Source organism: Lepisma saccharinum, chromosome 27 (assembly GCF_977018435.1).
Source record: "Lepisma saccharinum chromosome 27, izLepSacc3.1, whole genome shotgun sequence".
NCBI classification, from domain to species: Eukaryota; Metazoa; Arthropoda; class Insecta; order Zygentoma; family Lepismatidae; genus Lepisma; species Lepisma saccharinum.
Window position 1 is genome coordinate 6481438 of NC_139255.1, and position 72089 is coordinate 6553526.

Sequence of the window (72089 nt, forward strand, 5' to 3'; positions counted from 1 at the left end):
GAGGAACATAGTAATTCGGATCCACTTTAACCTGTAGGTCCAGTACCGATTAGCCTTACAGTGCATAAAGTGAACTTAAAACACCAAATCAATCAAGAAGAATTTAATGTTAGCATGTTGCATATGTATTTTCCTATTTTATGTTGCTCCATGTTGCGTATGTGTAAAACATATCTTGTACATGAAAGTTATACATGTTATGTACAAAAATAATTATCTTCGGAATGTATTTATCATGCATTTTCTGTCTTTCAAAAATACAGTTTGTGTGCTTGTTTTCCATTATTAGCTAATGTGAAATTGAACGTGTTGAAAAAATATTTCTACCCCCGTTTTGCGTAATTTATTAGGATAATCACGTCTTTGGTACTACTACTACTACTACCACTAGTAGTGGTGGTAGTAGTAGCAAAAATGATAATAATAATAATGTTGTTGTTGTTATTATTATTGGTACATTTAACCTGATACTTCCCCCCCCCAGACAAAAATTCGTGGTTGCGCCCACGTGCTTTGCCATACATCGAACAGAGTTCTGTAGCTGGAGACACTCACTTGTTTGAAGAGATGTCGATATTCTAGTCAGACAGAATCTTCGTGTGTAGCTTCAAACTATCAGTCATGCCTATCGACCATGTCTATCCGTGTGATTTAATATGCACTAAATTCGAAATATTGCTCATGCAAATTTTCGACTCTATAGGAACAAGTGCATATTTTACACCTAAAAAAAAAAAAGTTCTGGGATTGGATGCCTGTGCGTTCCGGTCGCAATAATCGCCTTGTGTGTAGTTTTGTTAGATTCTCGTAGTTGAATCACGTATTGCCGGCCCCCGTTGCTGAGTGGTTAGGACATAGCGCTACAACACCAGGTGTCCCGGGTTCGAATCTCGCCCTGGACACGGATGTTTGTGAGTGTCCATTCTTCAACTTCATCATATCATCACTCATCCCCATCTTCGCAAATTAGCCAAAAGTGTTACAAAACTCGAAGTAAAATAAAGCAAATCAAATCAAATTGAATCATGTATTAAGTCAAACAGTTTGTCAGAATCCGTTTAATATCCCCTTTACGCACAAATAGGGTAATCGGGACTGGACGAATAGCTTAAAGTGAAATCTGAACCACTGTGTGTCTCCACTGGTGATCGAACCCGGAGACCCTGGATTACAACGCGACAGGATTACCACTACACCATCGGTAAGGCCCATGGTGTGATCGTGAGTTTGCTATAAGGTTAACCAGGGGTGGTGGGGGTTGGAGATGTCCGGATTTAGGAACTGTAGCTTTCCGGGCGACGTGATTTCAACAAATGTTCTCGTGTTATCAGCCAGGCTAATTCGATGTTGGCGTCCAATCTTTTACCCTGATCAGGCTGACAACCCGAGAACACATGTGAGAATGCCCGGATTTTCTGTGCATTCAAAGATTGATTTCTATTCTATAATTAGCACATTAAATTCACCCACTGGGGCGATGTAATGTGTGACCTTCCACGTAGTACACCCATTTGTCAACCTCACATCCACGTAGTACACCCTGGACTGATATATTTGCAGATTAACGAGGCTCTGGCGACTGGCCCTATGGCCAGTATATTTGTGTGTGTTGTCCCTTTACAGACTCAGCTTTTAACCGAAGTCAGAATATTTTAAGGTTTTAGTTACAAGACGGCATTACAGTTATGCTATTTTCGTTATGGTAAGTGCTGGACCCTGTATAATGTGACTGCTGCAAGATAGGCTAAGTGCTGACACGCCCAAAAATGTATATTCAAATATAAGGGATAAGAATGATAATATTTAAAATCGATGACATTTAAGGGACGAGGCCCGACAACCCCCTTCACATACGCCCTTGCTACCAACGTGTTCAGTAATTAATTACTTGTTTAGTTATTCTAATGTTACTAATCGTTTGGAGCAATGGGTGCTTCCAGAGAACTCAATAGTTGAAGGAGAGTTGAGTAACAAAGCTACTGCCGATCAGAACTGCACATTTTCCTGTACAGCGTCTTGTTAGCACCTTTTTTTGTAAGTAATGAACTCCAGGTATTGGTATGTACATACTTTCATCTCGCTTTCATCACATCATTTAGCTTCTTCAGGAGATGGACACGACTAGTCAAGGTTAAGTTAAGGTAAGTTAAAAAAAGGTTAAAACGATAAAAAGAGGATATAAAGAGTAGGAAGGAGTGACAGGGCACTGCATTGTCTTTTATCATTTTATCGTCTTTTTATCTTTTTTTAACTTATAGTCCAAACGTTTACTTCGATAACGTCCAAGAACTGAAGGAAGCCGCCGCCACGCTATTCTGGTCGTCTACTCCACGTGGAGTCTCAGTCACATGACTGCAGATACGCTGTTGCCGTACTTTGCAACTTCAATGTGGAGACCGTGGGAAGGTGCTTGTGCGCGGAGGGACAAGGTGGTGTAGAGTAGATGTGTGGCAACACTATGCGTTGCATGCGATTGTTGCTGCTGGTGGGCGTGTTCCGTCGACTCCAAAGCCAGCCGGTTGCTAACGAAGCTAGCCCGTTGACTATACCTTCCCATGTTTTAAACCTTGACTAGAGTTGACGAGCTGTATCTTTGCGGGTGGCCTTGGCTACTCCGCGCAGAGTGTGAGAGAGATACGTTTATGTAGTTGTCACCTACTTGTCCTTTGGGTAGTCGACAGCAAGGACAGAACGCAAGGATAATGACGCGCAGCCGGTAGCTCCTCCCCCTTGCTACTGCGCAGCCGGGCTTGGGCAGGGTTCACCCGCAAAGATACAGCTCGTCAACTCTAGTCTTGTCCATCTCCCGAGGAAACCAAATGATGTGGTGAAAGCTAGAGTCCAAAGTAAGTCAATGCTAACAACTGGACTTCATTATTTAGTGAAATGATGGCGTGTGGTGTAAGTTGCGCCTTATTTCTTTTAATGTTTTTGCACTGATATATTATTGACTGTAAATAAAACTTGCTACCATGTAAAACGAATTTATTTTATTTTATCTTTTACAGGTATGTGCTTGTAAAAAGCTCCATAAAATAGCTGTGTATCATCAAAATGAGAGAAGTCGTATATCCTGAATACTACAAGGTAAGAAGTTTCTTGTTGTTTTTATCAACGGATTTGTGCAGATACTAACGCAACAGTGATTGACGTATCACAATGCTTTCCATGTGAAATTTTCACATCAAAACATAGTGAAAGTGCATTTATTATTTACTAATCTCTTGTTTGTGATTAATTTGCAGACCAGCACGTTGTCTTACTTCTCGTGAAACTAAAACGATATATTTTCTTTTTCTGTATTTTGAAATCTGCCTGTGGCAGTAGACTGCCTCCATAGCTGTAAATTAAAATAAAAAGGAATTTCTTAATAGGTGGGTTTCATATGATGTCAGGATGCGCACATCCGCCATGTTTGTGGCCAATTGTATTTGTCGTTTGCAAAGAAACATCTACCACGTGACGAGTTTTAAATCCCCCGCCCTCCCGCTTGAAATTCCATAAGCTTACAAAAACTAGCCTCAATCATGGCTGCTCGATCCCACAATGCAACAGTTTGTGACGTAGGTGAAACCCACATATAGCATATTGTTGCTGTTGGCTTTTACATTAGCAATAAACGCAAAATCTATAATTTTTTTGATAAGGCAAGACACGAAATTAACTTAAGAGTTTTCTTGTATTCTACTGCATATCCGATAACAATATTACATTTTAAATAATAAAATGTCCTTATCAAAGACTTTTATAATTACAATAAAATGTTGAATGATATGAAGATAAAAAGTCACAACGTATTTTTTTGTCTTTGAAACTGAATATTGTTGATTTAAAGAAAATTAGGTAAATCTTCGATAGCGTCCCAACAGATTTCTTCATTTTTACACAAGAAACTACTTACCCGATGTTGTCCGTATATGCTAAATTGAACGAAATGAGTGCTGATGGAACCTAACCTAACAGGCCTAACCTAACCTCGTAGGCATACCTCGTCCCCATGATGGTTCGTGGCGCTATCGTGAATTTTTGGGGCTAACGTCAATGGTTTGTGGGGCTAACGTCAATGGTTTGTGGGGCTAACGTCAATGGTTTAATAATTACTCCTTATGTCAAAAATTGAACTTTTTTTCGTGAAAAAAGCAAAATAGTACCGTGAAGAATCTTTTGCAATGCAGAATAGGTAAGTATGAATGTTAAAAGTGCCGAAATAAACGAGTGAAGTGTGTTGGGACGCTATCGAAATTTTACCGAAAATAATAGTTAAGTTTTATCAGCCACCGTGTCTATTTGAAGCAAAATAATGATGATGTTATTTACAGTTTAACATAATCGGTATTTTGTATTTTGCATACATTTCTACACAAAATATTTGATACTTTTGTCCATGAAAACATAATTGTGTTGTGAGGCAACGGAAATGCAGTGCGGTTGCAGTTTTGGCGACATCTTGGATTTTTCTTTTACATGAGAAATAAGCTTCACCTTTCAGTACATATATTTTGTTTGTTTCAAAATGTTAAGGTATCTAAAAACATCACTCGCTGATTACGAGATTAATGTACTTGCAACAAAAACTATTCTGACATCTACAAATTATTTTTGAACGTGAATCTATACATTATTTCTTTAATCTGAAAAGGATTTAAATCATTGATTTGAAACAAACCACACGATTAAAATCAACCACCCTTGACATGTAAGCACACATATGAACGTAAACACTAAGCCACTCAAAGTCACTGGCGTATGCAGAGTTTGTTTTTCGAAAGGGCTGGAATTGTAAAAGTGGATATCACATAACTGCGTTTTGGGTAGGGTCGGGATTCATGTTTCACCTTTGTTTTAAAAGTTGTTAGAAGATCAAAACATTGTTTTTTTCCGAGATCTTTAGTGATTTCATTTTAAAATTTTGATTTTCTCATAATTTCTGGAGGGGCTGTGGCTCCATCAGCTCCCCCCTGCGTACGCCAGTGCCTGAAACCATATCACTAGTGTGTTTTACTGCCCGTCTTATAACATCATTTAATTAGATCACAACAATTTTTACATATGTAATTTACGCACCATCTGCCGTAAAACCAAGTCCAACTGAATTTCTCATATCAAGAAATTGTTTGGAAAAAACAAACACACACTAGGTGGGTTTCATGTGACGTCAGGATACGCACAGCCGCCATGTTTGCGAACATTGCAAGAAAATTCCAGAACGTAGCGTTCGTTACATCTCCATGAATTGCACGTTTGTTTTAAATCGGGAATGTCCATGATAGTATCTCCCGCCCGCCCTCTTGAATTCTGTATGCTTACAAGAACTGGCTCCAATCATGGATGCAGGAACCCACAATGCAACAGTTTGTGACGTAGGTGAAACTCACCTATACAAGCATATATCAAGAGAAGTTAGTATTATAGCGCCCTGGCAGGCACGTATCTAGAAATATGTTTCGGGGGGAGAGGAGGGGCGTCCGAACCAAGTATCTAAAGAATAATAATGACGTTCAAATTAAATTAAATCAAATCAATGACAATACATAAATTATTATTATATTATTATTACACGATTAGGTAAAAAACCTGTATACGAATAGAGATATAACAGCGCATATTCATTACGTAGCATAACTGTACTTAAGATCGAAAAAATTTACATAAAAACAAGTGCCCTGGCAATGAAATTAATGTCAAATAGATTAATAATTGAATATTTATCGAATAACAAAAATGATGTTACATGTAGTTCGAAAGAAGTACGTTTCTGATTAATATTTTATGCATATCATTTTGAGTAGTAGTGTACATAAATCTTCTTTGTAATGTCATTCAAAGCCGTATGATCCCAATATAATTCTTGCCTTCTAAGGAAATTAATAACCATGGATTATGCAACAAATGCTAATATTTTCATTACTTAATTTAAGTACTTGATAAGTCTTTCGGGGGGTCCGAACCCCTGCCCCCTCTAAATACGTCCTTCCTGTCCTTTAAAGCGGTATGATCCCAATACAATCCTTGTCTTACAATCATTTCAGAGAAAATTATACAACAAAGGCTAAACGAATATTATCTAATTTTGTACTTCATAAGTTTTTCGAGGGAGGGGGGGGGTCCGGACCCCATGGACTCCCCTAAATACGTCCTTGCGCCCTGGATACATTTCGGTGAGGATAGCCGGGCTTTGAACTCAAGAACCGTTGAGTAGAATCCCATCTCTCTAGCCACTTAACGGATGCTATCAAGAGGAAAATCTTCCGTAACCAAACTTCGGCGGCAGTTCTTAAAGAGAGCTTTAGAAGTTCAAGAGGTGAAGCTGAAGAACTGAGAAACTTGAGACTTTCAGTCCCGGTATCATTTTCCCCTGAAATCCAGCATTCCTTCCCCCCCTCCCAATGGCACCGTTATTGGAGATTTTTGTTTGTTTCCATAGGACCAAACAGAAGAAATCTCTTCCAGAAGTTAAATCTTGCTTCCTCCAGTTGCTTAAGGTTTCAAATATCAATGATTGCCTTCGACGATCTCTAATGTGACAGAGATTGGAGGAAGCTCAGCGACTTCAAGATTCCTGAAACTTACAAGAGTCCCCCTTTTGACCTTCTGTCTTGCTCCTTACCCTCTGGGTAAGAAAACCCATTAGATTAATGATTCCAGACAAGTATGAAGGCAGATTGGAAATTTGAGCTGTTTTCTGTTGCTTCAGGAAAAAAATCATCGGATGTACTGTCACTTGAAAGGGCGCCCGTAGGATTTTTCTCGGGAGGGAGGGGGGGGGCAGGATCATAAAAAGTTTTTAAAAGTACAGTAAAACCTCGTTAATCCGGACTAATGGGGGGATAAGTTGACCGGTTTAACGAAAGTCAGGATTAACTGAAATAACTTAAAAGAACAGTAGAAAGTGCATGAAAACTCCGTTTATAGCAACAAAACATGTTTATTATGGTGTATTTAAAGGGCATATGCCTAAATACACTATACAGTACAGTATAATATAAAGGAATTCTACTGTACATACAATGCAGTACGTAATACGCGATACCCATACGCGATAGGTACATTTAAAACCTTGCATTCTGTTGTTTTTTTTGACTGTCCGGATTAAGCGAAGTCCGGCTTATCGTGATCCAAATTAACGAGGTTTTACTGTATTATAATTATTGCTATTATTACAGCTTTTATTGTTGGTACTATTTTTACATCTACTACTACTTGTTTCTTTTAAAAATTACATTCATTTGTGCGTTGTAATCAAGGGGTCCCGGGTTCGATACCCGATGGAGGCACATAGTGGTTCGGGTCCCACTTTAAACTGTACGTCCAGTCCCCATTAGCCTATCTGTGCATAAAGTGGACTTAAAACAACAACCCTACTCTACTCTACATTAATTTGTAATTTCCATTTCCTGTACATCTATATACAATTTGCATAACTGTATACTGACAAGAAGCTGTTTTTATAGTTAGATAATTAGTCAGTGTAAAATAGATTGTAAGCTTAAATGTAACCCTACTTCAAATAATAATAATAATAATAATAATAATAGTTATAGTTGCTGTAACTTACGACCTATAAGTCACAGAAAACAACATTTTTTGTTATAAAATATTGCTACAATTTCACCATTCGAATTATATTAACTCTTTCCAGAAATCTCGGGGGCAAGTAGCCCCCCTGGCCCCTCCCTGCGGGCGCCTTGGTCACTTGCATTATTTCTACATACACAGAACCTAAAACATGTCAATTGACACACATATGTTGATTCCAATAACACATTAAGGTGCATAAACTGGAAATGATGCAGTTTTTGGTGTGTCAAAATACATACAGAAATGCATAAAAGGGCTGGTGTTCCGTGTGATGGACAAAAATGCATCAATTTGGAAGATCAGACAAGATCATTTCACTTTTAATGCATCAATTGACACAGCTAAATGTGTAATTTTGTTATCTTGGAAAATGAACTTGTCTGATCTTCCAAATTGATGCGTTTCAGTGCATCAAACTGAACTTCATCTCATAAAAATATCCTTTAATACATTCCTATGTGTATTTTGACACACTAAAAGGTGCATCATTTGCAGTTTATGCACTTTAACGTGCTGTTGAAATCAAAATATGTGTCAATTGACACGTTTTGGGTTTCGTGTGTACAAGTCATGGACGGAGGACTGACCTTAGACTTGGTTCAGCAACCTTGAAGAAAACGACCAATAGAATAGGAACTTTATTTATTTATTTATTCCTTGTTTTGGATGGCGAAGTTAAGGCACAAGCCTTTTCTTCCAGTTAACCATCTCTACTTTACATTTTATAAATTGATTTTTATAGCTAACTGTATGTTAAATATATAAAAACTAAAAACATTAAGATACCAAGAAATGAAATATACATAAAAAACTAAGAACATTAAGATACCAAAAAAAGAAAAACACAAGAAAAAAATAAAAGAAAAAGACGCAAAAAACATAAAAAGTAAAAACAAAAATACATACACACTAAGTGAAAAAAATACACGTAAAACATAAACACACACGTAACAAACATAGTCAAATTACAGAAAAAGTCGGTGGGTGTTGGTCCTACAAGTTTGCACGAAGGTTTAATTTTATTTCCCTGTTTTCAGTACTGGTAAGTTGACTCCAGAAGATGATTTGTTAATTTTGATTTGAATTGGTCGAGAGAAGACGAGTTTCTTATGTCGTTGGGGAGGTCATTCCACGCTCTGGTAGCAGTGACCGTTAAGGAATTTCCATAAAACGTTGTGTTGTGGGAGGGGATGGCCAGCAGAGAGTTGTCTCTCGAACGGGTGGCAAAGGTGTGTGCTGCGCTTAAGGGTTGAAATCGAGAAAGTAGGTAGGAGGGCTCTCGTGAGTTTACTATTTTGTAGAGCGCTGTAAGAGCGTGGAAGCGGCGGCGAGTGGAAAGGTCGAACCAGCCTAGGTCCTTGAAAGCCGGGGTCAAAATATTTGATATTATAAATGTAGCGCGCACATGCATTCTGTATGCGCTGTAGACGTCTTGCTAGTTCACCGTTGAGGTCAATACGCGTATATATCAAGTCACAGTAGTCTATTTGAGACAGAACTAACGACTCCACGAGTGTTTTCTTTACTTCTTGTGGTAAAATGTTTTTAAGGCGGTACAGCGAGTGTAATGCTGCGTAGGAGTTTTTGCATATGGCCTTCACATGGTCATTCCAAGCGAGGCTTTCGTCCACAACGACTCCCAGGTCTTTGACCGAAAGCGACAATGAAATGGGGTTTCCTTCGACAAGAATGTCAGGGATGGAGGACTTCTCTGTTGTAGAAATAAGCTGACGTGAGCCAATAAAATATATTTCGTTTTTTCAGCATTTACTCGCAGACCGTTTGCCTGAGATCACTTGCAGATGTTAATAATATCAGCGTTTGGGATTTGTATGGCCATATTGATGCTTGTTTTAGGGAACGACAAATAACATTGGACGTCATCAGCGTACAGATGGTAATTTGTTGATTGAAAGTTTCCAGATATATAATTTACGTACATGGAGAACAGCAGCGGAGACAGAACGCTACCTAGGGGTACACCGCTTTCGCTTACCATCAATAATAGCTCTGTACAGTTAGCTGCACTATTTGACACTAGGTGTAGTGCAGGTGTATCTCGGTTGTGCAAGGAAATGTTCAACCAAGTAGACGGACAGCGGTGTTCAAGTTCAGAATATTCAACAAATGCCTGTCTGCTGCTTTAAACGTTCATTTGATTAGTTAGCACGCACCACGTGACCATACACCACTCCAGAGCGTAGTGCAAACGGTGCAGATACCAAATACACTATGTTGCACCAAATCGACGAAGTAAACGGCTTGGTGTTGCACTTTGTAACCAACTAGATGGAAGAGTGCAATCAGAGGCAAGACGTGCAGCGAACTATACCTTGTCCCAGCTAATTGTAGAGCAGGGCCGCACATAGCGGGAGATGAGGAAGAAGGAAATCGAGTGATGAAAGCGCAGCGTTGCCAAACGTACGGTCCAGACCTTAGTCCGTACGGTAAATGTACGGCTTATCAAAATTTGAACTTGCTGTTTTATCCCTAATGCCATGTGCGTACGGTATTGCTTTTAAAAGTTTGCAACACTTCCAGAGCGAAGCAGAGAAATCGGGTAACTCCCGTCTACCATTACACAATCCAGTTTCTCTTACTGTTCATTGGTGGAGCCGTCTCGCGTCAGTACTTGCGCAGAGACTTGTTCTCGTTCGCCTGGTCTACAGTTAGCTGGTACACGGTTTAGACGGGGATAATTAGACACCTTGATCCGTGCATGTGTGTTGTTTAACTCTATGGAGGTGCACAAACTTGCTGTAAAAGTTTACTCACGCCCTAAAGTTAGGCAACACACATAACACCGTGGGGGGAAGCATGTATTTCAGGATCTAGCAGTGGTTGTACATCCAGAATTTTCTTTGTCTCTCGGAGTACATAAAAATTTCCAGCCCATTCTACCTCCGTGTTCATTTTATTCTGGCGCCGTCAAAGCGTAGCGTTCCTGCCTGAACGCGGGGATCTTAAATAGGGATGTAACTTGCCCCTCCCGATTAATACTATTTGATGGTAGAGACAGCCCTGAACGGGCAGGTACAAATATTTATCTTAACATTAAAATAGACTCATGATTCGTTTTAGACTGAAGTGAGCAATGCGAATGGCAGAATGGGGTGTAGACTAGCTTACCCTGTTCGGTTTAGAAATAAGACCAGTAGCTCCTGCTTCTCCGATGATTCCAGATTAAAAGACCTCGTGTCGCTCTCATGCGCACCTATTTAAACCCTCGCTTGGCCTCTCGTCACCTCTTGCCAAAGGCCAGTGTTCTTACCATTTCCTGTAGAAAGCTTATTCTACACATTTCTGAGCAGGAGCTGACAAGGTCTGCCAGGGTCAATATTTCTTAATCGAACAGGATATGGTACGAAAGCATAACGCGATTTATTACTTCAATATTTTTACCCTTCTTGTAATTGTACTTGCATTTACGCTGGAATTTATTAAAACAGGACTTCCGTATTGTACACTACGAAAAAATGTATTCTAAATTATTATTCACACCCACATCAGTTAAATAATTAATAGTGCAGTGGGTTGCATAAGTATTACAAAGCAAATTGTTCATCACCATGTTAATACTATTTGTTTTACGCAACGAGAGCTTGAAGAATTGAACAAGCTGTTGACAACTTCTGTATCACCATGGGCGTACCTTACGACCTAACTTTGGGACGGAGCAGAATCGAACTTGGGGCTTATCTTAGGGGGGGCAGAATCGAACTTAGTTCCTAACTTTGGGGGTAGAATCGAAATTGGTTCCTAACTTTGGGGGCAGAATTAAACTTGGTTCCTAACTTTGGGGGCAGAATCGAACTTGGTTCCTAACTTTGGGGGCAGAATTAAACTTGGTTCCTAACTTTGGGGGCAGAATTAAACTTGGTTCCTAACTTTGGGGGCAGAATTAAACTTGGTTCCTAAATTTGGGGGCAGAATTGAACTTTGTTCCTAACTTTGAGGGCAGAATGAAACTTGGTTCCTAACTTTGGGGGCAGAATCGAACTTAGTTCCTAACTTTGCGGGCAGAATTAAACTTGGTTCCTAACTTTGGGGCAGAATTAAACTTGGTTCCTAACTTTGGGGTCAGATTCGAACTTGGTTCCTATCTTTGGGGGCAGAATCGAACTTGGTTTCTAACTTTGGGGGCAGAATCGAACTTGGTTCCTAACTTTGGGGGCAAAATCGAACTTGGTTTCTAACTTTTGGGGCAGAATGAAACTTGGTTCCTAACTTTGGGGGCAGAATTAAACTTGGTTACTAACTTTGGGGGTAGAATGGAACTTAGTTCCTAACTTTGGGGCAGAATCAAACTTAGTTCCTAACTTTGGGGCAGAATCGAACTTAGTTCCTAACTTTGGGGGCAGAATCGAACTTGGGGACTAAGCAGAATCGAACTTAGTTCCTAACTTTGGGGGCAGAGTCGAACTTGGGGCCTAACTTTGAGGGCAGAATCGAACTTGGTTCCTAACTTTGGGGGCAGAATCGAACTTGGTTCCTAACTTTGGGGTCAGATTCGAACTTGGTTCCTATCTTTGGGGGCAGAATCGAACTTGGTTCCTAACTTTGGGGGCAGAATCGAACTTGGTTCCTAACTTTGGGGGCAAAATCGAACTTGGTTTCTAACTTTTGGGGCAGAATGAAACTTGGTTCCTAACTTTGGGGGCAGAATTAAACTTGGTTTCTAACTTTTGGGGCAGAATGAAACTTGGTTCCTAACTTTGGGGGCAGAATTAAACTTGGTTCCTAACTTTGGGGGTAGAATGGAACTTAGTTCCTAACTTTGGGGCAGAATCGAACTTAGTTCCTAACTTTGGGGCAGAATCGAACTTAGTTCCTAACTTTGGGGGCAGAATCGAACTTGGTTCCTAACTTTGGGGGCAGAATTAAACTTGGTTCCTAACTTTGGGGGCAGAATTAAACTTGGTTCCTAAATTTGGGGGCAGAATTGAACTTTGTTCCTAACTTTGAGGGCAGAATGAAACTTGGTTCCTAACTTTGGGGGCAGAATCGAACTTAGTTCCTAACTTTGCGGGCAGAATTAAACTTGGTTCCTAACTTTGGGGGCAGAATTAAACTTGGTTCCTAACTTTGGGGTCAGATTCGAACTTGGTTCCTATCTTTGGGGGCAGAATCGAACTTGGTTCCTAACTTTGGGGTCAGAATCGAACTTGGTTCCTAACTTTGGGGGCAAAATCGAACTTGGTTTCTAACTTTTGGGGCAGAATGAAACTTGGTTCCTAACTTTGGGGGCAGAATTAAACTTGGTTCCTAACTTTGGGGGCAGAATCGAACTTGGTTCCTAACTTTGGGGGCAGAATCGAACTTGGTTCCTAACTTTGGGGGCAAAATCGAACTTGGTTTCTAACTTTTGGGGCAGAATGAAACTTGGTTCCTAACTTTTGGGGCAGAATGAAACTTGGTTCCTAACTTTGGGGGCAGAATCGAACTTGGTTCCTAACTTTGGGGTCAGATTCGAACTTGGTTCCTATCTTTGGGGGCAGAATCGAACTTAGTTCCTAACTTTGGGGGCAGAATCGAACTTGGTTCCTAACTTTGGGGGCAAAATCGAACTTGGTTTCTAACTTTTGGGGCAGAATGAAACTTGGTTCCTAACTTTGGGGGCAGAATTAAACTTGGTTCCTAACTTTGGGGGTAGAATGGAACTTAGTTCCTAACTTTGGGGCAGAATCGAACTTAGTTCCTAACTTTGGGGGCAGAATCGAACTTGGGGACTAAGCAGAATCGAACTTAGTTCCTAACTTTGGGGGCAGAGTCGAACTTGGGGCCTAACTTTGAGGGCAGAATCGAACTTGGGGACTAAGCAGAATTAAACTTGGTTCCTAACTTTGGGGGCAAAATTAAACTTGGTTTCTAACTTTGGGGGCAGAATCGAACTTGGGGACTAAGCAGAATCGAAATGTCCTCGATTCTATAAAATATCGTTCAGGATATTTTGTAAAGTAACTGGTATATGTGCGAAATCACAAGAATTATTCTTTAATACTTTTTCTCTTCAGGTCTGAGAAGGTTAACAGAAGTACCAATAACTTGTACATTTTAATAAATCTGAAAATTTGCCCCCGGTAAGTTACGCCTATGGTCACCATACGTAAAAATCCAGTCTTTAAAAACACACAGGATGCAAGAGATAATTTAATGAAAAAAGTAATTGACAATTTGTCGTACAATACTTGTGCATCCCATTGTTCAGTTCCTTCGCCCTTCGTATTCCGGAATGCCCTTTTAACATTGCAACTTGTTCGCCAGTACATGTATGTTTGTAGCACACGCAATTACTCTGCATGGCGTTTGTGTCTCAAGGTCACGGGTCGAGTTCATTTCGCTGAGGGGTGCGATGTTTCTGCTTCGATGAGCGTAGGTTTCGTTCATGTAAATTTTCATAGGGAAGCATACAACAATAAAGTTATTAAGGAATATTTGGGTTTCATAGCGAGAGAATCACCATGTACAGTCATGGACTAATGGAAATGTTGCAACTCAGAAATGTCCGTGACTGTACGGCAGTAGAACACTATGTAACTGTTGGCACCGTGAGGCTGGAGTTTTAAACACCTGTATGTGTGATTTTGTGATTTGATTTATTTTACTTCGCCTTTTGTGCCACTTTTGGCTAATTTGCGAAGATGGGGATGAGTGATGCTATGATGAAATTGATGAATGGACACTCACAAATATCTATGCCCAGGCCAGGATTCGAACCCGGGACCCCTGCCGTCGTAGCGCGATGTGCTAACCACTCCGCCACAGGGACCGGCAAACACCTGTATGTAAAAGAAGTGTGAGACGAATATGTCATGTTTTTTGTAATGAAGAGCTATTCACATCATTCGCTTTTGACATTACCATGCATATAATTACTCTTTCCTGTTGTGTACACACACGCGCACAAAATAACTTATATTACTTTTTCTTCCTAATTCTCATTGTTTACAAGAAGGAAGCACGAAATATTCCCTCTTCCACTTCTTTACACATACACACAGGTGTTTAACAAACCTATCACACATTGCAATGCCTGGAGGCGCCAATACCTACGTACAGTGGCGGCGATTAGTTGGGGTGAGGGGGGCGGTTGCCCCCCACCACTTTTCACCACTTTTGCATATGCACTTTGCTAATCTTATGTACAAAGGTAAATATACTGTCTTTGCCCCCCCCCTTTCAGTTTTGGCACTTTACCCCACCGGTTTTGGAACCCAATCGCCGTCACTATATACAGCGTGTAACAAAAGTCCGGGAACACTTTAAAGAAATTATTGTAGCCAAACGAGTAGCATTACAAAGTAACAAAGCACATCATTTCAAAGAGTAAAGTTGTAAGTTTTTTCAACAAAACTCACTTTACAAACACACTATGTGGGAACCATGTGTGACCCGACAAATGTCGACGCGATAATCAAACTATTCCCACACACGGTCCAACATGTCTTCCGAGAATGTGGCTGTTACTTGTTCATTCAGGAGGGACGTATACATGGTCCTTTACATAACCTCATAAAAGAAATCATCCGTTGCACTCTTTGTTTTGTCAAATTCTAGCACGCAGAAAGCCTTTTTAGCTCCAGAACGCGCCATCTTGATTATGACACCACCTAGCAACGATATATGGAACTACACGTAACACCCGCAATAACAAAAAAAACTTACAACTTTACTCTTTGAAATGATGTACTTTGTTATTTTGTAATGCTACTCGTTTGGCTACAATAATTTTTTTAAAGTGTTCCCGGACTTTTGTTACACACTGTACGTAGTGTTCCCATTTCTACTTTCATGCACCGTACGTTTTTGACATTACATATATATATATATATATATATATATACGGCGCTTTTATACTTTCCATCCTTTTCCTGATGGATGTTTTTCAAGCATTTACGTGCAAAAGCTCCAAATCTGCTTATATTCCGATGATGCAAATCCTTTTTTTCATGCCGTCTTGTTGCGTGTCAACCACGTCATCGCGGGATTTATGGCTTTTCTGCGATAATGTGGGTCTTTGTATTGATCCCACTTCATTTCGTATGTGTATTTTGAAAGACTGACAACGTATAGCTTTTTTTCCCAGCAAGGATTTAGCGTGTTCGAGAATTTTTCGGCTATTTCACGTAGGTCTTGCATGAACGAAAAAGAACATTCTGGACTCTCCACAAGATGTCTCTGTAATGTAACTTGAACTTATATTCTTGTTGACGATATGTATAATTGATCATCGCTCATCCGATCACACACTATTACCTACGAGTACTATCCTGCTTATCTCTCTCTATCTAAAAATGTATGTATGTATGTATGTTTGTTCAGCAATAACTCTCGAATGCCTGGAGCGATTTCAACCAAACTTGTACACGTATCACTTACAACCTGGAAATAAATTCTGTGGGGGTAAGACACACCTGGCACCCTTAGAGGTGGGGTGAGAATGTGTGACATGTAAAAATAATAAAGAACGACCGATATTAAATTCCGTACAATCAGACATCCGTGACTCTATGCAATCCAGCACAACGATAGTGTTTCTCGGTTCTCTATCATTCAGGCTGTGTTCCGAATGGAATCCATAGTTTTCGTGACACTCCCAATGCCGTTCATCACCTATCGGCATGGGGGGTGAGAGGGGGTGAAAAATAAAATGCCACAAATTACCTATATTAGTGTCGAATTCATAGTTTTCGGAGTCGCTAAGCTAATTGGTGACATTGACGATCATATTTAAAATTAGTTGCATTTTACACTATAGTTAGAATTCATTATTTTCCTGTCTAATACAAGATTGGGATAAATAAATACTCGGGCAATGCAGAGCAATCAGCTAGTAGTATATACCGGGTGTTCCGTTCAAATCTCCCTAATTTCAATTAATCGTAGAAAAGAAAGTATGAATGATAGAGCAATGAAATTTCATAGAATTGAAGAAAAACTCATACATTTTATTTTCCACACACTAATACACCTCCACATGTGCCCCATTGGTAGCACGAACAATATCCAGTCTGTATTCAACTTCTTACCATGTTCTCGCCAACATGTCCCCTGTTACTGTTGCAATCGTATCACGTATGCGGGTTTGTAACTCTGGGATGTAATTCACTGGAGTCGCAAACAGACGATCCTTGACGTAACCCCAGAGGAAGAAGTCCAGCGGAGTGAGGTCAGGTGAACTTGGCGGCCACCGTATCGGTCCATCGCGTCCAATCCAGCGATTCGGAAATGTCGAATTGAGGGACCTCCGGACATCCAGTCTCCAGTGTGGGGGAGCCCCATCTTGCTGGAAGATGATGTCCGGTTCTAAAGCAACTACCTGAGGGTACACATACTGCTACAATATGTCCAAGTACACAGGGCCTGTTACTGTATCTTCATTAAAAACAAACGGACCGATAATCCTGTCCTTCGTTAGACCACACCAAACATTCAATTTTGGGCTATCGCGTACATGTTATCTGTGCACATGTGGGTTTCCAGATCCCCAGATCCGTACTTTATGCCGGTTGACAATCCCCGACACGTGAAACGTTGCTTCGTCTGAAAACAAGACGTTGTCAAGGAAGTGAGGATTCATGTCGATACGCTGCAGCATTTCCATCCAAATTCTTTGCGACGCGGCTTATCATCTGGTTTCAATTGTTACACAATCTGCACTTTATACGGATAGACCCTAAGCCGCTTGTGCAGAACTGGATGCATTGTTGTTGGAGGCACATTGAATTGCCTAGATGCCTGGAGGATGGATTTACCCCGGCTTCTCTGAAACCCCGCTCGAATTTATTCCACCTTTTCCTCCGACACACGACGGAGAGCTCCACCAGATTGCTTTAGCACACTGCCGGTTGTTAGAAACTTACTAAACCACAGCCGAATTGATTTAGCTTCAGGTGCAACTCCTCCGTACACTCGTCTGAAATTTCGTTGCGTTGCAATCACAGATTTTGTCTCAGCATACCACATCACTGCCTGCGCGCGTTGTTGAACAGTCGTCATTTTTATTTATGCGACCGTGGCGCTGCGTAGTGAGCAAACTGACAACTTCAAGTCTTGAAAACAAAACTTGACGATCTGGCCTTTCATTTGGTGTTACAGTTATTTCACAATTCATCGTACTTCGTTCACAGTAATTAATTGAAATTATAGAGATTTGAACGGAACACTCTGTATATTATTTCTATTTAAACTTTAAATAAATACACTACATTGTTTCAAGTAACTGTAAGATTTACTACAATATTTTACAGTTAAAAGTTAACAGTGCTCTGTGAATTTGTAAAATCTTGACGCAACGTGTTTTTCTTGAACACTCGTACCATGATATGTTCGTTGTTTGTTTAATTTCTGAATGATTAAAATTACATTAATTACAGTTAATTATGTAATAGGTGCCTGACTGGTACTGTGTATATCTTTGGCCAAGTCCAGGCTGCCATGCTGTAACGCGGTTGCCACCTTTAAATGTCAATAAGTTTTGTACCGTTACAGCTATCACAAAACTAATTACAGCATTCCATTTCTTGGACAATTCTAATGTGTTTTGATACCATACATGACCTCTTGCCATTTCAATAATTTGACCTCGATCCACTATGGCGGACTTCAAGATGGCGGCCATGTCCCGGAAGCACCCTCACGCATGGACCCCTTACCCCAATGTACCCAGGTGAATTTGGATCTGCCATTACCGCATCCGTTTGTATCACTATACAAAGTGTGAACTGGGCCAAGAACTGTGGGTTTTTTATCCCCCCCCCCCATCTTGGCAATAACAGGGGTGATGAATTCACAGCAGAAGTTTTACACTGTCCATGAAGTGACCTATCTGTGGACTAAAAAACCAAGAGAATCAAATTTAAATTGTCCAATTACTATTGCTGTCATTCCCACATTGCGCACCTCTTCTGTCTAACTATCCTGAGTCACGTGTGTACGTGCACAAATCTTGCTATTTCACGTCACGGAGGAACATGACGCCCTTTTTCGGTCACAATGTCATTGACGACACATCAACCTCCAGATATTTTCCATGATCCCGTAATTGTTTTTTTTAGCAGTGTATAAGTACAGATAGTCTGGTATGTCTGTATAACTTCAAGCTTAAAACAGTTCTGCTTCTGGCTAAATTCTCTCATACCTTACATAATTTACCAATATCTCGAACTAGAAACGTTCGTACTACGTATCGGTCGCCTCTAGTGTTGGTCGATAATGGCGTCTCACCAAAACGAACAAAGTGCTGTCCCGTAACAGTTATCCTCCTCTCAGTATTAATAATTCGGTTGTGTATCTTTCATGTTATCTTCCCGTCAACACGTACCGGGTGCGTCAAAAAAAGGTATACACACTTTGAACTACCATAGAAAATTTATTTTCCAACCCACAAGATTAAATTTCTGAGAAAAGAAAGGCTACATCCCAATTTGAAAAATAAGTGTACTTTCTGGTCAAACTGAGTGTTCCAAATGGTGGTTAAAGTAAATGTTCAAAATGTTGGCCTTCAGATTCGATACATTTCTGAGTACCAGTCACAACTGTTTCCGTACTTCGCACCAAAGTGTCCAATAGGAATTCTGCACACACCGCTTGAATCTCATCTCAAAGTGTGTCCAAGCTACGTGGTTTACGATGGTAAACCGTGCGTATTGATTTATATGGTGCTTTAAGTTCACTTTATGCACAGTAAGGTTAATCGGGACTAGACCTACAGTTTAAAGTAGGATCCGAACCACTATGTGCATCCACCGTGTATCGAACTCGGGACCCCTTCATTACAAGCCAACAACGATACCACTGCGCCATCGGGGAGACCCAGAAACAGTGTGTAAAATACTGAGTTATTTGTTTCACATTGACGTACGATGAGCAGCGATTACTCCAAAAAAAAGGGGATGAACTTCCTTTGATGTACATTTATGTAAACACAGAGTGAAAGGGTTTTCAATCCATAAAAACGCAGTTGTTGGCAGTTGTATAGCTATCCCCTATGGCAAATCCTTTGATAATAAACCATGTTGTAGACTAATTATGTCTACTTTCGTACCGAGCACAACCATAACCACATGTAACATTGAAAACAGTCAATCATGGTGGATGGCTACCAACTGTAGTGAATAAGGATCACGTTTACAATGGCACCTGTCCACCAAAATTAACATAATAATTTCAGTAGACAAAATTGCACAGGCAGGAATGAAAAGTGAGAATGGGACATAAATCGATCGAATGTCACAGAGTAATAACAAGGGAAATAGGTTCAAATATAGGGAAGATAAAAAGAAAGAAAAGTAAAGAAGTTGCAGTGTGTCTACCAGTATGGGAAATCTGGAAATTCCAGAAAAATCATGGAAATGTCAGGGAAATGTACCATGTTTCTGGAAATAATCAACGTTTATGTAGTAGTGCACTAAAAATAGTTTTTTGAATGAAGAAAACAAAAGGACAAATAATATTTTTTTTTGGACAAACTATACTTGAGTTGGATATACTGAGTATTATCGGTAGTTACAGTAGAAATTATACCGGGTGTCCCAGAAGTCTTTCCCTGATTACAAACTTTATTCATATCCGCTATATGCAAGGTAGAGATATGAAAGTGGTGCCAAAATGTTGGAAAACTAACCAAGTAATTTTGTTGCAGGTTTGAGTAACGTGGCTGTAGTGTAGCAGTCTCAGTGCCCAGAAAACCGGAAATGTTCACAAATCAGAAAAAAGCTCAGCATGTCCTCTGGTATCACGAGACCCGGTCACCAATAACAGTGCAGAGGAACTTTCAAATGTACAGAATTCTTTCGTCTAGAATATCTGCCATCAATAAGTTGGTATTTAAAAAAATGCAATTTATCTTCATTCCCAAATCTTGTCAAGTCCAAGAAACATTGTATGGAAAGATGCCACCCGATGTCAAGAGCATTAATTCCGGATTCCTTGGCACTGACACGCTACACTACAGCCACGTTACTGAAACCTGCAACAAATAAACTTGGTTAGTTTTCCAACATTTTGGCACCACTTTCACATCTCTACCTTGCATATAGCGGATATGAATAAAGTTTGTAATCAGGGAAAGACTTCTGGGACACCCGGTATAATTTCTACTGTAACTACCGATAATACTCAGTATATCCAACTCAAGTATAGTTTGTCCAAAAAAAATATTATTTGTCCTTTTGTTTTCTTCATTCAAAAAACTATTTTTAGTGCACTACTACATAAACGTTGATTATTTCCAGAAACATGGTACATTTCCCTGACATTTCCATGATTTTTCTGGAATTACCAGATTTCCCATACTGGTAGATACACTGCAATTTATTTACTTTTCTTTCTTTTTATCTTCCCTATATTTGAACCTATTTCCCTTGTTATAACTCTGTGACATTCGATCGATTTATGTCCCATTCTCACTTTTCATTCCTGCCTGTGCAATTTTGTTTACTGAAATTATTATGTTAATTTTGGTGGACAGGTGCCATTGTAAACGTGATCCTTATTCACTACAGTTGGTAGCCATCCACCATGATTGACTGTTTTCAATGTTACATGTGGTTATGGTTGTGCTCGGTACGAAAGTAGACATAATTAGTCTACAACATGGTTTATTATCAAAGGATTTGCCATAGGGGATAGCTATACACCTGCCAACAACTGCGTTTTTATGGATTGAAAAAACTTTTCCTCTGTGTTTACATAAATGTACATCAAAGGCAGTTCATCCCCTTTTTTTGGAGTAATCACTACTCATCGTACGTCAATGTGAAACAAATAACTCAGTATTTTACACACTGTTTCTGGGTCTCCCCGATGGCGCAGTGGTATCGTCGTTGGCTTGTAATGAAGGGGTCCCTGGTTCGATACACGGTGGATGCACATAGTGGTTCGGCTCCTACTTTAAACTGTAGGTCCAGTCCCGATTAGCCTTACTGTGCATAAAGTGGACTTAAAGCACCATATAAATCAATACGCACGGTTTACCATCGTAAACAACGTAGCCTGGACACACTTGATGAGATTCAAGCGGTGTGTGCAGAATTCCTATTACACACTTCTCGGGATTGTAGAGGAGACTTAGTACATGAAGTTTTGATAAGGAACTCATGTCTGGAAACGTACTGTTTTGGTACTACACAGATGACAAGATCACTTAATTTCACATCTCCCGCTTCACGGTAGGCAACCCACATTGACGGAGGGTGACGTCTTCAGTCACCTGATGTCATGTGTGCTGCTTCCAACTTCCTCTGTTTACAATCTGTTTACACAGCACATGTGGTTCCAAAATGATGTCGCACCAGTACACTTTCCCATGACATCCGACAACATCTCAGTCAAACATACGGGGACAGGTGGATAGGTCGCGGTGGACCAACTCCTTGGCCACCACGATCGTCGGATCTAACTCCTCTTGACTTTTTCGTATGGGGCCACATGAAGAGTCTTGTTTATGAGACTCCTGTAGTGTCAGAGGAAGACCTGGTTGCACGTGTTATGGCTGCAGCAGACACGATTCAGCACAGACCAGGTATTTTTGAGCGTGTGTATGCAAACATCCTTCGGAGGTACACTGTTTGCAACGAAAGTCAGGGTCGCCACATCGAGCAGCTCTTGTAGTGACGCAGGTAAAGCGGGAGATGTGAAGTTATGTGATCTTGTCATCTGTGTAGTACCAAAATTGTACGTTTCCGGACATGGGTTCCTTATCAAAACTTGATCTACTAAGTCCCCTCTACAACCCTTAGGAATTCTGAATCACCCTGTATAAGTAGCTATTGGAATTTCTCACTTTCTTTTGTAATTTTTGAGTTCTGTTTGGCAGATATTAGGATTAATAGCCTACAGACTCATTTACTAAAGTTTACTATAATTATGCATTATTTATGGTATGATTATGATCATAAAAATTATTTGCGCAAGAATTACGTAAAAGCTCATCCCTGAATACTCCTATCCAGCAGTCAATTCCTATTCAGTTTCCCTTCTTGATTGATTTTCTATACTTTACTTCGCTTTTTGTGCCACTTTTGGCTAATTTGCGAAGATGGGGATGAGCGATGATATGATGAAATTGATGAATGGACACTCACAAACATCCATGCCGAGGCTGGGATTCGAATCCAGGACCTTTGGCGTCGTAGCGCCATCTGCTAACCATTCCGCCAAGGGGAACGGATGTTTCCCTTCTTGTTATCACTTTTACGTGCGAAGTAAATATTCTAAAAAAGGGCTAAGTTGAATTCTAAGCGTGGTGTTAGCTTAAATATAGAGTCACTCGGGGGAATACGCCCAACTTTTTTTGGCGGTTTATAGCTTCCCTAAATGAAGAAGTGTGGCAAATAAAAGGATGTCAAATGAAAGCTACATGCTTTGTTATTGTTACCTATAAGTTTTATTACTGAAAGTCTTATAGCAAAAGAACCAGAGAGAAATAAACAGATGAACGTCAATTTGGGCAAATCACCCCGTGTTCAGGGTAAAATGCCCACCCATTAGGGGTAAAATGCCCAATACAAGGAACAATTGTTGTAATACTTGACATGACATATTTAAGAAAATAATACACAGCATTAACTGGAAGATTATTAACGTTTGTTTCGTAAACAGAACATCATTTGTATAGACAAGCATAGCGTTTCTAACATTTATTTGGAATTTTCCATAGCCTCTTTTACTGTTTACATTTGTGATAAATTGCGTTGCACTTTGGACACATGGACGTGAATTTGGTATATATTTCATGCTTCCACATACTATAACGAATTCACTGGATCCAGTCACATTGTGGTACTTTCTTATCATAATAATGCCCATGGGCATATTGTACTTAATTTCTGTGGGCATATCACCCCACAGCTACAAGCAGAAAATTGAATCACTGGGTTGGCAACTCTGAGCAGCATGGGGAAGTTTCACTCTGCAGATATGTTTCCCTGACTCTTGATCTTTACACCAAATATAATTCAGTTTCTTTCTCTCTTGGGAATATTATTGCACACTGTTAATACAGCAACGTCAAAAAAGTTACAACCTCAAAACTTGTCTTCTTACCTCATGAAATTAACCCTGGATGGCTTCAGATTCTTCTCACAAGCTTAAAACCTGCTGCCTCGTCTAACGACGAAGGGCGCTTTCAAACAAGAGTAACAGAGTTGCCATAACATTAACGTTGCGCGAGATACGAGGGGGTGGGCATTTAACCCTGATGGACATATTCCCCCGAGTGACTCTAGTGACTTACACACATGTTTAAATTGCCCTAATGGTTTTAGTCTGGGAAATTGTGGTTCTTGATTTGAAAAGGCTAAAAAATCACGGAATTTTGTTTCTAGAAAATTTGTAATCCTGAGAGAAATCATAGAATATAGATAACAGAGTTTGAAGGAGAGAGGAGGATAGAAATAAAGATAAAGGACTGAGAATGAAAGAGTGAGACAGAGAGAGGGAGAGAGAGAGAGAACACCAGTTAATTACAGGCAATTAACTTGAACACCAGATTATTAGTTCTGATACACAAGCAGCGAGCCTATAATCAGACGTTCCAATTAAAAGCATTGACTACATTGGAAATTCAAGGGACACCGTCAAAGTTCTTCCTGTTTGTTTGCACATTGAAGCCATCTTTACCGATATATCCATCCGCCTCTCTCTTTAATTTGATAGGTGACGTCACATCAACAATGCCAGAGGCGACGCAAACTCGCATCCGTCTTTGTCATATCGACTGGCAGAGTGACAGGTAAAATGACAGATATGTCTATTTCAGTGCAGAGTGCTACTTTGCTCAAAAAGCATAGGGATTCTCAATGATTTTAGAGTCACGCTAAGGACACGGCTGAGAATCCTAGAGGCATGCCTGCCCTCCTATTGTTGAACATGGGCCACAACATAGTCGTAATATATTCCTGTCGCAAGGAAATGTCTGTGGTCTTTTTTGTCCTATTGCAAACATGTGAACACTCTCATAAGAAAAAAAACATTTTTATCGCTAACATCAAAAAGTCGCGCATAGTCTATCGCTCTTCTTAGTTTGGTCCATAAAAATATAATTATTTAAATAAAGAATAAGAGCAATACTATGCCTCGCAAGGTTTATCCTGGTACCGCTCCCGCCACTCGGTGATCTGTTGTCTGCTTGGCAGTCATGATGTGAGTGCTTCCACCCAATAAGAGAGCGCTGGAGTAATCTTCAAATCACGCCCAGAAGGAGCATGAGATATTCCAACTCCAGACAATCTTGAGTAGAAGTGGTTCCTTATGTTCTATGGTATACTACTACTACTACTACTGTCACTACTACTACTACTACTATTATTATTATTAATTTCAATTGTTTGCATACACTATATCAATATCATGCAAATGATCTTGATATGAGAGCCATTTAGCAAAAAAAAGGGTTTGCTTATTACTTCTAGAAAAGGTCATTCCATACATTTTTCTTTATGGCAATTGGAAATTAAACTTTGTTATCTTCTCAATTTCAAAGAAATTCTAAATTCTGTAAAAAAAGATCAATATATTAACTCATTTTTATTACAGTAAAACGTGAAGAAACAATAAAGAAAAATTATAGAAAAAACTCGTAAGTTCAGAGCCATCTATTGTTCACCACAGCAAACCATATCTCAACATAGAACCGGTTTTTTAAAAAAATATTTAAATTATTCAATAATAAGATAAAATCAGACAATATTGTAAAAAAACTATTCAAATTTGTTATTATAAAACTTTGTAAAATTATGTCAGCCTGTATTCGATTCTGCAAAGAAAATATCAATAAAGAAGGAGGTGAAAAATTTATCACCACCCCTACTAAAAAAAAAGATGACAGAAGCCTAAAATTGTAAGAATTTCTTATTTCTTTATCCCAGGTTGCGTTTGTGAGTAGTGGGGTTTGTGGTATTATAAACCCAAGAAAGGAAGAGCCCCCCCCAAGCAGATTTGCTTACACTTAAAACAGGCTCAACATGCCCATATGAGCTTTTTGCTCAAGTGTAGAACCTTGCCTAATCCAAGATTTTTGTAAAAAAGTCCTCATGGATTCCATGAGAAAGGAAGAGCCCCCTCAGATTGATGAGACCACACTTATAAAAGGCACTTCTGTGAGATTGTTGTCCATAATCCTGTCAAAAATATGCCCCTCTTGATATTTTTTTGACCACACTTAAAACTAGGCCAAGACACACCCACCCACACCCACACATCAAATTAGAATAAACAAGATTCAACAAGACAGGACACAATATTACAGGTTAGAACCAGTCCAAACAAAATTCAACAATTCAGGACAAGAATAGACAAGATTCAACAAGACAGGACAAGAATAGACAAGATTCAACAAGACAGGACAAGAATAGACAAGATTCAACAAGACAGGACACAATATTACAAGTTAGAACCAGTCCAAACAAGATTCAACAAGACAGGACAAGAATAGACAAGATTCAACAAGACAGGACAAGAATAAACAAAATTCAACAAGACAGGACACAATATTACAGGTTAGAACCAGTCCAAACAAAATTCAACAATTCAGGACAAGAATAGACAAGATTCAACAAGACAGGACAAGAATAGACAAGATTCAACAAGACAGGACAAGAATAGACAAGATTCAACAAGACAGGACACAATATTACAGGTTAGAACCAGTCCAAACAAGATTCAACAAGACAGGACAAGAATAGACAAGATTCAACAAGACAGGACAAGAATAAACAAAATTCAACAAGACAGGACAAGAATAGACAAGATTCAACAAGACAGGACACAATATTACAGGTTAGAACCAGTCCAAACAAGATTCAACAAGACAGGACACAATATTACAGGTTAGAACCAGTCCAAACAAAATTCAACAAGACAGGACAAGAATAGACAAAATTCAACAATTCAGGACAAGAATAAACAAGATTCAACAATTCAGGACAAGAATAAACAAAATTCAACAAGACAGAACACAATATTACAGGTTAGGACCAGTCCAAACAAAATTCAACAAGACAGGACAAGAATAAACAAGATTCAACAAGACAGGACACAATATTACAGGTTAGAACCAGTCCAAACAAAATTCAACAAGACAGGACACAATATTACAGGTTAGAACCAGTCCAAACAAAATTCAACAAGACAGAACACAATATTACAGGTTAGGACCAGTCCAAACAAAATTCAACAAGACAGGACAAGAATAAACAAGATTCAACAAGACAGGACACAATATTACAGGTTAGAACCAGTCCAAACAAAATTCAACAAGACAGGACAAGAATAAACAAGATTGGACAATTAATAAACAGAAATTTTGAAAGCAAGGTTTTGATTGGTCCGACAAAACTATATAAGCCAGGGCACAGTGCAGATTCTTCACCATTGCTGGATCGTCAGTGGAACCCACAAGTGGGGGGCAGAACCTGAACAGGCTCCACCAAAGTATAGGAGAATTGAAGCATATAATTTGGCGGAATAACCCAAGTAAGGTCATAGAAACAATATACACTAATACAATAAAAGCCAATTTTTGGCAGGGGGGAAGGGGGGAAGAGGGGGGGAAGCCCAAAGTGGTTCCTAAATACAAATCTCAAGAACTAATTGACATAGAGCTATGCAGTTTTTTTGTCTGTACTGAACCCAACTGATTAAGCATAGAGATTAGATTTAAAACCCAGGAAATTTTATATAAATACCAAAGCCAAAAATATTAACACACATACACACATACACACACACACACACACAAATCACACTGCTGAACCCAACTTATATTTTTTATTCAGTATAAAGTTTTGATTTGCATCCCAGGAAATTGTATATAATAAACAACAACAAAAATGCCGAATCAAAAATATTGCAATCAGTGCAATAAAAATATATTTAGCTCTAATTGGGCTAGACACCAAAAGATTTGTGACCCAGACAAATACAGAACTCCCACAAAAATATGCCCCAAATGCAATAGAAAATATAACATGCAATACTTCACATATAAACATAAAAATACTTGTTCTGCACAGTCATCAACATTGCCCCCACAAGCATCTACATCTGGTCTGAAAAGAAAGAATGAAGCACCTCTTAATGCCAGAGCAGCAAAGCAGCCACGCTATGAACCTATCCATAGCAGTTTTAATGCCCAACTTAGGGATTATCGGTTTGTATCAGAGCCAAGATGTGGTATTCAGAATTTTTTGAACAGTGTAAAACCTGATCTGCAGGCAATTCTAAATGCACAAAATGGCTCTTATAAGCTCTCCCTCAAATTGTATACTCAATATAAGAAACCAAATGGCACAAAATTTACACAGCCCCATATAACAGCAACTGTACCGGTATATTCAAATACAAATTCAGACACAATAATAAGCAGGTTGATAGAACAATTAAACATTAAACACTCTGAATTTGCTGGAAAAGAGTCTGGATGGAGCCTATGCGGCTCTCCACACAGGCTCTATGTTAATATTTCTGAATTCAGCCCATTACAAGGATCTACATATCTGCCATTACCTGATAATATTAAAAACAGAAGAGCCGTGGTTAATATAGAAAATACCGACCAGAAATGCTTTTTGTGGTGTATATTAGCTGCTTTGTTTCTAGTTTCAAGGCATCCTGAGAGAATAAGTTGTTATAAACAACGTGAACACTTTTTTGACGATGCAATGGAGGGTTTAGAATATCCAATGTCTGTTCAGAATATTGATAAATTTGAAAAAATGGCCAGGGACATGAATGGCAAACAATTATCTATTAATGTATTTATTTGTTCCACTGGCAATTGCTCAATAGAACCTCTCAGAATCAGTACATTTGATGATGAATCTGCTATCCCAATTGATTTGCTCTTAATTGAAAGGGATGGTACATATCATTACACTCTGATACATAATCTTCAAGCTTTAGTGAGAACACAACTTGACAAATCCAATACAATATTTAAGTTGTGCAGAAGATGTTTAACTGTATTTGATGGTAGAAAAACAGTGAAGAGGGTTCCTGAAGAGAATGCAGAAATTGCTAAGAACAAATTAATTGAGCATCTGAAATACTGTGGCAATCATAAACCTGTTCATATGGTGATGCCAATGCCAAGTGAGAATTGCAAATTCAAAAAGTTTGAAGCCCTGTTGGAACACCCAGCATATATTGTCTGTGATTTTGAATCCATTCTCAAATCTCTTGCATCCTGCAATCCAGATCCTGAAGAATCTTCAATTACACCATACCAGCTACATGAACCTTCCAGCTTTTGTTATGTGGTTGTACAGGATGGTGTTGTTACTAAAGAATATTCATACATGGGGCCAGATGCCATCAAAAAATTTGCACATAGAATAGAAATTGAGTGCCGTGACATAGCATCTAATATTTTATTAAAATCAAAACCCATGTTGCCTTTAACAGAGGATCAGATTGAAGATTTCAACAATGCAGAAAAATGCCCGGTATGTGATTCTGAATTTTCAGATACAAATATCAAGGTGAAACACCATTCTCATACAGATGGTAAATTCTTAATGGCCCTGTGTAATAGCTGTAATATTAAGATCAAGAGACCAAAATTTGTCCCCATATTTTGCCATGGAGCATCCAATTATGATTTCCATCATCTAATCAGGTACGAGGGGTTTGACAAGCAGAATTTAAATATTTTAGCTGAAAATGATGAAAAATATATATCTATTAGCAAAATCATTAAAGTTAATGGTGTTCCTATTCACATAAGATTTCTTGATTCTTACAGATTTTTATCTGCTAGCCTGGATACACTGGCCACTCAATTATCTGATGATCAATTCAAAATCACACGTGCATTGTTTCCAAATCAGGACCTGAAATTAATTAGGCGGAAGGGTGTATATCCATATGACTATGTTACAGATTTTTCTAAATTTGATGAATGTTCTTTGCCTCCACAACATGAGTTTTACAGCAAAATCAGAGGTTCTGGAATCACTGATGAGGATTATCACCATGCCCAATTGGTGTGGAACAATTTAAAATGCCAGACATTTGGTGAATATCACATGGCATATTTGAAACTTGATGTGACCCTCTTTGCTGATATAATGCAGGCATTCAGAAAATCTTGCATGCAAAATTATGGATTGGATCCAGTGTATTTTTACAGTGCCCCGGGCCTAGCATGGGATGCAATGTTTTTAAATACCAAAATGCCATTGGATCTGATTCAGGATCAAGATATGTATCTGTTTATGGAGGAAAATATAAAAGGAGGTATGGTGCAATGTTCTCAGAGATATGCCAGAGCAAATAACAAATATATGCCTGATTATGATCCAGCACTGCCATCAAATTATATATTGTATGTGGATGCAAACAGCCTCTATGGTCATGCCATGATGCAAAAACTGCCATATGCAGGGCTTGAGTGGGTTGAAAATTTCAATATTGAGGATCTTCAGGACTTTGATGACAGTAATTATGGCTTATTCTTAGAGGTTGATCTGTTAATTCCTGATGATTTACATAACAAATTTTCTGATCTGCCCCCAATTCCTGAGGTTCAGTGCTCACCTGGCTCTAAACAGAAGAAGCTCATGATGACACTGGAGTCAAAACAGGGCTATGTTATATATTACAAAAACCTCCAGTTCCTGATGAAACATGGTGTCCAGGTGACCAAACTTGGAAAAGTTTTGAGATTCAAACACTCAGAATGGTTGAAACCATACATTGATACAAACACGGAGCTTCGAACATCTGCAAAGAGCCAATTTGATAAATCTTTGTTTAAATTGATGGTGAATTCTGTATATGGCAAAACCATTGAAAATGTCAGAAAACATACTGATGTTAAAATAATTACTGACCCCAGCCTGAGCAAAAAATTGGTTGCAAAGCCTAATTTCAATTATAGAAGAATTTATGATGAAAATATGGCACTTTTCAACATGAAAAAAACAAAGATTAAGTTTGATAAACCTATTTATGTAGGGGCTGCAATATTGGAATTGGCCAAATTACATATGTTAACATTGTATTATGATGTGTTGAAACCTTTTTATGGTAATAATATAAAATTGATGTACATGGACACGGATAGTTTTATTCTTGATATTAAAACAGAAGATGTTTATCAAGATATGACACAGCCTGAATTGTTTCAATATTTTGATACCAGTGAACATACAAGGATTCAGCCCCACAACAAAAAGGTGCCTGGCAAGTTAAAAGATGAAACACTTGGTGATGTTATTGTGGAATTTGCTGGGTTAAGTGCCAAGATGTACAGTTTTAAAACATGTGATGCTGTTGTCAAAAAAGCCAAGGGCATTGGCAGAGTGACTGTTGAAAAAGAGCTCCAATTTGAAGATTATAAAAATTGCCTCAAATCATGTAGCACAAAAAGAACATCAGAATCCAGAATTCAGAGTGTGGATCACTTATTGACTTCAAATGTTGTAAGAAAAGTGGCTCTGGACCCACATGATGATAAGAGATGCATTTTATCATGTGGCATACATACTTTACCATGGGGGCATTGTGATTTGAAAAATGGGAATCAATGCACAAGCACAGAGCATGATTTGAAATAAATAAACATGCCTATGAACTTATTTGGGTTCAAAAAACAAGGTATTATGGACCTGCCAACACCACAACCCTCTTCTGATATGCAGTCTAAACTGAGTGGCTTGTTAATTATTCACCTGAACAGCATATTTACAGATGTTGATGATGAAACAGGTAAAACATTGTACATATTTAACAATAATTTAAATCATTACCAATTACCTGTAGGTGGGCAATTGCAATTTATTACAACTCCTGAGGGTGATGTTAAAATTTCAGTAGGGAGAAATATTTATAGAATTAAGCACTCAAACATGGTTTCTGGCACTGTTTATACTGTTTCTGCTGGTGACTGCTTATATATTGAGGTCCCTGGATCTTATGATAAGCTCATACCCTTTTTTATAGAATTAAGAATCAGGTATTCAATAATAAATAACTACTAAACAAAATGCCTAATGATATTTTTGGCCATACAAGACATGAAGATCACAGTGATGAGATTCTGATGCTTGATGTCAGAGTCAAGAAATTAAGAAGTGATTTACAAGCTTTACAAACCACACTCAATGCCAGCCTTCAACTAGAAATTACAAATTTACAATCACAATGCATGGACCCTCTTCTTAAAATTGATTCTGAACTCAAATTATTGCTTCAGAAATATACTGACCTGGCCACATTAGATAATTTTCAAAGTTTAGAAGAAGCTGTTGCAGCTCTTCAAGCCAAATTTAAGACCCAGGCCACCAATTCTGAGCAATTGAAACAACAATTAGAAGAGCAGATAAATAATGTCCAGGCACAGCTCCAAACAATTGTCAAAAGCATAAAATCACAAGAAGATTTTGATCTAGTAATTTCCACTCTAAAAGAACAGATTCAGTCACTCCAAATACCTAATCTGGACCCTCTGAACAATGCCATAGCCGAGGTTAAAGAAAAAATTGAGACACTTGAAAATTTTATGAACAATTTGCCATCTTCTGATGCTTTGAATGCAATAACTCGGAGTGTTGCAAATATTAAGCTGCAACTTGAAACATATGAAGATTTTGGAAAAATTCAAAGTTCAATAACCCATCTTGAAGGTACAATAGCAGCAGTGCAAAATGATTTGGCAAATGTACTAGAATCCAGATTGCCTGGGATTGTAGATACCCTTGTCAGTGTCCAGCAACAAATCACAAAGCTTGAAAACCTCAACACTGAATCTGAACTATCTCATTTTCATCACTTGATAGATGATATCCAAACAAAACTTGAAATTTTACAACAATCAACACCCTCTCAGGCAGATATAGCCCTGCTCCAAAATGCTATGCAAAATGTGGCTCATGCTTCTGAATTAAATAATGTGAAATTGGCACTTGAATCTTTGCAAAATACAGTATCAAATCTTCCTACATCACAGGAACTTAAAAATATTAAGAGAGCAGTGAATAGGATATTGAAATCAGAAGATATCAAGAATATCCAGGCAGAGATCAAACATCTCACACAGACAGTGGCCACTCTACCAACCAATCAACATATTAATGAATTGCATGCCCTGTTTGAGGATATCAGAAGACAGGTCCATGATCTTACTGCTCAAAATTCAAAATTGGCAATTGTTGAAAATTTGCAACAAATTGTAGCCAATATCAAGCAACAGCTAGGGACCATGGAATCCAATCAAGCAAATGCTCTCTCTGTTTTTGCCACCCAGCTACAAGAAATTGTGCAACAATACAAGAGACTTGCTGTGGACATAAAAATAAAGCCAGGCCATGATGATGTTGTTAGGACCATCAATGAGCACCTTGAATCTGTAACAAGCAGATTGCTCACAGCAGAAAAAGAAATAACAGGCATAATTGAAAATCCTAAACATACAGTAATTCTTGAATTGTACAGCATCCCCAACAAAGAATATGATTCTCCATTTACACCAGGTGGCAAAATATATATGCTGTCCCCTGCACAATTTTATTACCAATTTCTTGTTGGGGGCACATTGAGACCAATCAAGATCAAATATTGGCTTCTACCCCAGGCACACCACTACCCTACTTTATCAATAACAAATGCTGATAACAAAGTGAAAATCACCAGTGTAGAATTGGAGGATTTTACAGATCCCAATACATTGGAAACATCTTATGTTGAAGATGATGGCTCTTTGGAATTTAAAATACATATAGGGGACAAATTATATTTAGAAAATCCTGCAGTATCAGCTGCTGAACACCCCATAGTTGCAATATTCTTGTTTACATATTATGTCTAGACAAATTATTGTTGATGAATTACACAGACAGGCCCGACATAATTTTAAGAGACTCCCAGTAGTCACAAAGGGCATAGATGATTTATGGCAGAGCGACTTGATTGAAATGTCAAGTGGGCAGTTGAAAAACTTAGACAAAATCAACAAGGGCTACAAGTATCTACTCACTGTAATAGACACATTTTCAAAATTTGCCTGGGCTGTGCCACTCAAATCCAAGACTGGAACATGTGTTACAGAAGCCATCAGAACAATCATCAATCAGAGTGGAAGATCACCGCGCTATTTGCAAACAGATAATGGCAAAGAATTTTATAATTCAGTGTTTCAACAATTTATTAAAAGCCAGGCAATAAAACATTATTCGAGTTACAGTGACCTCAAAGCCTCAATTGTAGAGAGATTCAACAGAACCTTAAAAAATCTTATGTATAAACAATTTACACTGCAGGGTAATTATAAATGGATTAATATTCTTCCAGAACTTCTACAAGAATATAACAATTCTGTCCATTCCACAATCAACATGAAACCCTCTGAAGTAACTTCATCTGATGAGCAAAAATTGATCAGTACTGTTTTTTATCCTAGATATCAGCCAACAATAAGAAAGGCCAAATACAAGGTAGGGGATCAAGTAAGAATCAGCAAATATAAGCACTTATTCAAGAGAGGCTTTACAAGAAACTGGAGCACAGAATTATTTACAGTGGTTCAAGTTAAACCCGGGACCCTTAACACATATATAATAAAGGATCACCGAGGAGAAATTCTCAAAGGCAGGTTCTATGAACAAGAGCTCAGCAAAACTAAACAGCCTGACACATATCTCATAGAAAAAATCATCCGCAGAAAAGGCAACAAGTTATTTGTCAAATGGCTAGGACTTCCAGAACACAGCTGGATCGATGCAAACAAAATAATAATATGAGCACCTGGGATGTTATAAAAAGGCTCCCAGAACCTGAACAACAGAATAAGAGAAATGGCAAATTGCTACCTGATAATATTAGGTGTCTTATTGTTGGGCCATCTGCTTGTGGTAAAACTACACTATTAGTTGATAATTTTTTATTGGCACCCAACTGGTTAGACTGGAAAAACAGGCACTTGTATATCTTTTCTAAGAGCTTGGAACAATTAAAATATCAGCAGCTGATGAAGCTATATGATGGATTGGATATTGCCACTTTTGAACCAGATGTTAAGCCACTTCATGAATGTCTCGATAATTCTGTTGTTGTGTTTGATGACATTATACTGGATAATCAAAACAAGGTTAGAAACTTCTTTACACAGGGCCGGCACAAAAACATTGATTGTTTCTACCTGGCACAGACTTTTTCAAAAATACCCAAGCAACTGATCCGAGACAACAGCAATTTTATATGTGTGTTTCATCAAGACCATACCAACCTCAAACACATACATGATGAATATGTAGGTGGGGACCTGAGCTACAATGATTTTTCTAAGTTTTGCAGTAGGTGCTGGAACCAGGACAGTTATGGGTTTGTCACAATTGATATGACAAGAACACCCAATAGTGGCAAATACAGAAATAAAATCAACAATTTTCTAGACATTGAAACATAAATAAATAACCATGAAAAGGCCAATCATTGATGATCTTAAGTTAAGAGATTATCTTGTAAAAAGATTTAAGGGATGGAAATCAGAGAACCGAGGAATTTATGAAAAACACAAACAAACAGAACAGCCTGTAATTGATGCTATTAATAATTTAGGTAAGAATATCAAAACTGTTACAGAGCAAAATCAAAATTTGCTCACAGAGCTTGTACCTGTAGCTGCAAGGAACATATTAGATTATCCATTCACCCCACTTTCCAGTATTCATACACCTAGTCCTATTGCTCCTAGAAGAATTGAGGCTAGTCAGGATCCTATTGAATTGGGTCTTCTTGCTCAAAAATATTTAACCACACCTAAAGACAATAAAGATGAGGTTTTTGGCTTATATGCTGACACAGAGCTTGATGGCAGCATCATACATAGAATTGGCAATTTCAGAGTAACATTTATGGGAGATGATATAATTGTATATTCAGAATCTCGTCTCGGAGAAAAAGGTGCTTTTGTTAAGTATCTCGGAACACCTGGATTGTGGGAACTGATGACTAGGAAAAGGCCTGGCAGCTATACAGATCAAGATTATGAGGATTACAAAGAAATATTAATAAAATCAGATGCTCTATACCAGAACAATGATCCCACACAAAAAAGAGTCAAGTCGAGCAGTGGGGCAAAATACAACAATTTAATCAAGCCCATATGGTCACAGATCAAGACTGGCAGTGGGATCAAACAATACAACACCCTGCCCAAAGAATTTGTGTGGGTTGATGATGTCAGGAAACTTGTAGATAGGTTATTGGTGATAGCTGGGGAGGAAAATGCTGGGAACCACAATTTTTACAATGAAAAGGTTGGAATTATGGACATGATAAGCACCAAATTGTCTAATTTTATAGTGAATGACACTAAGGGGATTGGATATCTTATAAAAATTATTAATACTCTACCATCTAAATTTTGGAATATTTCTGAGGGTCGGGGCCTTGTTAATGACATTATAAACAAGCTGCCATTTGAACTACACATTCCAGGCTATCAGTATTGTGGTCCCGGTACAAAATTGGATCATAGATTAAACAGAGGGGATCCTGGTGTCAATCCCCTAGATGCTGCTTGTAGAGACCATGATATTGCATACAACACACATTCTGATCTTGACAAGAGACATGTTGCAGACAAGAAATTAGAAGAGGCTGCATTTGGTAGATTTGTAAGCAAAGATGCTTCTTTAAGTGAAAAAAATAGCAGCATTGGGAACCACCATAGCTATGAGTACCAAACAAAAATTGGGGTGGGGGTTGTGAATATATATATAATAAACCTACAATGAAGGCCAAGGGTGTTATGTATCAAATACCTTATGCAGGTCTCAAATCTCTTAAAACTATTGACAGTCTTTTGACCAAAAAGCAGCGCAAGAAAAAAAATTCTTGTATTGCAAAGGGGCATGGTATGAAATTGTTACTTAGTACCCCCCAATTAAAAAAATTACAGCAATCAAGAAAAAAATCACATGTGGGGGGATTTATATTTACCATCCCTGCCATCTTAGCTGCTCTCGGGGCTGTTGGGAGCTTGGCCGGGGGATCAGCCGCCATAGCAAAAACAGTAATAGATGCCAAGAAAAATAGGGCAGAATTAGATGAATTGAAGCGCCATAACCTGGCAATGGAGAAACAGGGCAAAGGTGTTAAAAGAGCCATGAATAAGTTTAAAAAAAACAAGAGCCGCTTACAAACCAAGATATTGAAGCTTTAATCAAGCCACTGGGCATCAAACATTTTAGAGGTGTGTACATGTCTGATTCTCTACCAGAACAACCACTCAACAAAGAGTGTGGCATTGTTAATTTGGATGAGTACAAAAATCAAGGCACTCACTGGATCTGCTATCTTAAATATTTAAAAAATGAGGCATTTGTGTTTGATTCATTTGGGGGTGTTCCACCTGAAAATTTAATAAAATATCTAAATTCATCTAATCTTTATTACAATAATGCCCGTGTTCAAAACTTCAGAGATGTTAATTGCGGACATTTGTGTTTATCTGTTCTTAGATATATGTCTCAAATAAATAAACCATCAATTGAAGATTTTCAAAAAGCCTTGTGGTATCTGAAACATCATGGGGGTATTTCATCTCACCAGCCAAAATTCAATATTGAAACTCAAATTGCATGATGACATTGTATATCCCAAAACAATAGCTCTCAGGGCATTTTATGGCATGTACCTGATCCCTAATATTACACACCACAACAACACAATTGCAGTTGGGGATGAAAAAATTGTCATCACTCCAGGGCAATATAATCTATCCACTCTAAATGCTCAATTACCCAGAGGTATAGTGTTAAGTCAAAATTCTGTCACTCACAGAGTAGAAATTGTATCTGCCACAGAAACAGTGGATCTGGGTACTATAGGAGAGCTGTTAGGCTTTGAGAACAACACAAAACTTGAACCAGGCATCAAACACACTGCTATGAATATACCTAAATTCTTAGCCATAGAGACTCTAAATATTCACTGTAATGTAGCAGAGGGTATGATCACCAAATCAAATGACATAGGCACTCACAAACAAACCGGCATCATTGCAACATTCAAACCTAATTCTGAATTCATGGAGCCCATCATCTACAATCCATCCCCAACATTATATTTTCCTGTGTGCCATAATAGAATAGATTATATTGAATTGATGGTCACTAATGAAAAAGAAGAATTAGTTGATTTTGCTGGAGCCACAACAACTGCTATCATAGAAATTAATATTTAAATAAAAATACATACAAGAAGAAAATGGAAAATATTGAGAGTTATGAGCTACAATCATTCCCCCCAAACAGGAGGACATTTGCAAATTTGAATCAACCCAGCACAGAAATTGAGGTTGATCTTGATGTAGGGGATGGATTTATACACCCCCACAGAGCAGATCTATACATCAAATTTGATGTTGTAAAGCTCGATGGTACAGAATATCCGGCAAATTCAAATATAAGACTGGTTGATAATTTTGTGCCACATCTATTCTCTGAAATTGAGATCAGAAAGCATGGCGTTGTTATAAACAGAGTGGATTATCCCGGCATTACCTCCACAGCTTTGGCCACATTAAAATTATCCAAAACCGAGGCTTCATACTACAAAATAGGCGGATTTGAGGCTGGTGATAAGATATTATCTAAGAACCACACAGTGCTGTTCCCGATGCGCCTATTGCCAGGATTCTTCTCAGATTTCAAAGATATTATGTGGAAGGGTGGTTTAAGAATCACATTTAGAAGAGCTGCAAATGATAATAATGCCTTGATGAGGTACAGTACAATAAACTCTACAGGAGAAGCTCTGCCCAATACCCTACCTGATGCAGGCAAATGCATTATTCAGACTATGGAGTTAAGAATCCCTGTTGTTGAATATGAGGCCAGTTATGCTCTTAAATACAAAGCTGATATAATAAAAAATCCACAAATTCCTCTGCAATTTTATACATATCAATGTGTACAGAAGCCCGCATCTGGTTCTTATTATGAGTTTGATGCCACAAATTCATTCTCCAGTATTCAATATGACATGCCTGATTTTGTAGTGGTACTGTTTCAGACTGGGAGACACAACAATCAGGAAAAAAATTCAAGTAAATTTGATAGCTGCAACATCAAGAACATATCTCTTAAAAATGGCAGAAATGAGGTCTTTCCTAGAGAAAATTATAATTTAGACATGTCCAAGGATGAGTTCCTCAAATTATATGAGGCCTTTTCGGCTTTCAAGAGGGTCACTACTGGCAATACTGACATGTATTACACACCAGATGAATTCAAAGCACAGAGACCCATGTTTGTAATCAATGCTTCAAAAAGGAAACAAGTTGTGGTGAATGACAGAACAAACATTAAAATTATCTGTGAATTCCATGAGGCATTACCTGATGACACCATATGTAGTGTTATTCTCATAGGTGAAAAATCATATGTTTATGATGTAAGAAATGAGAGAGTCACGGAGCAATTCTAGAGAAGCTCTGCATATTGCATTGTTTTAATATACAAATTGAAGCTGGTATCCAATTGAACTTAAACCAGAAGTAAATATGTGTATGTAGGTGTGTATATGAGTGTGTATGTGAGTGTGGGTGGTCTATTTTTAAGTGTGGCCAAAAAAAATATCAAGAGGGGCATATTTTTAACAAATTTATGGACAACAATCTCACAGAAGTGCCTTTTATAAGTGTAGCCTCATCAATCCGAGGGGGCTCTTCCTTTCTCATGGAATCCATGAGGGCTTTTTTACAAAAATCTTGGATTAGAGGGGGTGCTACACTTGAGCAAAAAGCTCATATAGGCATGTTGAGCTTGTTTTAAGTGTAGCCAATTCTGCTTGAGGGGAGCTCTTCCTTTCTTGGGTTTATAATACCACAAACCCCACTACTTTTGTGTTTTACCGAAGCAATGAGACGTGTAATATTCGTATATTACGCCTACAGTGCTTGAAAAGCGTCATACACGATATATAGGCATATTGCAATTTTCTAGTGAAAATCAGAAATAATCAATCATTTATATAAATTGTTACTTTAGAAAAATTCAATATGCTGACCAAGGCAGAAATTTATTTTATTATAAAACATAAACCAAACGTAACATTTCAACCTTCTAGCAAGGTCTTCTTCAGACTCTGTACCAAGTACAAATGTAACAAGGTACAAAACAGGACGATATATATACACACAAAAATACTCCCCTCCAGACTATGTCAGTAAAGAATGTCAGAGTGTGTACATAGGAGAAACGAAAACGAGGCTGAAAGACAAGTTGAAACAACATAGGGATTATGTACGACTTAAGAGAGAGAGAGAAATGCGATATTAAAACACACGAGAGAAACAGGACATGACATAGAGTGGGATTGGGCTAAGCAGATAGGAAGGCAGAAGAGAATGCTAGTGAGAAAATGAAAGGAAGCCAAGGAAATAGAGAAGAAAGGAGATGAAGACACAATGAACTGGAATGGGGGGACTGAAGTTAAACAAAGAATGGAAGAAGGTGTTAGTAAGAGTGGAAAGGACAAGAGAGAAAGAGGAGAGAAGATCGAAGAAGAACGAAGGAAATAGAGTCCACCCACATTCTCTTTCAGGTGCAAGTACAGTTGACAAGGGACCTGCTAGATTGTTCCAGAACTTCTTTCTAATAGTCTGGAGGGGAGTATTTTGGTCTCGTATATATATCGTCCTGTTTTGTACATGGTTACATTTGTACTTGGTACAGAGTCTGAAGAAGACCTTGCTAGAAGGTTGAAATGTTACGTTTGGTTTATGTTTTATAATAAAATAAATTTCTGCCTTGGTCAGCATATTGAGTTTTTCATATAATGGAAACAAGGCTTAATTGTGTTATAATTGTTACTTTAGATGTCTTGATAGTGAAAGCTTGTCTCGCTAATCTGCCGTTGCGTGTATGTCTAAATGCCTTCTGCTGTCACCAGACATCAAATTTATGAGAAGGAGGAGAAATACACGTTGTTCACAAAGTCTTTGAAACATTACAGGCGGATGTATCTTCACAACAAGACACAAACATGCTTTCAATTGCTTACAAAATGAAAGACAAACTCACCAAATTATGATTTACAAATGGCAGCGCCATTGTATCCCCTGTGGACACCCCTGATCAGAGTTATAGGGGCCGGATTTTGATGACATTTTATCTTTTAACAGGTGCAACGGTAACATTGCTAACTAGTACAGCAATCCTGAACACCCTCCACAGGTTAAGGAAATGTATTTTTTGGGGTCATTTTTTTTACCATTTTTTTCTTTTAGGTAATTTTTTAAAATTTTGCGTCATTTTTAGGTAATTTTTTTAAAAATTTTGTGTCATTGCATGCTGAAACATAAGAAGTTCAACAATTTCTGTTCTATATTCAGTAGAATGTTATGTTTCGGTACTTACTCTGTGTTTAACTACCAGCGCAACAAAGCAACGTGCACCTTTAATGCAGTGAAATTCTTTTTTTTTCTCCAAATATTTTTCAACTAATACTTGTGCTTTGACTGTATAGAAAGTATGGATACCTATTTTTTGTGTAATACTCTTATATTTGTGAATTCTTCCCAATGTTATTGATTGTGATCCATAAAGTAAGTGTATAATATAAATATATATAGTATTTTCAATAAGCAAATTGAGTTTTGTACGAATTTTTGGGTCATTTTACAGGATTTTTGTTGTCATTTAAAGGTAATTTTTCAAAGATTTACAGGTCATCAAAATCCGTGCCCTGGAACCTTATCAGGTCACTAACAAATAGACTTGCAAATATTTATTTCCTGTTACAATGCTATGACAATTTAAAGTGCTTTGGCTGGTAATGCCTTTTTGGCACTGACATTCAATGTTCTCTAGAAGACAAAACAAACGTAAAACACAATATTGGGTCCGTTACCCCAACAAGCATACAGATAACAATGCGTAGTGCACCGGTGTACCTCACATTCCTGAGCTACCCCGACCTTTGTAGAAGACAGGATATTCAAAAGTCAGGGTAGCTCAGGAATGTGAGGTACACAAAGAATTAAACACGAAGATAAAATGTTAAAGAAACTTCATAGAACTTATATTTTTTAAAAAATAATATTCTGCCCAATAATAATGAAAAAGAACAGTTCGTTTCTGTATCAGACAATAGGGTTTCACGAGGTACGTTTTTACAAGTGCATCCTTTCAATAGTATAGTTGTTCATCCTTTCAACAGTTCGCCATTTTTGTTCAAAAAAAGAATAAAATAAGCATTCAATTTGCGGAAAATACATTCCGACTTCAACACTAGCAGCTTACGGAAGTGATTGATAGAAAGGGAAAAATACATACAGTAGCCTCCCGAGTTACGCAATAATGCGTTCCGTAAACCTTTACGTAACTTGAATTTTACGTAAGTCGAATTTGTAAATTACTTAAGTGTAACTTCGTAAGAAACTGCAATATTTATCTTTATTATATGTATGTATGTATGTATGTATGTATATATATATATATATATATATATATATATATATATTATTTACACAGTATTATTTTATAAATGAAACATCATACAGCAGTATTTACTCGGATATAAACTATAAAAGTATGAAAAATATATAAAAGAATATAAAAACAACTGAAATCACACTTTTCAAATAAAAAAATGTATTGTGACAGCTACGTACAACGTACAGTTATTACGTAACTGCGAATTTACGTAAGTCGCGTATTACGTAAGTCGGGGGGTTACTGTACTTAAAACGGAATCTGGAGGAAATTCCAATTATAAATTCGAGTTCAGTCCATGGTTGCCTTCCCTCTCCTCTCCTGACTACGAAGTTCATTGAACTTATTTTCCATTATCCTCACTTTTCACCTACGCAATATTACTCTTTGATTATATGTGAATTACCAGATATCCAAAAAAGTTCATCCCGTATATTGCAGTGAGAAATAAAGACTCTAATTTCTGGCACATGTGTATTATTCAGCAAAATAAGTTCCTTCAGCTTCAATTACATGTTCCCAACGAGATACAAGCTTATCCCGCGTTTGTAAAAGTTCTGGTTTCTAGAAGCAAAAAATTGTCCTATGACCTGCGCGACATCATCTCGGTTTCGGAACTGTTGCTCACGTAAATGGTTATCCATGGCCAAAAACAAGTGAAAGTCGGATGGGACAATGTCCTGGTAGTACGAAGGATGAGGTAAAATTTCCCAACCAAGTGTGTTGATTACCTCCTTGGTCGCTTTCGCCGTATGAGGTCTAGCGTTGTCATGAGGAAGGATCACTCCTTTCCTGTTGACTAGTGCTGGCTTCTTCGGACGCAGTGCAGCTGCAACCCTTTGCAACTGGGACGAGTACACCTCGGATGTGATGGTTTTGCCATGCTCTAGCAATTCAAAGTGTACAACGCCTGCGCTGGTCCACCAAACACAGAGCAGAACCTTCTGTTGATGAATGTTTTCTGTGGAAGTCAATGCAACAGAACCAGGGGACGACCAATGATATTTTCTTTTGCGGTTACTGTAAAACACCCATTCCTCGTGGTGAGCCGCTGGCGTTTGTTTTCCTCGGACAAAACGTGAGGAACCCACTTACTGAGCTTCCAAGTCTTCCCGAGGTTGTGCAGATGCAATCGAATGGTTTCCTCCGACACTCCAAACCCTTGTGCAAGTTCTTTGTACGTTTTCCGTGGATCGCGCTCGATGGTCTTGTTCAGCAGGGCTTCGTCGATAGTGGCTCGAGCCTTGTCCTGGAGGCTCTCATCGCCCGATGCAAATCGACTGAACCACTCTCGCGCTGTGCGCTCACTCACTGATGCCTCTCCAAACTCCGAGCATATCTTTCGAGCAGCGGCTGCAGCATTGCTGACCAATTTGAACTCATACAGTAAACACGGCCGTAAAACGTCCTTTGACACTGACATGTTCCCTTCAGGATTGTAGTTCCTACAGACCTACTGTCTACGCCTCTCAACTCTGTACTGACTGACGGTTGCCGGGAATGTAAACTTTTGATGTCATCCAGACAGGGTTGCCGACACATGCCGTTTGACTTTCACTTTTCGTTCCAGCGGCACGAACTTTTTTGGATACCTGGTACTTAGTTGATTTGGTTTATATTACTCCGCTTTTTTGTCACTTTTTTATTAATCGCGAAGATGAGGATGATAGGATGGAATTGATGAAGGGAAACTGACAAAGATCATCTATTCCCAGACCAGGATTCCAACGCAGGACGTGCTGTGCTAACCACTCCGGCACGCAGGTTGGCTATATGTGAACTATAGTTAAATTTAGAAATGCAATATAATCGTATTATTAGAACAGTTTTCTCCACTCACTGACCCGTCAACCCAGAGCTCGAACTTATGGACCAAGAAACGTATCACACGAGCACCTACTGAGAATAAATTTTCCGAAATTCAACTCAACTCCTAAAGAGGAGGGGGAGGTAGAACCCTGGAAAATCATAATTTTGATACATTTACAGCGCAAAACCCTGAACTTAACTAACTAACTCTCTAGCCTTCTTAAACCCGAAGGTTTATGGCTGCAGCAACACAGGCCTTCCATCTGTCCCTATCCTGAGCAAGATCCATATACCCTTTTCCATCCCTACCAATTTCCTGAACTTGGATACATGAAAGTACTTATATAATCAACAGCAGATGGTGTTGTGAGTACATATATTTTGGTTGACGAAGAGGCAGGCATTTTTGCAGTTATATATATATATATATATATATATATATAATACATTTAAAAAGTACATCCATTATTTCTAAGGTTAAAAAGTATAAAAATAATAATAATAATACAAGGGTTGGATAAAAAGTAATGGCAACAATGGTATAATTGGTACTTGACTGTATTGGCAGAGGAGCACGTGTTACATTCCTTCAAAGTAAATCGCCCCTCATCTCTACGACCTTCTGTCACACGTATGGAAGGCGTCGTACACCGTCAGCACGTCCATGATGTCCCGCAGTGACCGCCCTATAGCACGTATGATGGCTTCGCGCGTGCCGTAGTGCTTCCCGCCCATTGGTTCCTTCATTTTGACAAAACGGTCGTAATCACACGGTCTCATACCGGTGAATACGGCGGATGTTCCAGTACCTCCCACAACCAGTTATGCAGGAGCGCCGTCACATTGTTCGCAGTGTGACACCTTGCATTGTCAAGCAGGATGATGGGACACCGTGCCGTCGCTTCCTTCTTAATGCGAGACGAAGGTGGTGTTGCAAGAAGGTGCAGAAGTAGGCTGCGTTGACCGTCTGCCTGCGAGACGTTGTTCTCCTTGCCTAAACATATTGTTAGGGCGCTTGCACTCTCGTCCTCTGCTTCAGAGCACTGCTGTTTTTGACTGAATAACATACAATCGCTCCCACTCACTATACTTCCTCGTCTGACATTCCTTTATCAGCCACGAAACGCTTGTGGCGCTGTGACTCATCCCTTTCACGGGACAGCAGTGTTGCCATTACTTTTTATCAAACCCTTGTATGTTAAATAATGTAAAACCAATATAGAGATACTTTTATCTCTTACAAGCGTCTTTCTCAACAAAATGATCGTGAACAATACAAATAGTTTGAGTTGTGAATGTTCCAGTTTCCTGAGATTTAATGTTGTTATAAAACTTGGAGTGACATCATTGAAAGCAAAAGTTAACGCTAAGATATTTTAAAGTAAATACTGATACTTTAAGGGTACTAAACAGCAAAGGCTTAAACGATTACCCTTTGTCCGTCTGTCTGTCTCTGTGTCATCCGTCCCGATATCTCAGAAACTGGAAGATAGATACAAAAAAAAATTGTTGGACTGATGGATCTTCCAAGTAACTGCTACACGAAAAGAATAATTCGATTCCAAACGACCTGTCGATATTGTGGAAACTAGCACATGTGAAGATCCAACATTTTTGTACGAATCAAGACTCTGGGGCTGAAACAAGTAAAAGACAAGAAGCAAGACATTTTAATACACTGATAGTCCTGAAATTATTAGAACTATTTATACGAAATTTGATGATTTGGAAGAACTCAAAATTAGATTAGATTAGGTTAAAAATTCTTTATTCATGGGCCAAGTTCAGCCTGTGGCTGTTCTACCACTTAACCCGGAAAATCTTGTACAGTAGACCCCCGAGTTACATCATGTAGCAGTATTTACTCGGGTATAAATTATAAAAGTATGAAAAATATATGAAATAATACAGTAACCCCCGACTTACGTAATACGCGACTTACGTAAATTCGCAGTTACGTAATAACTGTACATTGTACGTAGCTGTCGTAAGACATTTTTTTTAAAAAGTGTGATTTGAGTGTTTTTATTTTATTTTATATATTATTCATACTTTTGTAGTTTATATCCGAGTAAATACTGCTGCATGATGTATCATTTATAAAATATTACTTTGTAAATAATATACATATTGTGTATATATATATATATATACATATGTACAATATATTATTATTATATATTATATACATACATATAATAATGAATATTGCAGTTTCTTATAAAGTTACACTTAAGCAATTTACAAATTCGACTTACGTAAAATTCAAGTTACGTAAAGGTTTACGAAACGCATTACTTACGTAACTCGGGGGGTTACTGTACAATGAAACAAACAAAAATACAATACTACTATAACATAAGTATTCCATTACATTTATCCCTACTAATTATCTACATAATGCAGTATCAATCTTCATGATTCTTTATTCTAAACAAGAATCGAAATCAGTCGATATCTACCGATTTCTCACTAACAAACTAACTAACTAACTAACTAACTCTCTAGCCTTCTTAAACCCGAAGGTTCATGGCTGCAGCAACACAGGCCTTCCATCTGTTCCTATCTTGAGCAAGCTCTTTTCCATCCCTACCGATTTCCTTTAGGTCTATCTCAACGTTGTCCCTCCATCTTCGTCTTGGCCTTCCTACAGGTCTCTTACCATCAGGTTTCCCAACAAGAATCCGATTTCTCACAAACTACTAAAATTGGAAACCTAATATAGGTATTTTTTTGACACAAGCCAGGAAACAGCATCACCATATGAAGAGTCTGTTGGCAGAACTTGAACCTCAGAAACTCTGTTGCACCACGAAGTTTGGTCTTTTCATTTTCAATTTAACGGAGCTAAAAGAGAGCTTCATAATATCTGCTCTTTTCGGAACAGTTCTAAAAACTCCTGTGAAGAGTTTTGCACCACCAGCAGTTTCCTTGTCGTTAACGAGGAGCTCCTAACTAACTCATAAAATGAACTCATCACTTTAGATCTGTCTTATCCTCAGGATTCATTACGAGCAAGTAATTATCTCAATTATGGAAGCAGTTCTCTCATGCAGAAGACACAAAACGATACGATTAGGATTTCAGGCTTCAAGATTACGTTTAAGCACAGACAAAAAAACTAGCATCGATAAACCAAAGTCGCTAAACAGAACAAAGGACATGTATCAGTTTAAGTGCTTAAGAAATGCGTAATTTCTTGATTTCGTTGATTTTACTTCGCTTTTCTGCCACTTTTGGCTAATCGCGGAGATGAGAATGAGTGATGATATCATGAAATTGATGAGGGGACTCTCACAAACATCCATGCCCAGGCCGGGATTCGAACCAGGGACCTCTAGCGTCGTAGTGCGGTGTGCTAACCACTCCGCCACGGAGACCGGCTTATTTCCATTTACTTCACATAGTTACACTATAGAACGACAGTACTTTAGTCATCGTATCGTACATCACTTACAACGTGGTTGAACCGGATGGTGAGGGAGAATTGAGAAGCTGACTCACAATCTCGACATCAGACAAAAGTCGCAGGTTCGATTCCCTCAATATTTTCAAACTTAACTTAAGACTAAATGCAAACATAGTGATCTTACTGCAAATAAGTTAGTATGTAGTTTGAACTCCATTAACTGTTGAAAATACATGACATTTCATATATGTCTTTCAATCAAATATGTATATACATTTGTATCAGCTCTAAATACTAACACTGTAATCCATGTTTTTATAGCCCCACAAAATAATTTTCACTTTCTGAGCAATTTCTATTCTGCCTTGAATGGTAGTGTAAGTAGTAATCAAGATTGCCCCATCTGTTGACCAAACTGTCAACGAACTTCAGTGCATAAATAAAGTGTATTCAGAACATTTTACTTCAACTTTTCAACATTTAAAAATCGTTCTAAATTGACTTTAATACATTTCAAGTTCTCTCTAATGATAGATGCAATGGCATACTTGATATATACATGCAGGGTGTATGTAAAGTCACGTTACCATTTCAACAACTCATTGCGTTTCACCCACACCAGATGGAGCAACGTTCTCGTTTGCAAAATGTGCTGCAACACGAACAGTTTTACATTTTCAGGAATTGCAGAAACTGACTAAACGTGGCGACACCATGCCAGAATAGTTCAAAGCGTCCTTTGGTATGTTAAGGCAAAGAAGTATTAGATTACTTTGCAATGTAATTTTCACATTCACCGTCAATTTAGTCAACCGTTAAGAGACACATGCTGAGGTACATCCATGGGTGCAAATAAATCAGTGAAGCAGAACTCTTTGAATAACTGCCATTATTTACTACTGTCTCATGGTATTTTTTTAAAAAAATATTTCGATGCTTGCCGTGTATTAAAAAAAGGCACATTCCATGATTTTGGAAAAGAATGTTTCATGAGCTTCCGTACAATACTCCAACATTAAGACGCCTGTGTAGTAACATTTCACTGTAATTTACGAAATCTTCACTGCATGATGAAACTAATTATTGCGCTGCAAATTATCCATAGACTTCTAGTTGCGAGGAGTTACTATTGTGCACGAATGAGATGAGAGAAGAGCTGGAGAAGCGACATCTCTTAACTTTAACCGCCACGAAATTCGTACGGTTAGCCCAGGTCGACTCTTTCTGTGTTAATTGCCCAATCATGAGGTGCCGTCTGAGCACCTCGTCGGCCACAGTAAAAACTTTTTATCGTCCTTACATGCAGGCACTGAAGAGGGCAGTTATTTGGACTTGCCCACAATATCTCCCATGCTACGAGGGCGTTATGGGATTCGAGCCCACTTCAATTCACGGGGCGGTTTTACGAGTCTGAGCCATTTTAATCGACCGCCCAGAAGCTGTAACGGGCTTCCACTTCAAGGTTCAGGTTAATAAAGGAGAAAATTGATGACGTCACCTGAGTCTTTTGCCTCAGTCATGGCTTTTGAAGAAAGAATTAATTGATTAACTCTCCGTCTGTACACCTGTTTCTCCCAGAGCCTGTACTATTCATATCTTTCTGCGCGCATGCAGACGATGCAGGCCATTGCCGTCTGTGTGTAAATTAAGTTTGGTGTTAAATGGTGTGAGTGTAGCATTCTAGACCTTGAAATACAACCACTGTAATTCATTTAAAATTCTGTCCCATGTCACAGGGTCTGTCAGGCCCTGGTGTACTGAGTAAGTTACATTTTTTGTAGTTGACATAATTTTACGTTACGTTCAGCATTGTCATTTGAACAGTAATTTAGCACATTTTACATTCATTTATTAAAATGCATATCTACTTTTCTGTTCTTCTTCGTAGCTGATCAGTGGTGATTTATTCATTCTTAGCTTTGAACTTTTAACCACGGTGTTATTTTTAAACCGACGTTTCGGAGGCTGATGCCTTCTTCTGTTGTTCAATTGAAGATGAATAAAAGTAATATGTTCATACCTTATAGTAGGCATAAGCATTGTTGTCATTTCAACAGCATTTGTTTGCATTCTAAGACGAAATATAATGCCGTAGCATGGCCTACGAACCTCATAACGAAAATATATGTGTACAGACGAAGGGTTGAATCCATGGTTCGCACCTTTGGATATAATGGCAACTTTAAAACTGGTGACAGTTCAAAATATATCAAAATTTTAACCTGGAAGCAACTACGTTTACGTTTTTAAATATTCAAATATCTATCAAACATACGAAGCTACTTTATTTGGAAGAATCTCTTGCTAACCTTTACGCCCACCATATTAAACTTCATAAATTTCAATTTTCTAAATCACATAGAATATACAACCGCTCGGTTGTTTTCTTGTATCCAATGTGTACGATGTGGGATGTTGTGAGAAAGATAAATTTGATTGAAGGCAGCTTTATGGTCAGATAGGCTAACCGGGAGTGTAACTACACTTTAAAGTGGAATTCGAACTAGTGTGCAATATCCATGCATCGAGACTCGAACTCATGACATCTCAACTACAGCTCTAGGGTGGAGGTATACAAATACAGGAGCATGCAGACACCAACCTGGCATTATAATATTAGGCGCATCCAGAAATTAAGTTTCCCTGTGGTCGTGCACAAAAAGGAAACATTATTTCATTCAATGATTTATTGACACAGATACAGCACTTGTCCAGTTACTTGTCAACATAATTCCCGCCGAAATACAGGCACTTGTCATAGCGTGGGACCAACTTCTGTATACCTGCGTCGTAGAAGTCCGCCGCCTGGGCGCCGAACCACTGTGTGACAGCCGTCTGAACCTCTTCCTCGCTGTGAAAATGTTGACCGGACAGGAACTTTTTCAAGTGCAAGAACAGGTGGTAATCACTAGGAGCGAGATCCGGGCTGTACGATGCATTGTCGAACACCTCCCAACCGAACCTGTCCAGAAGGGCTGCAGTGCGCCTAGCCATATGCGGCTTCGCATTGTCGTGCAGCAAGATCACCCCGACACTGAGCTTACCGCGTCGCTTACATATTCTGAATGGCTCGTCGCAATGTCCCCAGTGTTTCACAGTAACGGTTAGCGTTCACAGTCTCACCTCTGGGAAGAAACTGGATAATCACAATGCCTTGTCTGTCCCAGAACACCGTGCACGTCACTTTTCGTGCCGACACAGTCTGCTTGAACTTCGTCCTGCATGGAGAGCCACTGTGACGCCAAAGCATGGACTGCTGCTTGCTTTCTGGGGTGCAGTATGCAACCCACCTTTCATCCCCTGTGATGATCACGTTGAGAAAATCGTCATCATCATGGTAACGCTGCAGAAATGTCAGCGCCGTGCCCATGCGTTTTCCTTTGTGTTCGGGCGTCAGTTGTTTCGGCACCCACCGGGCACACAATTTCCGGAACAAGAGGCGTTTGGTAACAATGTCGTGCAACAACGACCGAGAAATCTGCGGGAAATGGCTGCTGAGTTCCGTGATCGTAACGCGACGATCCTCGAATATGCGCTGCTGTACCTGCTCCACAAGCTCGTCCATAAGGGCCGATGGCCGCCCACTGCGCTCGTCGTCATGCACATTTTGCCGGACTTCAGTAAATGTCCTGCACCAACGACGCACCATCTGCTTGCTCATGACGTCTGGCCCATACACCTGGCTCAGCAGACGATGAATTTCGATCGGCTGTACGTTTTGTGCGTTCAAGACCTTGATCACAGAACGAACCTCGCACGTGGCGGGAGATGGAATAAGAGCCGCCATGTTTCATCGCCGCCGCGACGCTACTGACGACTTTCGGGAGGGATCTTCTAGGACATTCACTAGCCAGGGCATGTGCCTCTCTCGCATGCGCAAAACCGGTTTCAATACGCATGGCCTTTCCACATTTGGGCGAGTGGGAAACTTACTTTCTGGATGCGCCTACCAGATGGCCACAATTAAAGTTGCTCTACTCAGAGCCCTCTGCAGGTCGTTCGAAGAAACTGTTGCGCTGAAACTTGGTGTAGAGGCTATGGAGACCATGGGAAAGCGAATGCTAGTGGAAAAGAAAATAGTTCACATTTTCACCATCAGGTGCAAATATGGCGCTTAAAATTAAATTTTCCTACTCAGAGCCCTCTGGAGTCCGTACGAAGCAACAAATCGCGCTGAAACTTGGTAGAGAGGTTATGGAGACCATGGAAAAGCGAGTGCTGCTGGAATGGATAATAGTTCAAATTTTCACCACCAGGTGGAGAAGTGGCGCTGAAATCTGGTACACAATGAACAACATCCCGGGCTGACAGTGGAGCCACAGTGGTTCGGATTCTACATTTAACTAATGGACTAGTCCCAATTAGTCTATCTATGCATAAAATGGACTTAGAACAACAATTTAAGCAAATCTAGAATCAGATGATCAATGTACAATCACAGGCAATAAAAATGGGACACCTAGATCCTGAAATACTGGCTTCATTACAATGTGTTATGTGTGTTGCCTAACTCTACGGCTATAGCAGAACTTGCTATCGAAAAGTTAGTATTGAAGTTGGTTCATTGCCGTGGAGTTAGTCAACACACAACGCATTGCAGAGACACCAGCATTACAGGATCTAAGTGTGCTGGTGACTGTACAATTTTAGGAGATGTGCACTGTTTTGTCAGCCCGTAATGTCCTTAGCAGCAAAAAATTCTCCACTCTTTATACAGGGTGAGGCAGTCAAACGAGAACATTTAAAAAATGCACAAAAAATAAAGAGAGCAAATATTATTTATTTTTTGAACATGAATGTACTGTACAGAGTGGAAATTATTAGTGTACCAGAAAAATGTTCATTTCTTGAATATGGTACCATTAAGATGACGTCCTAGGTGTTGCACACATTGTCGGAGTCTCAGAGTAAATCCGCTGGTGGATCTCTTGCTAAATTCGCTCCTTCAAATCATCTCTAGTTCTTGGAGGGCTGTCCTTGAATACTTTGGATTTGAGGTAACCCCAAAGGAAAAAGTCAGGAGCCGGCAAGTCTGGTGAACGGGCAGGCCACGGAATATCGCCGAATCTGCTGATGAGACGACCAGGAAATGCGAGTCTAAGCACATCCATAGACACTCTGGCAGTATGGCTAGTTGCACCATCTTGCTGGAAGAGTTTCTTCATCTGGGAATCCGCTCCACTATCGGGTGAGAGATAGCCTCGCTCCATCTTCGGATGAGAGAAGTTACGCTCCATCTCTAGGACAAGAGAAGTGGACTTGGCACTGCTAAGAACACACTTCACCCTCAGGTGAGAGAAGTGAGTAATGAATCAGCTTTCCTTTTTCTTCCCCCATCCTCCAACCGCGAGGTAGAAATTTAGGCTCTAATAGGAATATTATTTTAGGAGATATATTAGTAACGGGTTTAATATGTAAACGTTGCGTCCCTATGTATCAAGGTAAATTGAGTACGGACTAGGTTTATCCATTGTATTTCTGTGTCTAAAGTCCTGTTACCTCAATTTAAACTCATAACCTCTCTGTATTAGTCTAAGTTTTCTTTCTGAACTTTGTTGTTGAATAAAATCTTACATGTTAAAGTCAATCCTGTGTATCGCTCTGGTGAAGCCTTTGGCTATCCTTTCATCTGGCAACATACACCCGAACCTTGAAAGCAATTTAGAGTCTCATGACACCGCTGGAGGAAAAGGTTAACTAGTCCTGTCTCTGTGGAGGGCGACGACGACTCTTGCATACAGCTATGCAGACTGGACTGAATTATAGTAAACATTATGGAGTCTGTTCCAGAGAGAACGTGCAAAAGCCAGAGTGGCTAAGAACACACGCCCGGAGGACGTTTCAAGGGACACGCGACACGACAGTTTCACACCGAAGAGACAAGATGCACGCGGCAAGCGACACTGGTTTCTTTGCTCAGTTCGCATGATGGTACCGATATAATTGCATCAATCAGTTTATTAGTCACCCGGAAAAAAAAACGTAACAAGAGACATTATTACATGAAAATTGTTGTAAAATTTGTGCAAGTTATTGAAAATTGGTAGAGGCATGTTGATCATGAGAAAACTGAGAAATAATATGCACTGACCTCAAACTGTATACACTAGACTTTCCAGCCTGAATAAAGCGAAAAGATAAACACTAGAGAAATAGTTCTCAATCTTCGTGAAACAATGTCACGGTATTTTGTTTCTAACTCAATGCTCTTAGCCCAAGATTTTTCCTCGTTGATCTTTACAGTATTTAAGATTTTATGCATGAATTAATATGTACCTATGTAAATAAATGTTGATAAATAAATTCTAGGATAATCGTAAAGAGTAATCATAGTTTGATTACGTTTGTAGGATTGTTGAGAAATATAAAAATTAGGAAGACAAAGTGGTAACGTCGTCTCTTTGATTCCTACTTTCACTTTCTTACTTTCTTTCTCTGTGATTAGTTTATATTTCTACCAACATCTCTCTTTTTCTTCCTCGTTCTCTCTATCCTTTTCTCTCTGTGTCCTTTTCTCTCCTCGTTTACATCTGTTGCACTATTTCTTCCTTTTCCCCATGTTTCACCACTTTCTTCCTCTGTTGCTTATCTCTTTACTTTTTCACTTTCTTTCTTTCCAGTGATTCTTGATATTTCTATCACTCTTTTTCTACTTCATTTTGTATTTCCTTTTCTCTCTCTCTCTCTCTTTCTTTTTCCTGCAATTTTCTACTTCCTCTAATTCTCTGTTCCTTATCTATTTATTCATTTCCTTCTCTCTGTCGTATATTTCTACCACTGTCTCTTCTTGTCTGCCTCTTTCTCTTCCATTTCCTACTTCCTGTGTTACTCTTTTTTCTGTTTGTTATCCCTTTATTTTTTCCTATCTCTTTATTTCGTTTATATTTGTACCGCAATCTCTCTGTTTCTGCCCCTCCTCTCTATCAACCTTGAGTGCGTTATTCCCCTTCTATTACAAATGATTTTGAAAATTTCTCACATAGCCTATGTAGACGGGCTAAGACACCTGACGGCGACTGAATCATTACATCACTAGGCTTATATATGTTAAAAGTATATTCATGAACCATTGCCATTTGGTTCCCATTAGGTTATATGTATAAATACAGAGTGCCTTTCACGGCCGTGTAGCAGCGGCTAGCGTGCCGGGTAGTAAGATCGCGTCTGGCGGCAAACTGGATGCAACATCCGCGTAACAGAAGCCGCTAGCTATTTAATGAAAAAAGCTTGTACAATTACATGGACAGTTACAATTACGAGAGGTGTTGGAAATATTGTCCTCCTGCTTCCACACATTTGCGGGATTTTTTAAAGGAAATTTTCACTAACACGTGTCGGTTCCTCTTCCGAAATTGCTTTAATTTCTCACCTGGTGTTTCCCTTCAATCCTTCTAATGCATGGTTTCAGGTTTAGAAGCTTGATAGCTCGCCACGCAGACGTCGTGCAAATGTCCTATTTCTTGTGCAAAGCGCCGAAGGTTTTTTTTTATCTAGTTTCTCCTCATTAAGCACATGCCGTTTCACCCTTCGCTTCTTATCAAGACCAGGCTCTGTTTTCCTATATGTGTTCACAAGTTTTCGAACATTGTCTGAAAACACCTTCTAACTTCCCTACAATAATTCGTAATTGAGTGACAATCGCACATAATAAATCTTTGTTTAAAATTTTCGGATAGCGACACATTATTAGACTGTAGGAGAGCGCCAGTGATACTTGAACTAAAACAAAACAATCTAAAACACCTGTTAGCACCTTTAACACATCACAAACGTGTGTCAATCCCATCATCACATTTATCTGTCAACCTAATCGTTATGATCAACCCAAGAGGTAGAAAAGCGACGTAAACCGAGAGCATATCGTTCACATATATATAAGTAACAATATTCGCAGATCGCGGCGGAGCACTTCCTATTACGTCATCCTCCCCACCACTCTAAAGCAGATGAGAATTCAGAAAACGCTGAGTTAAAACATTACTGCAAAACGTTTTCGGAGGTCGCAATTCTATAACAGCGTCCAAAGCCGAAACTAACCACCACTTTCTCTTGCGAATTGGCGCAGCAACCTTTGCCCTTGACAGATAACCAGTTCCCATAGCCTCTGCCAGGCTGCAGCACCCGCGAGCGCTGATAACTCCAAAACCCATATTTAAACTTTCGCCCATATTTAGACCTTCTCCTCTAACCTTGAAGTGATATCCCTAATCTCATCTTTCACCCATTGGACCTTATTTCTCGCTTCTAATGAGCCGTCGAACCTTTCTTAAAGGGTGGTTGTCTTTCACGAGAGATTGGTTAGTAGGGCAACGTCATTGAGAAGGTGATGGGAGATAGTGTCATATCTGCTTTAAGAAGAGCAGGTAGAGTAATGTCATGTACACAACTTGTAAATTATTGACAATCAGTGATGAATTTCCGGGTGGTCCGGGGGGGGGGGTAATGACCCACGGACATTAAAAATCCCTCCCCCTAAAAATTTCAGTAACCTGGCAGAGCATTCGGACAAAAACTAAGAAAGTTGGCAACTATGTTTACTTTAATTTAACATAGAGCGTATTTTTTTTCGTATTAACAAGCACTGAATCAGTCATCTTCATAAGTAAGTCAAAATAAAGAACGAATTCAAATTATCGTCGGTTTTGTTAACTCCTATATTAAGAAATAGGATTGATCAGGATACGCTTCAAGCTTTGTGAAGATATATGAGGCACGACAAGGAACCCAGAAAGTTTCATTGAAGATGTCATCAACAGATATGCTGCAGAAAACATAGACGCCTGTAAATGTAAATTATTGCATAGTATATTTTTGGCCATAATTTTCAGTAAACGTCCAGAAATTTTCCCTCTTTTGAATCTTGAAATTAGTTATACATTTCTGACTTTGTACACAATTAGAAACAATCCCAAACCTTAGGTAGGCCATTTTGGGTTCAGATACCTTATTTTTCCACCAGTTTTAAAGGAGTTAGAAGTTTTCTTCACAAGTATCTACACAAACAGAAGAAGTAAACTGATAACTACCGTCTATTGTAGTAGTTGGACACTACTAGAGAAACTAAGGTAGATTTCACACCGTATTTGGCAAGTAGAAGGTGTCACACGTCTGCGGACGCCAGTGGGCACTGAACTACAAGCATGTGTCTAAAATTGTTATGTGAAAATGGGAAGTTTTTATTGCATTTCTCAAAAGTAAAAACGCGAGGTTCCGGGTTCGAATCCTGGCCTGGGCATGGATGTTTGTGAGTGTCCATTCATCATATCATCACTCATCCCTATCTTGGCAAGTTAGCCAAAAGTGGCACAAGAAGCGAAGTAAAATAAAGCAAAGCAATTAATCAAAATCAAAAGTAGAAATTTAAATCTGCATCCTTCTTGGTTAATGGTCTTACATTTTTTTAATGGTTCTAGTCACACTTGTAAATTGATGTGTCCCGAACTAATATTTTGACAAGTTTTGTGAATAATGTCACCCCACCTGTCGTGAATCCAGCGATGAAATTTCGACTCTCGAAATTATTAATCGCTCGGTTTAATATAGTGCCAGGAAATCCCTACGGCAGCTGCTGAGGACAGGAGCCGTAGTTTGTCTTGCGATGACTTCCAAGACCCTCCATTCATATTTGCTCTTCTGGTGATGACGTTGAACGACAGCTTAAGCTTAAGAAAATGGCGGATGATGGAATGAAGAAGGCATATCTCTCTCTCTCTGCTCTAGTTTAAATGGCGGTTGTGACTTCTAGGTCCTCAAGCTTCTTGATTCGAGAAACTCTCCCAGGTTTCTTACGTCTGTTTGATATGCAGGCAGTGGAACATTTGAAACTACTATATGACAGCTAACTGTCTTGCCAATATGGAAAACGCTATGCAATAAATTGCGTATGTTCACAACGGGCGTTATTGGGAATTGGAAACACTGAAAATACAGTATGACGAGACTAGGCAGACGAGACTTTCCCGTTCCTATTTATCCTCACGCAGTGCACTACAAAATTTCCCAAACCTAAATTCTCCTTAAAAAAAATTCATAGAGGCACCGCACTTTGGATTCACCCGTCAAGCAACGCACGGATACGCAGCATTGTGATTGTTAACGTGAGATCCTACCCTTAAAGCTCCAAGTTAAAAAAAAATCAACGTCCAAAATAACACATATTGTGACCAACCGGTTAGAATGAACAGCTCTGCGAATGAATTAAGCTCACCCCTAGCCCTTACCTTTAACTTAAATTCCCGCAGGCTTTTAGAAAGAAAAACAAAACAATTAATCTACACTGATGGATGAAATTCGTAAACTAAAAAAAAAATCAGCAGTTCCGCTTAACCGGAAAAGGGGGGGGGGGAAGTATGCTAGCTTTCCGTACACCCCAACCCAGAACAGTAGAATTTAACATAAAACCCTTGCTGAAATGGAAGTTCAGTTTATCGACTTATGAGACCAGAGCGAGATGAATCTTTCCATCCTGAAAGAAATATTCTTATTAACATAATACCATTTAAATTACATCAAACATGCATGGATACAAAATGCCAATTTGGAGTCAGGAATACTGCTTTGACTACAACTATTTATTTGCATTAGCACATAAACAAACTTGTATTGGACAATAAGTATTTTTCATAATGTCAATTGCCAAGTACAAATTATTATTTTTCCTACCGAAATATTATATCTGTTTCAAATACTGGCATTGTATTATCCAAACAAAACCACAACTGAATCATTCATCAACGTTTGTCGTAAAGACATACGTCAGAGACCTTTAACCTTCTTTAACGACTGTAAGTAAAATTTCTCAACGTTCTTATTTACTTTTTTCCAATATGGCTGCCACGGACGCCAAGTTTTCCGCCAAATCTTAAAACAAAGAAAGCACACGAATTATGGCCATTTGTGACACACGGATGCTAGCATTATTTTATTTGAGAAAGAATTTGGGTGTAGATCACAATTCTTCCCATTCTTGTATCTGTGATGCAAGGAATGACATCAAAACAGTACTTACGAATCAGATGACGTTATGTTTAATTTGAAATATCCATCTTTAGACACAATGGAGAATCCATACTCATCGAGATTTTTCACGAACAGTCCTTCCTGAACAATTTAAGACATATGGATTCACTTAACACTTCCCATTATGTTCGATATCCATTGATGCTTCGTCCAATTCCTTTTTACATCCACCAAGATTCTTTCCTCTCTCCGCCCGAGTCCTGAACCGTTCCTTCGATTCCGATTCCTGCTCTTTCCAATCCCCCGCTTATGCACAGGTAACGGGTACGATGACCCGTTCCTCTAACCAGTTCACTTTTATTGCGCCGTCTTCCGGCGTTGACGAAAGTTTTTCTTTTGTTGCAATACCAAAACGCAAGTTACTAATTGCGATATATTTTAAATGTTCATAATCTAATTTAAATATTATTTTTTGATGTATGCACAATACAATCTTATTTATATCACTCATACAAACATTCGTGTTAATTTTCACATAAAGTACCTTGAGGCCATCTATTGTCAAATCTTTGTACTAATTTTCGGTTCAAGGTAAATTTAACACTCAAATGCCATCTATCGGCAGTTTCGGCACAATCGGCCTTAAATCACTTTACAAATGTTACAGCCATGACAAATATTGTCATAACAGTGTGTCCGAAAAGTCACGTAACCCGGTGTTTACCTGTATATTGGGAAAATTTAGAGACAAACATATGTAACAACATGCATGTTTCAATAACAAATAAGCGAAGTGTTGCCAAAGGCGGAAATTCTTTTTTTGCAAATCGTGTGTATTGATGCACAGAAGTAACTGACGTAAATTTTTGCAACATTTCACAATACCAACGAACAATTTGAATGACCATCTATTGAATTTGACAGAAAAATAACTTTGACGAAGTTTCAAAAACATTGCGCAAGGGAATAAATGGGCTGTTCCAAAAATCGATGTATTCACAATATTACTAGGGACACTGGCAACACTGTTGCTGTCACGTGTCACTAGCAGACGCGTGCAGAGAAAACTTACGGACTATGGACAGATATATAAATATAGGAAAGAAACTGCACAAAACTGCAGGGGAAGAGAATTCAAATATATTGAAAATACTGGTTGTGAACTTCGTAAAAACTCATTGAATTGTCAACCTGCATCCTTTGTATCCAAAGCAAATTTATAATGGAATGTATCATATAGCCGAAGACGTTGTACATCTGTTTTTATTGCAATAACCAAAGAATTCAAAAACTACAAATAAGCAATTATATATGGTGTCTAGACGACTGGTTCTCAAACATTTTTTCTCATTGTACCCTTTAGTCGTACCCTCACCATAGGTTTTCTCCAAATACTGGGTTTTGGGGATTTTTTTTTGTTGAGTGATTGGTGGGGCGTTTTTCATATGCTGGAGGCGTATATCTACAACAGAGCAAAATGGCATTCGGGCTGTATGTGGAAAGAAGGTGAACAAATAAACATTAGAATCCCACGTTTATTATTTTATTGGATGTTCCTATGTTTACAATCTTTATTAGTTACAAAAATTAACACATGTATGCTAAGAAGTATGTAAAAAACTTTAATGTTCATATATTTTTCAAGAGTTGTTGAAAAGAAGTAAAGAACAAAAATGACAAACTGTCAATCCCACTTTTGAGTAAATCCTCAGTCAGAGTTTTTATTGAGAAGCATATGACTGCATAGCCTGACATAGTTTCTTGATGTCTGGTTGTGCACTTGAAGTTTTCAAGCGGAGATTCGGCTCCAAATTTAGTCTATTATAGATTTCGAACGAGTATTTTATTTCAAAACATATATAAAAAAAGATAAGAGTGTCAGTGACAAAATCAGTCTCATTTTCCTGTTGAGTGTTAATGCTATGAAGTCTGCTATACACACCTGTAACAAAAATGTTGTCTCGACATTCTCTTCCGAGCTGATCGCGTACACTCTTCAAGTCATTCATGTACCACAGTGTGAGAACAACCAGTATAAACCATCTATTGTAATAATTATACTAATAATAACAATGATATTTAAGTGTGACACCTCCCTTCTGACTTCAGGGCTTTTGATACTCTTATAAATAACCAATTATCGGACTTCTAAGAACGGCTTCTATGGTAACGTAGGACCAAGCTCACGCGGGGTATTTTATTCAGGATTTCTTTAAACAATATTTTTTTGTAATAAAATATTATTATTTCTCTATTTAAGCTTTTACTCATGCTTTCATGATGTTCCGTCATCGCTAAACTAGTGTGTAAAAAGTTAACCAGTGCCATCTCTTGGCGTTGAGTATTACTAAAAACAATAGAAGTCGAGCGTTCAGCAGAGACGGACAACTGCACACTAAAGGATCACTGTTCACAACGCTATGAATCTTTATGTATAGTATACACTTCACTTATGTTTTTATATAATAAATCCACGAGTAATCATTACGCGAGTGTTTTTCCTATCATAATCTCAGCGGTACGGATGCACAAAGTCCGGAGACGCAACAGATGATATATAGGAAACTTTTTCAAACAAAATTTCACTCGGATATGGTTTGCAGGCCAAGACGTATTAACTATACCCAAGTTTTTAACCCTAGTCTTTTGGCAATGCAGAGAACCCAACTTTTCGGCAACCGGTTACAAGTGTCCACCGTGGTTTACACCAAATCCACCAATAAGAGTAATGGTTCCAGTTGGTTCTCCCGAATTACCAGTCTTGCGGCAAGCAAGCTTACAGAAAATGTTTTATTTACACAGCACATTTGTTGACACATAATCTAGATTCTAGATTACGCTAAAGTTCTTAACTTTGCCCTAAGGGAAGTTGGTACATTCACATTCACATAGTTATATGAAATTTACAATTTCTTAGTAATACAGTAAAAGCTCGTTATTCCGGACTAAGGGGGGGGGGGATTTACAAATGTACAATTCATGATGGGTTAAAACAAGGAGATTCATTATCTCCATTGATCTTTAATTTTGCCTTAGAATATGCTGTTAGGAAGGTAAATGAAACTAACGAAGGACTAAAATTAAATGGTGTGACTCAGTTGTTAGCATATGCAGATGAATGTAGACTTACTGGGGGATGATGTAAATACAATTAAGAATAATGCTAAAATATTTTTCAAAGCAGCTAAAGAGATAGGTTTGGAAGTTAGCAGAGAGAAAACTAAATATATGCTTACAGGTCGAAACCAAGTGTTAGGTAATAATCAAATCTAATTATTGATAACAACTCGTTTGAACCAGTTTCCAAATTCAAGTACTTAGGAGTAATACTAACAAATGAAAATGATATTAAAGAGGAAATAAAAAGCAGGCTTAATTCAGGAAATGCATGTTACTTTTCTCTTCATAAACTTTTGTCTTCTCGTTTAATATCTAAGAAACTAAAAGTTAAAATATACAAAAACAGTAATTTTGCCTGTATTATTATATGGATGTGAAACTTGGTCCTTACATTGAAAGAGGAACATAAATTGAGAGTATTTGAAAATAACATCCTTAGGAAAATCTTTGGACCTAAAAGGGATGAGGAGACAGGTGAGTGGAGAAGGTTACATAATTTAGAACTACATAATTTGTATTCGTGTCCAGATATTATTAGAATAGTTAAATCAAGAAGACTTAGGTGGGCAGGCCATGTGGCACGAATGGGAGAGGAAAGAGGAGTTTACAGGATCCTTGTTGGTAAACTCGATGGTAAGAGACCAGTAGGAAGACCAAGACGAAGATGGAGGGATAATGTTGAGATGGACCTAAGGGAAATCGGTAGGGATGGAAAAGAGTATATATAGATCTTGCTCAGGATAGGGACAGATGGAAGGCCTGTGTTGGTACAGCCTTGAACTTTCGGGTTTAAGAAGGCTAGAGAGTTAGTTAGTTAGTTAATGGGAGGATAAGTTGACCGGTTTAACGAAAGCCCGGATTAACTGAAATAACAAAAAAGAACAGTAGAAAGTGCATTAAAACTCTGTTTATAGCAACAAAGCAAGTTTAATATGGTGTATTTAAAGGGCATAGGCCTAAATACACTATACAGTACAGTACAAAGTCTGCGGGAAACAGAATTTCATCAGCGGTTGACTGCCTTTTCTTTGGGAAGTTATTTTGTTCACTTCTAGCTACATTTAAAACCTTGCATTCTGCTTTTGTTTCTTGCCTTTTGCCTGTCCGGATTAAGCGTTGTCCGGCTTATCGGGGTCCGGATTAACGAGGTTGTACTGTATTTAAAAGCCTCAAATATTTTCTGTTATTTTTTAATTAGATATGAATCATAAATACACTAAATATACAGTAACAGTAAAATAATTAAATATAACAAACAATGAAAAAGATCACAGATTATTTTACAGAAAGGGCTTTACTGATGGCGTAGTGGTAGCGTCGTGACCTTGTAATCAAAGGGTCCCGCGTTCTTTACCCGGTGGATGCCCACTTTATACTGTAGGTTCAGTCCCGATTAGCCTTTCTGTGCAGAAAGTTTACTTAAAAGAACAAATCAATCAATCAAATAATTTTTCATATGAATCAGGTTTTAGTTTTAAAGTGTGCAGTCGACAAGGGCGCCACAAGTGCCCTATGAAATTCTTTACTAAAGTGTAGAGTACACTTATATATTGAAATTTGCTTTATCCAGTTTTAGAAGTTAATAAAAAATTTGTTATTAAATACTTCAAGTTAAATTTCTAGAAATGTTTATGGAGTACTCACAATGCCTTGGAGACCAGTTTTTTTACTGAGTGGATACTAAATGACAGGAGATAAGTCAAAGCATTTCACATCTCCTGTTTTAAGTTGTAGAAAAGAATAATTTCCGGTAGGCTATTGTGCTCCAAGCAAATTGTTCGTTGACATATTTATTAACAAAAGCACCAATAAGCAGAGGACAAATTGTAGTGGCATTACCACAATTCAATGCCCTTAAAAATTATTGAACGTGGAAGAAAGAAAGATAAATTGAGGGGAAAGTTACTAATGTGCAAAAAAGTTTCTGCACAAACATGGTTATGGCTTAATTACAACTTTTATCTTACGGCGAATGAAAATTACGCTCTAATAATTCTAGGTTGAAGAACCATTCTTACAAAAAAGTCATGGAACCGTGAGACTCAGCGTTTCCAAGCAGAGACAAGTAGATTACATGAATCACAATGCCATTACAAATGGGAATTCATTTTCTCTAAATTGCCAACACTTTTTCACCTGTCCAAAATGTAATCTGCAAGAGGAGAATGGATTATGGAGCGAGTACTGGATGAACATGGAGTAAACGGAATTGACGGTAGGAGCACGGTGACACTAACAAAGTGAGTAATTACCGGCTTATTATAATTCCGCTGCTTGCGTTGCATGAGTGGTAGAGCAGGGTATTGCCGTGAGACAAGGTTTGTGTGTGATATGGTTTCAAGAATCCGTTATTTTTCATGTGGCTCATAAACCGTGCTTGATCCTTTTCTTTAAAAGTGATGACAAACTTCCTACGTCAGTTTGTAGTTTGCGTTGTGGACCATGTACGCATGGTCGTATTTGGTACGGTCAATAAATAACCGGATTAATGCCATGAAAAAGCGAAATAAAATGACAGAGCGATGAAACGTACGGAATATGTAGGCCAGGCTGGGGTACGCCACATGTCTGCGAGACGAGTCCCAGACCGCGGGGCTAGGTGGCAGCACTGGCAGGGAAGGAAGGTTGTGTGCAATTTACCTCCAAGGCGCCAGTCAGTCGAGTAGTAAGCGCAGTTCCCTCTTCCCTAATGCTTTTCACTCAAGGTAACTCCAGCAAGTCCTCCCCCACCCCCTTCAGCTGCACGAAACCAACATCGGGAGGACTTGGTTGTTCCTTTGAATGGCTGCTTGAATGAGCGAGCTCCGGTGAAGTGCTTCCCGAAAAGGAACTGCCATGACCCGTGGTATAAAAAAATAGCCTGACAAATTAAGTCCCGATATGCGCAGATCGCTGCGGAGCACTTCCTATTACGTCATCCTCCCAACCACTCTTCTACTCACTGGTCTGGCGTTGAGAGTACCAGTGGTGCCAACTCAGCAAAATTAAGCTAAAACAAATATGACAAACAATTTTCACTGTTTAGCGTGACGGTGCATGCAGGCTCCTATTATATCAGTGGTTCATTTTATTTAATCCGCGCCGATCGTAAACTGTACTATTACGCACGTGCGTTAAGGTTTATAACGAAGAGAAACTACAGGGCGAATTACTTCATTTTCTGAATGCGACATCGAGCAGTAGAGTGGCCAGTTTTTTGTTTTTTTTTTTAACCTAGTGGGGTGGTGGTTCGTTTGTTTATCGTACAACAATCACTACGAGAAGGCAATCTGATAACATGCTTGACTGTGTTCTTTTCTAAAGCATTGAAATGTTCATGCTCTTTACTCTTGGCTGCAAGATTCTTACTTTGAAAGAGATGGACTTATGGACGAGCGTGTAGATGAACTGAATTAGACTTGGTGAAGCCGATTCAGACACGGACACAGATTCATCGGTAGACACAGACTCGGATGAGTGGGAGAGTGAAACTGAAGAAGGAGAACTGGAAAACATTTAGAAGGTGAGCTCAGTTCTATAGTTTATATATTTTTCATTTTTCTATCGTTTTATTTCATACATTTCTTATGCTGGTAAGAAATATCCCTAATATAACTTAATTCATTTAAGGTTTAAAGGGAAAATATCAAAATGTATTTAGAATTTAGCGTAATCAATAGGTAGTGTAGGTGACGGGATACTAATTCATGCCTTTCGCATTCAAATTTCGTTGAAAATTCTCAGACGATTCTCTCCCTCCAGGTTGCAACACTGCGAACGAACGTCGCCGCAGACAATGGAGTGGGGAAATGTGATGTGAGATGCGCAAACAATTGATTGCAGCGTCTTGTTTTTAAACTTGTCAAGTCTTTGCTTGTATGTTGCCAACGCTCCCAGTCGATGACTCACTCCTACGAACCTGAGAGAGAGAGAGAGAGAGAGAGAGCGAGGTTCAGTCTTTTGTTGCTGATTGTTGATAGTTGCGGTTTTCTGCGTAGCTATGCGTGCAACTCTGTTTACAGCAATGCTGCAGAAGCTCAACAATGAGGGAGGGATGGGCAAGTAATTCACTTTTAACCCTTTTTATGGCATGTTTTCGCAACTCGCATTGCAAGGAACTGTAGAAGGAACCTGACAGATAGAAGATCATCATATCAAACTTACGACAACGTCCCGTTTCCGTGCTCTTCCATTATCGCAAAGTAAAAGTGGGGCCGGGAGGCGGAGAGAGCTTGAAAAATACGAATGCTATTCTTCGTAGTCCAAGGTTTAGCGTCATTTCTTCCTTTGACCGTGTATCCTTTGACGGCCACTCTAGAAAATAAATTTCAACCTAAAATTGTACATTTTACACATATAATTTCATTTCAATCTCAATTTATGTTAATTATTAGAAGGGCGTTACAGGTGCATGCTAACTTCAAACTCGTTTTTTTAGGAGATTACCTATAATATTTTGAAAGAAAATATGCTTCGTTTGACACCTTGTAAAAATACCTTGTCTGCCCTTCCCTGGAGAAAATACACCGGATGTCCATGTTTAAAATATTTACAATTTTTTTCCCTCATCTATCATCAGGCGCTGTAATGCACTGCGACAACAAGGGGTAATCATTCATTTTTGGAAAGGAAGAGGGGAGAATATAACTTGTCCAACTTTTCCTTTATTAACGGCACCGCTTTGTTCCGATGAGGACTTTTTGTCTGCTAAGGTTCAATTAGCCATTAAAATGTATTTTCATTCAACCTCACCGTGAAAGCAGCTCCCGAACCTCAGTCGATCAGTCGATACATTAGCTGTTTAATATGTGCGCGAAGGCGGTTTCATCCCCTCTAAGGCCGTGACCGAAAGGTGCAAGACCGTACTTGAAGCGACCATCCTCCGAGTATGGTCTTGGAGTTCGATCTTGAAGTCGTGGACTGGAAGTGAAAGTCTTTCGAATTGCACTTCGACTGCAGCGCCAAATACGATCAGTAGATAAAACTGAGTACTCGTTTTTTTTCTTGCGTTTCAAACACTTATTTTTCACCATAGAAATCACATAGCATTTTCAAATGTTCGTACATATACATTACCACACATTAGAAGAACTATAACCAACAACTTGCTGGCCCATAACGTATCGCTGGCTTTCTACCTCCGTGATTTTAAACAAATGAACAACGAGTGCGGAAACCACGTGACCTAGTCACCAACCATCTGCACTGTGAGCTGTGCACTTGCGTACTTCTGTTCTTGGCGCTTTCGAACTGTACTAGGTGACGTCACTTACGCCAAGATCATACTTCAAGTCTGTACTTTGTACCTTTCGGACAGAGCCTCATTCTTTTCGCCCACTCGAGAAGCAGTTTCCCACATCCCCTCTTCCCAACGAAACCAACTTCGAGCTGTGTTGGTATGGTAGCGCCGGTAGCACCTCCTGTGAACGACTCCTTCAACGAGGAAGCTCCAGTGAACTGTCTTTCTAAAAGGAACTGCCTCGTCTGAGAGCAAAGCATGCTCCGTGGCCTCGTAGTTCCTTTGAATGACTTCCGGTGAAAGCTTTGGGTCGGCGAGCCCTGGTGAACTGCTTCCCGAAAAAGAACTGCCATGACGAATTTAGGTAAAAATGGCAAGCGGAAAAAATGGTAAAAGGAAACAATGACAACGGTAGAAATGGAAAGAATAAAAATGGCAAATACAATATATTATGATTTTACATGAAAATTGAGAAATTATATGTCTTGCATTTAACAGTTTGAAATTAAAAGTTAATATATCCTAATTTGGTGTATTTTAACACTAATTTGTCTTTGAATGGATACATTTTATTTGATGTTTCCAAACATAATTATAATATCGTTTATTTCTATATTTCTTCTGGCAGAAGTTACTGTTGCTATAGAATCACATGTTAATAAAAGGTAACCTTTGAAAATAATTCGAAACATGTGTGATTCATGAAACTTAAGGGGGGGGGTGCAGCATAGCATGGGTTTTCATCTTGACTGAAAACATGTTTACGTCTTGCGCACACCTGCTGACCAATCACACATGTTTGTTGCTAGCGGGACTTGAAGTCAGCCCTTATCTACCCCCTCGCACTAATTTGTATCACTGATTTCTCTCAGAAAGATGAAATTGTTTACTTTTTCAAAATGAAAATTTTTAAATATCCGAATTCTAAAAACAAATTTATTGAAACAAAATCATGTGTGTTCCTACGACCATAATCTTCCAACTGATTACGATACTGTAACGATAGCCAAGTGTCCTAATGATATGAAGATTCGAAATCAACATCCATGCAACCCAAGTGAACGTAAAACTCTAGAAGATTTGATTTTGGACGGTATAAGTGAACATTTCATACTTGACAACTGCCAAAGAAAAAAACTAGGATAATTTATACCGACAGTGTAACAAAAGAACAATGCAGGATTTCTTACGAGGAGTAATACATAACCTAAAGTTGCAATGCATGTAAAGTGACGATATCAAAGGTGAATAAATTTTCTTATCTAAATACAGTAAAAGGTGACGAAACCCAAGGTGAATAAATATTGTCCTGATTAAATACAGTATTGTGAAGTGACGAAATCAAAGGTGAATAAATATAAATTTTGTTAAACACAGCTTCAATATTTTTCTTCTATGCAATTTACATATGAAATATTTATATCAATTATTTATCATTTGCTTTTGCTTTCTGTTTGTGATTTCTACTTTCGCCATTTTTCCATTTGCAATTTTCACTTTGCCCAGATTTTACTTTTACCATTTTTTCCGTTTGCCATTTTTACCGAACACCGCCATGACCCATCACCATTACACATTTGAAATTTAAGGCAGACAGGAATGACATATTTTAAATTTACAATGGAGACATGAGACACTTTGATTTGTGTTGTAAAAATTACGTTTGAATTACTGCTTTGGTTGACATTCTTGAGAATACTCCGCCTATTAGTCTTTGCATAATGTTTCAAATGATTCTCATTATCTTTCGCCTTACCGGTACAATTATCAAGATAGTGGTGGATGATGAACTTTCTAATTTAGCCCAGGATCTCTCCAGAGCTGAGTGAATTTGGAGAATGAAGAAAGATGATTCTTAATTGGCAACATTCACTCCAACACCAACGCCATCTGTGGAGAGAATTGAGCATCAATCCGTCTCTCTTCATCAACCAGGAAAGAAATTAACGTTACAAATCCATGTTTTAATCAAAGACTCGTTAAGATTCTGCAACGTTCCTTGTCAGTTTTGAGCATCTCTTCCTCTGGTTAGTATTAATTAATTATTCTCCCGTGTGCCGTAATCTAATAATGAAAGGAGGATTCTCAATTTTCAGCGAGGTGTTGCCCAGATGCGGGAAGAAGTTCTCTTCCGCTGCGTTTGAATGACGCGAGATGAATCCTCTGTGATTTTCTTGATGGAAAATAAAGCCTTTCTCTCAGCAACGCTCTTCTTTTGTCTACAGCGCAGATGTCTCCCCTCGTTCTTTATACAGCGCAAAAATGTGTCGCAAGTAGGGCGCTATGCACCGAAGATGCTTTAAAAGGTATGCCAAGGATTGTTTTAGATTCCCTTTATTCAGGGATAGCCCAATCGGTACTGGGCCTACAGTTCAAAGTGGAACCTGAACCACCACGAGCCTCCACCAGGATCCAACCAGGGACACCTTGATTTCGATATATGAATATCGAATCGATATTTTTAATCGACCTAGATCTATCGATAATACCGAAAGTCAAGCTCACTTGGCACGACCTCACGAAGAACTTCACTGTGTTGTAGGGCTGCTCTTTTTGTTTGTCCAAAGAACAACACGGTTCTCTGATTGTCCTATTAAAACTGCAGTTCAAGGGTCGGACTGAAAGATATTTAGTAATATCAATATAGACTTTGATATTTCTCTGTTCGATAAATGGACCCGATATCGATATTAAAACTACATCAAACTTGCATATTGACAAATTGATATCGCACAGCCATGATTACAATGGACGTTACCACTGCGCCATCGGAAACTCTCGAAGGGGGGTGGGGAGTATTTGAGAGGGATGCTTGCACATCCCATAATATAGCCTCACCTCAATAGCGGCAACAATAATCGGACTTGGATTCGTGGTAGATGTAATTTTTACCATGTTCCTTATTTTCGTGTCATTTCTCTGTGTTTTCTGGATTAATAAGGACAACTAGGAAGAACGAGAACTAGATAAAATGGAGAAAGAGAGGTACTCTCTCTCTCTCTCTCTCTCTCTCTCACACACACACACACACACACACACAAGCGAACACAAATGCCCATACTGAGTCTCAAACCCGAAACTTGTAGTGACGAAGTCGTGATTCGATCATTCACTGTGCTCGATCAATTAGGCGCTATGTATGTCAATTAGTATTTAGTTATGCGATTTGATTGATTGATTTGGTTAATTTTACTGTCTGCGAAGTAGACATTGAGCGATACTAGGATGACTTTAACTCTTTCACTGCGGAATTCTCTGGCACACAATATCCCTTGGCTGCGTAATTAAATTTGAAAAAATATACTTTTTTATAAACAAATAATTTTCACAATTACAGTGCATTATATATGAGAGAGAACTTACAAAAGTCATTCCTTGCTCTTGAAAACCATTCTGTAGTCCCTGGTGGTATGATATTTGGAAAAATTTTGAAATTTAAAAAAAGAAAAACATTTTTTTAGAAACAACAATTTTACAAACATTTTTTTAGAAACAATAATTTTACACAATTACACTGCAAAATATGTTATAGAGAACTTACAAAAGTCATTCCTTGCACTGGTAAACCATTCTGTATGTAGTCCCTGGTGGTATGATATTTTGAAAAATTTTGAAATTTTGAAAAAAAAAAAACAAAAAAAAAACAAAAAAAAAACATCTGCTCCATGATGTTATGGACGGCGGTACAAATTCTTCAGACACTACACAATCACTGTCACCACTTGAAGTCTCATAAAAACTGTCGCTATTATGGTCATAACTTAATTCACCTTCTGATTCTGGGTGGGCAAATAACAGTTGAGTAACATCATTATCAGACAAGTGTTGACGACTTGACGAAGCCATGTTGTTTACATTCGAACATGCATTTGAAACTGATATGTCAGAGCACTCAATGTTCATATTCTAAACGGAGGCGTAATTAGCGACATCATACGGATAAACACAAAACTACAAGTTCAAATAATTCCAAATACTATCAACAGATGTCAGAAGGCTACTAAAAGCGACGTACTGCGGAAATGCGACACCCGCAGCGAGTGGAAGTATGAACTCGCAATAATGCGACTTCCGCAGAGCAAGGCACCTGGCGTGCTGTGCATAAATGCGACGACCGCACCGAAAGAGTTAATGAAGGGACATACAAAGAGCACCCATGCGCAGGGCGGGATTCGATCCCGGGACCTCTGGCGTAGTAGCAAATATTCAATTCATATATTTAAAAAAAAAATCTAATGCATTCACAGTAGCTATGCTTAGTTCCAGGTACACTCAGAGAACGCAATGCATCATATCGATTGATGCACCAGAATGCATCGATTGGTGCACTAAAGTGTGTTTTATAGCTTGTTCAAAGAATCAGATTCACATTTGATGCAGTTGGGTGCATTTTTGTATGTCGTGAAAGAAACACCAAAGTGCATAATTTGATTCAAGTGAGGATTTCTTTCAGTCGAGATGCACTTCAGTGTATCAGTTGATGCATTTTGATGCACCTTGATGCGTGTTGATGTACCTTCCTGCATCTTTTTTTGATAATGCACTTAAACGTTTCGTCTGAGCTACATAAACTCTGTAGTTCAGACCAAACGTTTAACTGCATCATCCAAAAAGATGCAGGGTGGTGCATCAAAGAACATCAACTGATGCACTGAAGTGCATCTCGACTGAAATAGATCCTCACTTGAATCAAATGATGCACTTTGGTGTTTCTTTCATGACATACAAAAAATGCACCCGAATGCATCAAATGTGAATCTGATTCTTTGAAGAAGCCATAAAACACAATCGATGCATTCTGATGCATAAATCGATATGATGTATTTAGTTTTCTGTGTGTAGGTTCCCAGTTGTCTTCACAACGACATTAAAGTTTTAGTAATATTGGTTACGTAAAATCACTAAAGAAAGGTTCGAAGCTTTATCTTGACTTTAAAGTGATCGTTCTATTATTCTATCAAGTTGACGAGAAATAAATTCTAACTGAATCAGTGTGTGTTACGAAGGTTCAAGGTTGCCATAGAAACAATGCTATCAAGTGAACGTACTCATCGATTCAGGTCGGACTGAAGTTGTGCCCCCAGGTTTCAAGTGCTGACTCAACTCGCCCGCTACCGAAAACATCTGCTATCGTCAGCAACCAATTTATAGCCATATAAAGAGTGGGGGTGGCTTTGTTTACAAGCCGCAAGGGACGTCCTTTCACAATGCTTCTGGCGTTCTGATTCCTTCGGTCTGAAGTCCACAGAATAAAAACGTCATTGCTCAGACGGAACTACGTGTCGTATCTCTTCAGGGGAACAACATGGCTAAAACTTAAAGACATCCAAAAGATCAGTGACTATGATGCAGCGGCGTAGTGCCCACGTAAGGCTTGTAAGTCCACCTTACAAGTTGAAATTATTGAAGAAAACGTATTTCATTCCCGTATTTATCGCTTGAACGCACATAGCAATATCAGACTGCAAGTAGAACTTTTAACGAAACAATTGAGGACTTGTTTCGATTCGAGTTGTTCCTCTGTAAGGCTTCTTGAGAGGACTTACGTGCG

General features: G+C 38.7%; 1 protein-coding gene across 1 annotated transcript; it reads right to left on the reverse strand.

The window, feature by feature from the left end:
* Positions 1–16603: 16603 nt before the first annotated feature.
* Positions 16604–43446, reverse strand: LOC145979944 (histone-lysine N-methyltransferase SETMAR-like). Its single transcript, XM_083112888.1, has 3 exons — positions 43119–43446; positions 42755–42984; positions 16604–16897 (listed from the first exon to the last, which is right to left on the reverse strand). Exons 1-3 carry the CDS (start codon positions 43444–43446, stop codon positions 16604–16606), a joined length of 852 nt encoding a protein of 283 aa, XP_082969014.1.
* Positions 43447–72089: the final 28643 nt, after the last annotated feature.

Excerpts from the sequence above, each read along its gene's own strand:
- LOC145979944 (XM_083112888.1), bottom strand. The coding sequence starts at position 43,446 with ATGTCAGTGTCAAAGGACGTTTTACGGCCGTGTTTACTGTATGAGTTC. Across the intron at positions 42,985-43,118 it reads CGGGAAGACTTGGAAGCTCA|AAAACATTCATCAACAGAAG; the intron begins GTAAGTGGGTTC and ends TGACTTCCACAG. Across the intron at positions 16,898-42,754 it reads CGGCGAAAGCGACCAAGGAG|GTAGTTGCTTTAGAACCGGA; the intron begins GTAATCAACACA and ends GTGTACCCTCAG.